The following is a 62,897-nucleotide window of genomic DNA, read 5'->3' on the forward strand; positions in this document are numbered from 1 at the left end:
TGCCAGAGGTAATCTCGGATACTCAATGTGCGTTTGTTCCGGGTAGACAGATTACTGATAATGTGCTTGTTGCTTATGAGATTTTGCATTTTTTGAGAATGAAAAGACAAGGGAATAAAGGGTTTATGTCTCTTAAACTAGACATGAGTAAGGCATAAGATAGGGTGGAATGGGTGTTTTTGGAAAAAACTATGGAGTCTCTTGGTTTTGATAGCAGCTTTATTCATTTGATAATGCAGTGTGTTAGAACTGTTTCCTTTTCAGTTTTGGTTAATGGCAGTCCAAAAGGCCCTATAATTCCTAGTAGGGGAATTAGACAAGGAGATCCTTTGTCTCCTTATCTGTTCCTTCTATGTATTGAAGGTCTCATCTCTTTGTTGAAAAATTCTGTGCCTAGGGGAGGTGTTAAAGGTGTCCAGATTTGTAGAAGAGCCCCTAGAGTGAATCACTTGTTATTTGCGGATGATAGTCTTATCTTTTGTCAAGCTGATGTAGTCACCAATATAAAGATCCAAAATTTACTAAGTAAATATGAAAGAGCTTCGGGGCAATGTATTAATAAAGAAAAGACTTCCATGGTTTTTAGTAGGAATGTGAGTGAAGTGCTGAAGGCTGATATTATGCAACTATGGGGAGGTAGTCATACGCAGCAATATGAAAAGTATTTGGGACTACCACCTATGGTTGGGAGGTCAAAGAAACAAGCTTTTTCTGGTATTAAAAACAGAGTTTGGCAGAAACTGCAGTTATGGAAAGGTAACTTATTATCACAGGGGGGTAGAGAGGTCCTTATTAAGGCAGTAGCAATGTCTATCCCTACGTATGCTATGAGCTGTTTCTTGTTTCCAAAGTCTTTATGTAAGGAGATAGAGATGATGATGGCTAAGTTTTGGTGGGGAAATCAGGTGCAGGGGAATAAAATTCATGGGAGAAGCTTAGTAATTCAAAATTTAGAGGAGGGATGGGTTTTAAAGATTTACATCTCTTTAACCTAGCTCTTTTAGCTAAACAAGGTTGGCGGCTCCTAAGAAATGAAGGTTCTTTAGTACATCGTCTGTTTAAAGCCAAATATTTTCCTAATACATGTTTATTTGAAGCCAAGGCATGGTTTAATTCATCTTATGTATGGAAAGGAATTTGGGCAGCTATCAAAGATCTGAAAAAAGGCTGTAGGTGGAGAATAGGGAATGGCAAAAGTGTTCAAGTTTTTAAGGATCCTTGGATTCCAGGTTTTTCTTTGCCTTACAATCAGACAGAGTTTGAGGAAGATTTAACAGTCAATTCTTTGATAGATGAGCATATGGGTTGGTGGAATGTTCAGTTTTTAAGAGCTCTATTCAATCCAAATGCGGTTCAAAAAATTCTGAAACTGAATGTTTCTCTCACTTCAGAAGATTCTTTGTTTTGGGCTCATGAGAGAAATGGAATATACTCAGTAAAAAGTGCCTACAGAGTGCTACAGCAGAGTCTATCTCAAGGTACTGGGCAAAATTCTAGGGAAAGAACAGAATCAGCCTTTTGGAAATGTTTGTGGCATCTGAAAATTCCAAAAAAAATGAAGATTTTTGCATGGCGAGCATGTCACGAAAAACTACCAATTTTCATGAATTTAAAGATAAAACATGTCCTAGAGAATGATATTTGCATCTTTTGTGATAATTGTAGAGAGGATGTTGCTCATGCTTTATTTTATTGTTCTGATGTGAGGCATGTATGGGTGGCTTTTTGCTCTAACTTGGGTGATGTTCATTCAGATCTTTCTTTTTGGGAATTGGCAAATTTGGCTCGGGATAGAGGTTCACAGGATTTGTTGGCCAGATTCATAGTAATTGCTTGGGGGATATGGTATAGAAGGAACAAATTTATTTATGAGGATATTTCTCTGAATATTACCACTGCTGTTAATAATGCTCTTTCCTTACAGCAAGAGTATAAGAAGGTGCAGGTTTTTGATGTGTTTGATAAGAAAATCAATAGAGTTGTGTGTTGGAATCCCCCTCCACAAGGTTTTTTAAAACTAAATGTTGATGGTGCTACTTTCTTTGATAATTCTTCTACCGGGGTTGGGGTAATATTGAGAGATCATAATGGAGATGTTGTAATAGCTGTTAGTAAAGTGGAAAGGGAGGTGTCTTCAGCAGAATTCATTGAGGCTATTGCTTTGTTGAGAGGTTTACAGCTGTGTATTCAGTGGGGTGTTCCAAAAATCTTGCTAGAATCTGATTGTTTGATGCTTGTCAACACTTTGAATGAAAATTTTGAGGTTCTAACAGAATTTGATTTTATCCTACAAGATATTCGCAGGCTTATGCAACGATTTCAGGAAGCCAGAATTGAGCATGTTAATCGTTTGGGTAATGGTGCTGCCCTTTGTTTGGCTAGATATGCTAGAGAGGTTGATGATATTGTAATGTGGTGGGATTCATGTCCTTCTTTTGTAAGCCAAGCTATTTGGCTTGATAAAACTTCTATGTGTAAGGACTCCTTTTGATATGAATGAAAGTATGTATGTTATCAAAAAAACTAGATTATTTTTTTAAGTGATTCTGTATATTACTATATTTTACTTAAGTGAAACGAAATAGAGTTCAAAATCTGGCGATTTAAAGATTACAAAAAAAAAAAGACGAATAATTATATATAAATATATGTGTGTGTACACTCGCGCATGCACAACCATGTCAAAGATTGAGAATGAAAGCAAGCAGCCGAGTGATGAGAATCCCATGCAAATGAAATGAAATTAGCTTGAAATCGGATGATCTATATATCTTGATTGGGATAGAAATATTTATATATAGTGTATATATTCTAAAATTTCTATTGGAATTCTTTTAGAGTAATAGATAGATCATGCATGGAATTATTAGGTCATATATAAGTTATATATATATATATATGATGTCTATTATTATAGGGATTTACTATGCATGAGCCACTATTCATGTTGCACACCACACACTTATAACTTTTTATAGAATGTAGGGATATTTTTCATAGAGTATATAGATTTTTTTATAAGGTATGTGATGTACAGTGGTAAATAGTGGCTGCTCCTAATATTTTCTCATTATTATATGGGTGTCTCTTAATTAAATCGTATTAGATATTCCTTAAATCTGGATAATGATCAACATATATTATTATTTTCCTCTACATGTCATGTCTCCTTTAATAATATTGCAATGACTCAAAATCATAATGACTCAGAATCATATATAGGTAAGATAGACTCAACTGTGGGCCATCGAATGTTGAGCTGCATGGATGCATACTTCGAGTATAACCGAATTCGAATGAGCTTGGGCGATAAGAAAAATACTGCTGTCATAATGGATTGATTGTTATACTGCTACCAGGTAATGTCATTCGGATGAAAGAATGCAGGGGCGACATACCAAATTTAAAGACTAGATCGGGTGGGGCATGAAAGTGATGTGGATGACTTGCTCATCAAATGCAAAGCACTAGAGCGGCATACAACAGATTTGAGGGAAGCCTTCAAGGTCCTAAGAAGATACAAAATGAAGCTCAGACCCACGAAGTGTGCCTTTGCTATAGAATCGGCAAAATTCCTTGGCTTCATGGTTTAAGAGAGGGAGATCAAGGTTAACCTAGAAAAAATCTAAGCCATCATCGGAATAAAATCCCTAAAGTACCTACACGAGGTTTAGAAACTAATTGGAAGGATAGCGGCACTCAATAGATTCATGTCCAAGTCGACAGATAGATGCCTACATTTCTTTCGAGTGTTGTGGAAAGTCCATGACTAGAACGATGCATGCAAATAGGTATTCATCTAGCTTAAATAATACCTATCAAATCCACCATGCTGATCCATACGATACAAGAAGAAACCTTGTACGTGTAGGTTACATCAGAAGCTATATCAGCTATAATTGTGTGACAAAAGGACAAGGTACAAAAGCCAATCTACTACATCAGCCGACTTATGAGGGGAGTTGAAATAGGTACCGCCATTTGAACCGATGGCATTTGACCTAGTAGTAGTCTCATGTTGGCTAAAGCCTTACTTCCAAGCCCACCTAATAAAGGTCCTAAAAAAAGCACCCCTAAAGAGAGTACTGCCAAGGACAGATGCCATCCTCACTTAGGTCCCCAGCCAAGGGATTGTCTCAGGATAACCCCCAGGGTCAAATGGAAGAATCGGAGTTTCACCACCAGAAATGGTGAAGGGAATAGAGCAAGGAGTATGAATACTATCGTCGGCACCATCTCTTAGATTGTCAACAATCGGGCGAGAAGGTATCCTAGAAGTCTTCTTGCATGCCTCATCGCAATCGCCCAAAGTTGCAAGAACTCCTCAACATCCTTAAAAGGCACACCCAGAATGAGTTCATGAGAACCTTTCGGAACTGGTTCAAGTAAGGTCGAATAGAAATCCATTTCAATTTCCCCTCATCGCCTAGAAGTCTCAACCAATCCCCAACCACTGGCGGGGTAGAATGCAAAACCAAGGAAAGCGATGAGGGCAAAACAAAGACTAGGCGAAGGACATTCAAAACCTAACACCATCACCAAATCAACTTTTGCCTATTCTAGCATGTTGTCAAGGCTGTCCACACTAGGTGATTCACACTAGGTCGATCCACCAGACCCCAATGATGACTGAACCCATTGAAAATGGCTACAGCCACCAAATGGGAGGCCTGCTCTCCCAGAGTGCCAAAAGGCTTCTTTAGGCCACAAGAAACAAGTGGCTCCCTCAGGAAGTGGCAGCTGCTAACATGCAACCAGTTCGGCATTACAAAAACTAATAAATGTTAACTTAAGTCAAAAGAGCGTCAGTTCAAACTTCTTCTTAGTGTCACTTGATCTAGGAATATATCTTTTTTATGCGAGCCTACTCCTGATTTGAAAGAATAAGGGAAAACTCCTTATCTTGGAGAACAACTATCCACACGAATTGAAACAGGAAACTCTTGGTGGGAAGCTTTGAAACAGGAAACTCTTGTGTTCTATCCATGGGGATTTTTTATCAAGGATCTGGAGAAGAATCTAGTCATGTTTAAAGGCTTGGTTGAAGGAGGCTTGTGCCCTTTACGTGTCCAACCATATTCCTCCCATGTTGCTTTTCAAGCTACCAAAGTCCCGACCAGAACTTGGTATGCATGTTTAGGTTATCCGAAATTTTAGGACTCTTCAATTTTTATTTCTATGTTTGCCTAATTTGAATAAAACTGCTTCTTTTTGTGAAAGTTGCACTCTTAGTAAATCTGCAAAATTACATTTTCCCTCTTGTTTATGAATATTTTTGTTCCTTTCGGAAATTTCCAATGGTCCACAAATCAGATATTATCCATATACTTCCATGCTTCTTAAAAATGTTGGACACCCAATTTCAAACTCAAGTCAAAATCATTTAAAGTGATGGAGGTGGTGAGTTTGTAAATCATTCCTTAGAAGAATATTTTGCTTCAAAATGACTCATTCACCAATTATCTTGACCCAAAACTCCAAAACAAAATGGCTCCGCTGAACGACAACATCGTCATATTGTTGAAACAAGTCTTTCTCTAATGTCTTATTCATCTTTACCTCATAAATTTCGGATTGTTGCCTTTGCTACCTCAGTTTTTCTTATAAATACGTTACCCACTTCAATTCTTCATGGCAGGTCTTTACATGAAATTGTCTAAGTCTCCACCTTCCTACACTAACTTACGTGTAGTTGGTTGTGCATGCTATCTATATCTCACCCCTTTTGGTCCTTCAAAATTGATTTTAAATTCATTCGATGTGTTTTTCTTGGATACACCTAACAACAAAAGGGGTATCATTGCATGAACCTCCACTCAGGACATATGTATATTTCTAGACATGTTCTTTTCGATGAAATTACATTTCCTTTCTCCACTCACAAAGACATGTCTCAAAAATCATTGAAATTATTTTGAGTCAAAACCTTACCCAGTGGTCTTCACCAAGATTTTTATGACCCTATTGTTACAACTCATCCTTCTTCCCAACAAGTTTCAAAAATACAAAGCCCCGTAAATCAGTCTTCCTCAATGTCAACCGAGCCACTACCTAGGTTTGATAAAACATGGACCCTGGTTCCTAAAACAATGGACAAGAACTTGGTGAGTAGTAAATGAGTCCTCAAAATTAAAACACGGGCCGATGGGACTATTGAAAGGTACAAAGCTCATTTTGTTGAACACGGCTTCAGTCAAATTCATGGTTTGGACTATGATGAAACATTCAGCCCTATTGTCAAACCTGGCACCATTAGACTTGTTCTCGCAATAGCACTCTCTCTAGACTGGCCAATAAAACAGTTGGATGTGAGTAATGTCTTCTTACATGATGATATACAAGAAAAAGTATTACTCAAACAACCACCTAGCTTTGAGGATCCCTTGCATCCAGATTATGTTTATCGTCTTCATAAAGCTCTCTACGGCCTAAAGCAAGCTTCTCAAGCATGGTATATGAAGTTCAGTTCTTATATTCAACGGATGGGTTTACAAAGGTGCCCTTATGACATGTCCTTGTTTTTTCGTCAATAAGGTCCTAATGTTATTCTTCTTTTGATTTATATGGACGACATAATTATAACTGGTTCTTTTGTTTTCTTTATTAACACATTTTTGTCTCATACATCCAAAGTTTTTCACATGAAGGATCTAGGAGTTTTGCATTATTTTCTTAGTATTCAAGTTACAAGGGACATCAATACTCTTACTCTCAGCCAGACGAGCTATGTATTATCCCTTCTACAGAAGTTCAACCTTGATGGAGTCAAACCTGTCTCTACTCCACTTGCACCTGGCATTCAACCATCTACTTCCAATGGCATCGCTCTTCCAGATGCCACCATGTATCAACAAATGGTGGGGTCTCTCCAGTACCTCACACTGACCTGACTAGATATATCCTATGTTGTGCAATTTTTTTGCGAGTGCATGCAATCACCTTGTGAATCACATCTTGTTGTAGTAAAAAGAATTTTTCAATATCTTAAAGGGATACTCAAACTAGGTATCATTTTGCACAAAGTACAATCTCAACTCTTCATGGTTATTGTGATGCGAATTGGGCAGGTTCACGGGATGACCGCCGATCAAATACAGGTTTTGCAATTTTTATGGGTACTAATATCTTATCTTTGAGAGCAAAGAAGCAAGTTACGGTGTTTCAGTCCACAGCAGAAGCAGAGTACAGAGCTCTAGCCTCAACTACTGCAGAATTTATGTGGTATATGCATCTCAAGAACATCGGCTATCTACTGCCCTCTCCTACACAACATTCTGATAACAAAAGTGCATCGAACATTGCTAAGAATCCTATGTTCCATCATCCAACCAAATACATTGAGATAGATATGCATTTTGTATGAAAATAAGTCACAAGGGAGTCATACATTTATAAATTAGCTTATGTTCCTACACAAGAACAAGTCAAATACATTTTTACAAAGTCTTTGTGGAGCCCCACCTTCATGCCTAATAGAAGCAAGCTTTGCGTCGGGCCAATTCCGACTTGAGCTTAAGGGAGAATGAAGAAAGAGATTTAATCTCCACAATTTCCTCCTCGTATCTCTCCATTCATGACTGCTATAATTTCTCTCCATGATTCTAGCTCGTGTAAATTATTTATTTGTTACTTTTATAGCACCAATTGTATGTTTCCTTTTTAATTTTCTATACAACTACAAAGCTTTCTTTTCATCTTTGTAAAATGTTATATATGAAAAGCCACGACCATGCATCAAATAGGTTATTCTTCTTACAGTCAAGTCCCTAGAAGTGTAAAAAACTCCCTAATAATCAAGTCCTTGGCAATGTAAAATAACTCCCTGATAGTCAAGTCAGGGTAATCCTCTTCGTCAATTCCCAAGGCCAAGCGTCATACAACACAACACGACAAAAGAATCCTCCAAGTGTCAGGATGAAACTGCAAAGGAGCCTGGGACAAATAATCCAAAATATCCTAAATGAGGCAGCAAAAAGGAAGCTGCAGTTCGTTCAAGAACATGTTGGGATACAATGCTACCTTCTTAGTGTATCTCTATGAGTTAATAACCCCACGGTGAGCTCTGAGTATTGCCAAGTCTACAGAATCAAGAACTCCGTACGAATTCCACATCATGTCTAGATCTGTCTAAGTAGTTATTGCAGACGAATGGTACCCCTCAAAATATGGAGGGCTACTCTAGCTCAAAGTCCCAGGTTTCCTAGAAGATCCCTCGAGACATGTTGAACACGAATCCTGAAAATAAAAACAGGAAGTGTTCCATCGATAACAATAGAGAAAGTAAAAGAAGAAAGATTAGGATTTTTTAGAAAAGGAGGCAAAAGTAATAAACGACATCCTGAAAAAGACTTGTATGAATCGAGGATTGGAATTTAAATAGGGAAGCAGTGATGATTGGACGACTCCTAGTAGGAAAGTGACAAGTATTGTAGAAGGGGAGATGTCATGGGAAAATCCTATGATCCTCAATGCATGAAGAGATGGGAGATGCAGAGATGGGAGATGCAGAGTCGGGACATGTTACCCAAGATATTGGAATGGGTATTGTCGAAAAAACTAATAGGGGAAAAGACAAGACAAACATGGGCAATCGAAAAGGTGAAGTGCAAAAAAGGAAATTCTGACTATATTTGTACAATAAGAACTTGCAGAGTAATTGGAGGGACAGATAATCAGATTGGGCCTAATCCACCTTATAAAGGCCCATGAACGTAAGACCACAAGTCCAGCAAAGGAAAAATAAGGATCTGCCCCGCATAACCAAGTGAAGATATCACCAATGAATCTGAATAATATTAACCATGGACTAATGATATAACCCCCAAGGAAATTTTGGACCATCCTAAAAATGATAGGCATCTGAGATTAACACTCATGGTTATGTTTCATTCTACAGTTATTGCGTATCCAAGGCTAGATATTTAGCACATCCAAAATCATTGAAGGAGATCATTCAATTATACGATTCTTATTGGACAAGTACGTGCTTATATTAACTAGCATTGACCAGTAATAACAAAAAAGATGTTATTAACTAGGTTTGGAATTCTAGTGATTCTTTCAGAACCTTGGGTTTTCTTCTTCATTTAATTAATGGCAGGACATGTCCACAATTTTTAGATAAAGAGTTATGAGTTAAATCTACTTGAATGCATGGTATTCCTTCAAAAGTACTGAAAGCTAATCTGGAAACACACTAATAGAAAACGCAGCTTCTATACCAATCCCAAAGGACCTTAGAAGAAGAGAGACAGGCTTCTCCAATGATTCTCTTGGATTAGAATGGGTGGGATTAAGGGTTCAAATAGTAGATTTCAAAATCTTGTACAGAGATGATTGAGCAAGCAGCAGCCCACCCTAATATTACATAATTAGTCAAGGCTTTGCACATTGTGTGATTTGGGGTCATCGAATCATATTTGTCAAAGATAGCCTACTTTGAAGGAACCATGGGATGGTAACTAAGATCAAAAGAGAAAAATAACCAGGTTGCCTGTGTGAACGAAAAAAATTTGCACAGCCAACTTAAACAGTTTCGCCTAATCAATAGCTATTCAGTAAGTAGTTCGATTGGCATACCGTTTCACCTTTGTTGTATAATGATAGGAAGAGATGCTTGCAAGCCATCGAAGAATCAAAATTTCTCCCATAAATCTATATGACGAAAAAAGCGGCATCACTGACTTTAGAGAAATTAAAGAAGGACCGTCGATAAGTAGCTTCAGTATCGGCAACATTCTCGATCTGGACAGCATATTCAAGGTAACTTTTACAACTCTAGTGATTTCATATTTTTGTGTCATAAACACTTTCTTAGGTATAGAATGTGTTTCCAATACACTGAACCTCTACACTTCTTTTGATTCAAGTTGATTGAGTTTGTCGGTAGTGGTACGAGCCACGTCCTCAAGCGTACCATCAAACTCTACGCCGATTAGGTCAATCGGTGATGCAAAAGAATATTTTAAAAAAAAAATCCTAAAAGGTCATTCAACATCAATGTCCCATCTTTCTATAAATAATAAATCAAAAAAGGAAAAAACTTCATTGGCCCATCACTTCCTAGAAGAAGATGAAAAAAAAAAATAGCTGGACCATCACCCATCAGAAACCGGATAAAATAAGTTTACAGAGTGAAGATCGACAGAGTGTGTCCCTGTCACTTAAGAGAGTGAACTTTTAAACAAGAAAGGCAGTGAAAAAAAGGGGGAGGCAGTGGATGAGGGGGAGAGCAGGTTGAGAGAGAGATTTGAGCATGATGCAACTGAGGAGGGCAAGGGCATTGGGGTAAAGAAGGGGACCTTACAACAAAATTCAGAGGAGTTTACTAGGGTAGATGTGAGCAGTGACTTGTCTGATATGGTTAAAAGAGGTAAGGGGAGGGGGGTTTGGAAGAGAAGAGCAAGGGAGGTAGGGAAGAAGGGTGAGGGTCCCACTGAATCTTCATCACCTTCAAAAAGATTGTTGAGATCTGAGGTTGATAAAGAGGAGGTTGAGAGAGTAGATAAAAAATCTAAATGGATGGAAGGATGTGAAGTTGAACCAAAGGAAGGCAGTACAACTGAATTGGTGGTGGCTATGATGCAGCCCCACCTGTCCTCATGAAAACCTTGAGTTGGAACTGCCGAGGGCTTGGGAACCCTCGGACAGTTCAAGATCTCTGCTATTTGGTGGAGGAAAAGAAGCCCAGTGTAGAGTTCTTGATGGAAACAAAACTGAGAAAAGCAAAAGCTGAAAATATAAGGAGGAGGTTAAAGTTCGAGGGTTGTATGGTAGTTGAATCAATAGGGTTGAAGGGGGTTTTGATGTTGATGTGGGACCATCTGGTAGATGTTGAGGTGGTGAACATTCTTCATGGCATATAAGTGTATGGATTAAAGAATCAGATTGTGCAAATAAATGGCTGTTAACGGGCTTTTATGGAAAGCTAGACTCTAGTTTGAGGGAAGAAACATGGAGCCTATTAAGCTCTTTAAAACCACAGGGTGACAAAGGATGGTGTGTGATAGGTGATTTTAATGAAATTTTAGCTCATGATGAGAAGTGTGGGGGAAAGCAAAGACCAGAAAAGATAGATGGTTAGATTCAGAGAGGTGTTGGAAAATGGAGGGTATGTATGACTTGGGTTGGAAAGGGGATAAATTCACCTGGAGTAATAAGCATGAGGATGAGACTTTTACAAAAGAAATGCTAGATAGGGCAGTTGCAAATTCAAAATGGAAAGAAAACCACGTAGAAGGATGGGTGGAGGTGTTGATGGCCAGAACCTCAGATCATAGGCCTATCTTGCTGAGCAGCTGAGCAAGAGTTTGAAAGTAGGATTGGGTGGTAGAAAAAAGTGGTTGTTCAGATATGAGGCCAGCTAGGCTTTAGATGGTAATTGTGAAGAAATTGTCCCCACATTCTTTATTCATTCCCAGCAACAGTAGATTATGGAACTGCACTCAGAAGGAGGCACGATGGAACTTCAACTCTGAAACTGTTATGGATCCATCGAAAGGATTGATAACAAACAATTGGCCATCAAAAAACCATGGCCTTCCACCTTCAACCCTGTATTTATCAGCATGAGTAGCAAAAATCAAAATAAAAGTGTTACGAGCAACCTCCTTCAACACTACAGGTTTACTGAGGCGCCAAATCTTAGCAAATGTAGATTCCACCACATTCTTTCCCACCTGTCTATCACTCCATATTTTTCCAATCAAGTTGCGTTCTCCTTTACGTTGCACCTCAAAACATACATTCTCATCAATGACAATAGCATCCTCTTCCTCTCGTTCAAGTGGAGATTACCCCACATGGAATGTAGACTATCCATTGAGTAAATTGTATCACACCAACCTCCAAAGAATGAAGACAGAGATAAAATGAAAGAACAAACAAGAAACTCACCACCACCTCAATTCACTCATAGCAAAGCTTGAGAGAAAACGAGAGGAGACTTATAGCTATCTTAAATTTAATTATAATAAAGTTGTAAAAAAAGACATTAACACTAAACATGAATATTACTATAGTTTACTCTATCTTATGAATACGTTATTATTAGAGTTTAGTGATTATTGATTAATCATATATAAAGTAATAAGGTTAATAACTGGTGATAAGTTATTAATAGTACTTTATAGAATGATAGAATCATAAGTACAATGTAAATTCATAGAATATATAATGATAGAATCTAAGAATCCCAAGTGATAAGAATTTAATAATTAATAATTATATTATGATAGATTAATAAAAATTTTGTAAAGTCTTTAATAGTAGTTCATAGAATGATATAATCATAAGTGATAAGTTAATAAATTATGACTATAGCCTATAGCCTATAGCCTATAGCCTTATTAGCCTATAAGCATAACTTTTTATATGGCAACTCAATACTTGATAAGAATAAGATAAATATCAATATGATATATTAATATTATAAATTAAATTTATAGACTTATGGTATATGTAGAAGAAAGTCTATAACCATAAGTCACTATAATTCTATATACATAATTAATAATACATATATAATGTTTGGCTATTATATATATAATATACAAGTTGAGTGTCACACAAGTTTGTTCAAGAATATTATTTGAGCCGATGAAGGTTTATACGAGTTTGTATCTTTTAATAATCGAATATATTTTTATGTTTACGATCAATTTATATAATATACTATTCGAGTCGATTTTAAATTTAATTGAATCGAGTTCAAACTATATATCGACTAACCTGTTTATTTTACAGCTCTAAATATGGAGGCTGGAAGTCGATCGAGATTTATTCGTTGGAAATTAATAAGTGTCAATTTGTCGTACCGGCTGGCCGGCAAAGTCATCCACTTTGAGGGGCCTTAATCCATCGAAGTTTCCAATTAAATGAAGAAGAGATTCACATGTATTTGTCGAATCCACACCGACTGGCCTGTCCCCTACCAGAGATAGAGATCCATGACTACAATACCAGAATTTGCAGCACAATTTTCCAAGCCAGCCGCATGCCATGATCGATGCTTCATCATGATCAGTGCAATATTATTGCGTCTTTCTATTTTCTACAATCCCACCCATATATAGGTATCACGATCAACCCATTGATTTTTATTGAACCACAGATTCCATTAATTATGACAATCATGTGAAATCCATTGAACTATCTCAAACAAAATTTGTCGTTATTATATATATTTTAATTTTTTTTAAAAATCTTTAATCATAAAAACATTTCTTAAAATTAAATTCGAAATTAACGTAATTTAACGTTGTACATTATATTATAAATTTATTTTTATTAAAAAATAAATCTAACATATCATATAAAATTATATTAATTTATAATTTTTTTTTAAAGCTCATGTAGCAATTATCTAATAGTTGGGGTTTTGCATACTAGAATGGTAAATGCTTAATTGGCTGGTATTAACAAAATTTCAACTATTTAATTTAAAATCAACAGCTGCATTGAATTGTAGAATAGTTTAAAATCCGGGTAAATATCATGATCCATCAAAGACTCCAACTTGCCACATGATGACAAGTCTTTGAACGTATCGTTTAAGATAAGTACTTCTCGAAGGCCATTTAGATTATCACATGGAAGAGATATTCTTCTTGTTGCATATCCTGCCTCATTGTTAATAGATATTCGATCTTGATCTTAATGAAGAGCATTGTTAATAGATAATGCATATGTAAAAGATATTTTTTATAAATATAAGACCAATTTAGATTTTAGCTATTTCATTCATATAAATCTTTATATTGTAATAGTTATTTTTTTATTATATAACAATAAAATAATTTAAGATAAATTTGACTTTAACTATTTATATCAAATATCTATATTCGATTATTCATTTATTTATTATATAGTAATAAATCATTAATAATTTAAAAAATATTTAATTTTTTTAATTATTAATTTATTTTATTTTATCATATGAATTTATTTCATATGATGCTACCAACGAGCTTTTCAACATTGTGATTTTACTTGTGTGGTCCAAAGCCGTGAAGTGGGCAGAAAAAAAAAAAAAAAAAAAAAAGCAAGGATTTTTTGGTCGAATGAATCGTGATGATAAAATTTGGTTTATTTGAGAAGGAAAGAACTGACGAAAGTTTATAGATGTAGATAGAAATAAGAGAGAGTGTTATAAAAAATAAAATAAAATAAACATTTGATATATATACAATATCTATCAAATTTGATTTTAATTTTAGATTTACTGTAGCTAAAAAAAGGTACTGCAGTAATTATTTAGTTAATCTAATATGATGGTTTTTTCTAGAGTTTTGTTACATGCAGACCAAGTTGCGTACTAATCTGCATATCAATACTGATTCTTTCATACTTAAAAGTTAAATTAACACTGTTTTCAATAAAATTTACTTTTTAATCAATTACAATAAATTAATACACATATTAGTACAAACTAAATTTTTCCTTTTTTATATCCTATTAACTATTTGAAGATTCTTTTAATATATAAATAATTCGTTGAGAATGTTATAAGGGAATACACACACCACTGTGTATCTTAAACCAAACTCTTTAATCATGTATTGGGTTTTCAAATCAATAATAATAAAGTAATGATTCTCTTTTCTTTAAAAAAAAATAAAATTTGTTAACAAAAAAAATTTATATAAAAATTATATTTATTTATTTTTATAAAGAAGTGGTCGGAAATTACTCATCCCAAATATAATTTCTCATAATAATATATTATTTCAGGCAATCAATAATAAATTGCTTTGAATGGCATGTCACATGATGTATGCATGCCTTATTAAAGTACAACACCAATCAATAAGATCTTACACCATGTCGCTGTCGTGGGTAACACATGGCCCTCAATGATTTGATCGATTTTGTAACGACAACTATATATGTTACAATCAATTACAACCAAGTCTATATATATATATATATATATATATAAAGTATAATATATTTTTATCTGAAATACAGGTAATTATGTGATTAAATTTATTTATATAAATATATTATCCAATAATAAAATTAGAATACCGAGTATTCATGCTCCTTCTAAACGTACCGTATGAAAACAAACGAGAATATTATCGGGATCTACATTATGGAGTACCATCCTTTTCAATAATCTCTACACCACACGCTTTTACTTTCTATTTGTTAACAGGTGGGTGCTCATCCGGTTGAGTAGAAGAACTGATCATCTATAGACAATAATAATAACGATGAGTGGGAAACATTTGCAGCCAAAAGAAGTAACAGGCCAGAAATGTGTCAAATTCAACGTTAATGGAGGATGTTTTTCATTACTATATTTTACTAAAGTGAAACGGAATAGAGTTCAAAGTCTGGCCTGGTGTACGTAATGGGAACGTGCGAGATTTAAAGATTAAAAAATCATTTACTATATATTTATCCATAAATAAACCTAACTATATATATATAGCTAGTAGCCTAGTAGTAGACCATATCTCTTTATTTTATTTCCAACCGATCGAGGATTCTCATGCGTATCTATTAATTAATTCATTCATTCATTAATTAATCCGCAATAACCTCGTGGGAAAAACTCCTCACATGCGCTACTTTTTTTTTTGATTTGATAATTAATATCTTAATTAATATCTTAATTGGGATAGAAATATTAATATATAGTGTATATAATATTCTAATAAAATCTCTATTTGGATTATTTTAGAGTAACAGATAGATCATGCATGGAATTATTAGGTCATATATGAGTTTTATATGTGTCGATGTGTTTATTGTCATCTGGGTGAGTCTGATCTTAATTAAATCGTATTAGATATTTCTTAAATCTGGATAATGATCAACCTATATTATTATTTAATTCTCCGACAATGACTCAGAATATTTATATATGGGGAGGATAGCTGCTCGATCCTTATCCTTCGATCTAAACGACAATCATGAATTATATTACGCATGCTGATGTATATAAATGGCCAACGCTGAAAATTAAATACCTTGAGTTTAACGCACATGCATGCACCAAATTAAAGAATGTCAGTAGGTAATTATTATTATATATGTGCGTGTCACTTATGAATCATGATCACATTTGAAACATGCATGTTAATGGAAGTCGGTATCTCATATTGAAGCATGGCTCTCCACGCGCTCAATCAATCAAACTCACAATAATCAATAATTGCCAAAATTTATGGTTTTAATCGACTTTGTACACACCCTTGTGCACGAAGAAGATGTGGCGAGTCTATGTGAAAATTGACACAATCCGTTTCAATTGGGTTTCTGAACCCTCCTCTCCATTCCCCGACCTCCCTTCTCATTCTCTTCCATCTCCCTCCTCCATCACTATAAGAAAGATTTGATTTTTAGAGATGAATTAAATTTCTACCTTAAAAATACTTATTTAGAATGAAAATTAAATTTCGTCTCATAATATGAAAGTGATTTTCTATGCATTCAAACAAAGAAATATCTATTTGAACTAGACTTTCTAGAATGAAATATAACGTTTTTAAAAATAATCGTTCGAACATTAAAAAAAACATTTAAACAGTATTTTAATTACCGTTCGAATCATTATATAACTATTAAAATAATAGTTGTGATGGGAAAGTATATACAATTGTGCAGGAAAAGGTAAAAACCATTTGAACGATAAATTTAATCATTTGAACTACAATTATGGTGTGAAGTTATAAATAAATTTAGCACGTATGTTGCTATACCATTCGAATAAACCCATACAAGAACCTGAGTCTTTTAATTCACATTCAAATGTTGACATAACTATTCAAATAATAGTCGTGGCGGAAACATATACACAAATATGCGCGAAGAAAGTTAAAACTATTTTGAACGCTATATTTAGGGGTGTAACCAGTTCGGTTTTGGACAAAACTTGAGACCAAATCGGTATACACCAGTTTTATATTTTTTAAAACTGATTATGCATTGGTTACCCTCCTAAACTGATACCTCTAGTTTTACCTGTTCTGATCCAATTCGGTTTGATTTTCCTGTTTTAATAGTATTAGAATATATATTAGTATTAGTTATAATGATTAGAATAAATATATATTAGTATTTGTTATAGTAATTTTAATGTAGTTGCATATGCTGCGTGCATGCAACTATATACTTTAATATATATATATATATATATATATATATTTATAGTGCATCATCATCTATCACGTCCATGGCGGGGAATTAATTGTGTTAGAATTTTGTAATTTTATCTTATGTGTAAGCGTCACAAATTGAACATATTAATTGTTATGTACTTACGTATCTGGTTATATATAAATATATAATATATGATATGATTATCCTTTCTTAAATTAGAAGTTGAGATCTTATTGATTATATTAATCCGTATGATTAAGGTGCATGCAGCTGCAGCCATGCCCTGCGCCTTAAGTTATTGAATAATTGAATTAATCAAAACCCGCGGGTTAATATTTTTTTTATTTAAAGATGTTTTATCTTTTGAATATTGTTCAATAATATCATTATCATCATTCATCATGTATAGTCCGCATGAATGATGTGACACATGAATTCTTATTTATAATTATTCTTTGATATGTATATATATATATATAGTATGATAAAATGATGAATTTGCTAATTTAATATATATATATATATAGAAAATGGATCTTTAGTATATATTCATAAAATCTGTTAACAATAATATATAATAAAAAAAGAAAATACTTTAGACATAAATAGATTACACAAAAATAAATATAGAAATTGATGTGACTTAATATGATACGTCAGATTATAATTTTACTTTTATTATAAAATAGATCTAACAGATCTCATGAAATTACGTGATTAATTTATAGATTTATTTTGTATAATCTCTCTATGTCTATGGTAAATCTAAAAAAAAAAATCGGATCATGAGAATATACATTATTAATATATAAATGGAAAAACAAGGATCACGACATGATGATCATAAAGTTATCCATAAATTAGGATGTGATACAACGTGGATCCCATGCATGCGTACTATGATTGGTGCACATGATTAATTGTCAAAGAAGCCGGTAAATAAAAAAGAGGATCATGCAGTACTATATTAATGAAAAAATCGCGTGATATATAAGAAGAAAGAACATGAGTACTGCACGTAGACGTAAAACGCGTCATGTAATGCAGTCGAGGGTGAGAAAGGTACTATATATATATGCGTACGTACAGCTTGTAGCTAGGGTATCAAGATAATTTCTCGGTTGATCGACGACGTTCAAGTACTACTAGTTCAGTTTCCGATTCATGTTAAGACTGCATATATGCATATGATGCCTCATATATATAATATAATTACACTACTTGTATAAGCTAGCTAGCTGAATTAATCCTCCGAACAGGTTACGAATGATGATCTTAATAATTACCACGAGGACAGGCATGCATATATGAGGCCAAAAAGTCATTAATCGGCCCCTAATCATGATCAGATTTTCTAAAGGAAGTCATTAACCGGCCTACGGACGGACAACTTTAATTTGGTGGGATCGATGTATGGGCACCTTTCAGTAGTCTCCTCCACACCTACCCTCATCGTACCTGCCTGCATGCCCTGATCCATCGTTTTCCAATATTAATACATTGCAAAGGTGCACATGTTGAGTTAGGTTGGTTGGTGCATCGTGTTATGGTCAGCATTGAATGATTAGATCTGATCTATATATCTCGATCTGATGGAGACAGTCACTACATCATGCCACACATGGGACGCGGCATGCATTAATCTTCAATCAAACTTAATTAATATTAAGGACCTGATATTTTCTAATTTTATCAATCTGAAAAGATAAAGACACAATCGCTACTACTAATACTAGTTATATATGGTTGATTTTTGTAACAATATTAAATATTATTCGTAATTTATGCAATTATATAATTTCAAGATCAAGTATATATTATAATTAATGAGTCTCATGACGTAATTTATAAGTAATGTTTAATTAAATAAAAAATAATAATAGGATATCTTAATCTAAATAGTTAGCAATATTAATTCTATATATGTGGCGAGAAGGAAAAGTACTGTCCCCACAGCGATCTACCACAATTAATGCAGAATTGAGGTCACAATTTTAATTTCCATATATATATTTTATATATAAGGACGCTGCTACGTCCACAGAAAAACGCCACCGAAAACAATTTTTGTTTTTTGTTTTTCATTTTTTATATGTATTTTTTTAATATATTTAAATATTTTTTAAAAATAAATAAAAATCACAACATTATTTAAAAACACTTCATTAATCACTAAGTAAAAAAATATATATTAAAAAAATTAAAAAGTATAATCAGTGGCCACATTCGGTGGCCACCTTCTGTGGATAAAGCATTATCCTATATATATATAGATATATATATATTTATAATAGCCTAATTTCAATATTTATTTATGGCCTACAACTCCACCAACAATGTATTTTATGGTTGAATGATGGTAGCCTTACCTTTGGTTGACAACTACTTCACAACTTAGTTATTAAAATAATTAATAAAAAAATTATATAAAAAATGTTTTATAATTTTTAAAAGAAAATGCTAGTCTTTTTATTATCACTGTTCAAAATTATCGTTCAACTATTTTACATTTTTACTTATTTTTATTTTTATTTTTACTTAGTGATTAAAAAAGTGACTATTAATAAATTTGTATATATTTTTAAAAATTTTTCCTTAATGATTAAATATGTTAAAAAAATTTAAAATAAAATAATAAAAAATTAATTTTACCAATTGTAAATTCATCAATTATAAAATAATCTTATTGTCTTAGTTGTAAACCGGTTGTTAATTGATTGGAAGGATATCATTGTCCTTTGTGGTTTATATATGTTGGTCATTTACACATGATCATGAATGGGTGTCACGCACGTACATAATTTACATATTGATTTCTATTAAATGTGGAAACTATTAATGATCAGTTCTGAGAGTAATTATATATGCGTATGAATTTATGGAGAAATCACAAAACATTAAAACCCCGCTAAAACCAATAATGCATCAAGTTCTCGATAATATTTGTTGCATACATATAAATATATATATATATATATATATATATATATATATATATATATTATTACTACAGATACAAAGAAATTATATAAAGTGAACTCACAAATTAATGTGATTTCATGAAATCTGTTAGATCTATTTTATAATAAAAGTAACTTTACAATCTAAGTACTATATTAAGCCATATCAGTTTATGGATTTATTTTTGTATAATCCCTTTGTAACTAAAGTATTTTCCATATATATATATATATATATATATATATATATATATAAGTTAATCTAGTCAATTGAAATAATTCAAATATATGACTTTTGATCTCAAAAATATTATTTATATTTTAACTTTTCTATCTGATTAAAAGTTTAATAGACTTTATATTATTTCTCTTAATTACTTACCGGACTATTTCAATTCTTCCCAAGGTGGAAGGTCATGAGTTTTAGTGCTCGAATATATAATATGAGTAATGTTATGCACCATACTATTATCTCATTTGCATCCCACTATATATGATGTAGTGTATTTATCACCATTTGATGATAAATAAGCGTGTAATAAATTATCATTTAATTGTAGTAAATCTGTCACATCTTACTTAATAGGATGTAAATAAGATGGTAATATAGTGTATAGAATTTTTCATATAATATATATATATATATATATATTTATTTGTATATATGAGGTGGTTCATGATCAGATGGGCGTTACAATTTGCAAAAGAGAGCCATAGGCAACTTGTAATTCTTGAAACTTAGTGATTTTGTTTCTTTTTTTTTACCTATTGATATATATATAAATATATATATATATATATATATATAATATAAATATATATAAGCTTAATAATAATAACATATTTTCTTTCGAGGCAATTAATAATAAGCTGTTTTAATTGGATTGCATGTCACATATATGCAAGCATATATATATATATATATATATTATTAAACAAACATTGAGTATTAAGAATATATAAATATATATATATATATATATAATATTAATTACCATGCTTACTTCTGAATGCACTGCTACTCATGTATGGGCCCTCAGATTATATTCATGTTGTTTTCTTTTTTAAAATAGAAATAGTTGTAATATATAAAAGATAACATTGAAATTCAGCCATTGGAAGATGGTAAATATAAGAAACTTGTCAAAGACATTACCTACCTTATCGGTCTTGTACGTAGTCTTCCCAAATGCAGGCTTAAATATTCCACGATCGAGTCACCAACATCATCATCAGTCTTAATTATTTCCTTCCAAAATAATTAATTATATATATATATATACACGTCAGATCTTAATTTGAATGTTTCATATTCTTCTAGTAGATCAAAGCCTAATTAATTATTTTCTGAATGTATTTTGATTGCACGACAAGCTAGCAATCTGTCAAGGGCAGTCTTGTCCCGATTTATATCATGTACATGTAGTTGGGTGGCACTACTGGCTACAGCTGGAAGTTACTATTAGTTATTTTTATGTGTCTTTTTTTATTATTTTTTTATATATTTTTAAAATATTTTTAATTTATATTTTTAAAAATTTTACAACATATTAAAAAATATTTTTTAATCATAAAGTAAAAAAAAACAAAAAAAATCCCAACAAACGGGAGTTATCAACTGTGAGACTAGCATTATATATTCTATTTAGTTTGAGCGGTGCTAAGAGGCCGGCCACCGAAACATCCACCAAAAAGATATTATCTTTTTTTTTTTTTTTTTTCTTACAAATATTTTTAAAAATTTATTGAAAAATTTAAAATATAAATAAAAATCATAAATTTATTAAAATATATTTGCTTAACTATTAAATAAAAAAAATTGAAATAAAAATACAATTAAAGAATCGATGGCCGCCACCACCATATGTCGACACAACATTTCTCATATATAATTTATGGACGGTGCTACTCTCACAAATGTGTTTTTATCTATTTTTTGTTTTTGTTTTTAAATATTTTTTAAAATTTATTAAAAAAATTAAAAATAAATAATTAAAAATTTATTAAAAGATATTTAGTTAACTATTAAATAAATAAATAAGGGATCACCAAATGTGGGATAATTGCGCAATTCCCATAGTTTATTATCTATAAAGGTATGTGCATGACGTAGTAGTACTAAATATCAACTCAAATGTTTTATCGTAGTACGTAGTGACATGACTATTACCAACATTAACGTAGAAAAAAAGGAACTTAGTGTACATCTTGATGATGATGATTAGTGCATATAATATGTCTTTAATTACTTTTTCCTTCTAAATATTAATTAAGTACAATTATGTCTCTATTATTACTCTTTTAACAATGATACTTCATGACGCAAATAAAATAAAAACTAAGGTCATTAAACTATATATATATATACACAGTTACACTCTTAGATGATATATAATCAGTTGTCAACTAATTTCTAATTAAGTTGCAAGCAATATTGGGCAGTAACATACGTATGTGATGGGAGGAGGTATAACCCTACGTATAAGGTAGTAGTGTCTTGGGAATTAGTTTCTTATAATAAAAGTTCCAATATCAATGCACGCATGTTATGCACGTGTGCTAGCTGCATGGGAGGAGGTAGGTAATGTCTTTGACAAGTTTCTTATAAAAGTTCCAATATCAATGCACGCGGCAGGTTATACATGTGTGCGTATAAGGTAGTAAGTAGTGTCTTGGGAATTAGTTTCTTATAATAAAAATTCCAATATCAATGCATGCGGCATGTTATGCATGTGTGCTAGCTGCATGGGAGGAGGTAGGTAATGCCTTTGACAAGTTTCTTATAAAAGTTCCAATATCAATGCACGCGGCATGTTATACATGTGTGGGTGCTCTCTCTCTCTCTCTCTCTCTCTCTCTCTCTCTCTCTCTCTCTCTCTCTCTCTCTCTCTCTCTCTCTCTCTCTCTCTCTCTCTATATATATATATATATATATATATATCGATGTGAGTGTGGTAAAGTAATGCTATTCTTTATCATAATTCTTGTTATCTTTAGTCACATTTCTCTTGTTTGTTTTTATAGATGCAATGAAATGAGATTAGTTAAAATAAAAATTAAAAAGTAAATAATATATTATTGAAATATATTTTTTTAATATTATTTTTTATTTTATGATTTAAAAAAATTAAATTATTTATATTATTTTATATGAGAATTTAAAAAAATTATAACAATGATATGGGGATGAAATGAAAAAAATTTTGAAGCAACAAGGGCGTTTTTAGTGGTCGATGTACGTACTACATTTCCAGCGACTTTTAATATCATTTACTTGAAAAATATATGTCTGATCATTCCGAGTCTGATCTTGCAGGGCCACGTTAATTAGTCGGATCAACATCGATCGGTAGCATGGACATTTCAATTCATTAACATGACATCTGCAAAAGGACATTTTAGTCCAGGACTATTTGGAACCAAAGACAAAATTAGTATGAAAATGGAGTGAAAAGTGAAATTAACGCGCTTAAATACCAAAAATAGGTCAGAAAATGCATGCTGGTAGGTGGAGTGCTAGGGTTAGCTAACATATATATATATATATATATATATATATATATTAAAGTATATTGTTTGGAAGTAATAGTAGTATATAATATATATTACATGAAAACTATTTATTTACGAACAGTTAATTTCAGGAAAATGATTATTTTCAGTAAAAATATTCGAGTTGTAACTAATTTGAGTGATATTATTGAGAATGTTAAGTAGATGTTTTTTAGCGCTATTTTGTTTTAAATATATATACATATATATTAAACTTTTTAATAAACCGCTTGGCATCACATTGTAATGCCATGCACATCAAGAATTAAAGTGAGTGGTGTAAATTATGAGACATAGTAACATTTATTAATTAAATATTTAATCTATTTATTCAGTCAAAATAAATTAATTACAGCGACACACTAATTAATATTTATTTTAAGTGAATAGAGAAGCATGCATAATCTTACTTTAAATGGCTATATAATTAACTTAATTGAAAGTGAACAAATTATAACTTTTTGATAAAAGAAGTTGTAGATGTAAGATTTTGGTTAGGACTAAGTGACTAAATTGATATTTTTGAATAACACTAAGCGACAAAAATGGTAGAATATATCCTATCATTAAGTTTATAATTTTGGATGAATGTAAATTATTTATTAAATTTATCTATAACAATATTAAGTTTATCTAAAAAGTATTAGAGGTTGTTTAAAAAGTCATAAGTATGAAAATCGAGTCCCAGAGAATCTACACTTATTCAGAGAAGAGTTTGAATTGAAATATGTTTTTGTAGAGAGAATTTATCGCAAGTGTCAGTATTTCATCAGGAAACGTCTTCGCACTAGACTCGCCCCATTAACAAAGTCTTATTGAAACTAAAACAACTTTTAGATTGTTTATTTAAAGGATTTTATCGGTTATGATATGTAGAGATTCAGATTTAGATATTTTCTAGAGTACTTTCCAATACATATTTTGATGAAAAAAAATTTTGAAAAATTTTCATATTGTTTCTCTCAAAGAGTGTGATTGTGCTCTATATTTAAGAATTGATTGATCGAGTTTCAACCACTGGAGTTCTAAGAGAAAAGTCAATATATAAATATCGTTAGAGGTTCTAACTGTTACTGCAGTAGATACAAATGGATTATTTGTCTGGTCAAGTACTAAGAGAGTTAATTAGCAAAGATTTTGTAATTGAGAACTTACTCATAACATGATTTTCAAATAATAAAATTATCATTTTTGAATTTAGTTACCTCATAGGATTTTACTTTTAAAAAGTTATTTAAAGAAGTTCCCTTCGTAATCAATCGTTGTGTTATATAAATTTACTTATTTAGTTTTAAGTATTTGATTGATTAACAATCACAAGATTTCTCTAATCAATTTGTTCAAATAAATTTATATACAATTTTGTGAATACATAGAGATACATTAGAAATTTTAGAAGTGATAACTATTCATTGATATATAGTAAGATAATTAACATGATCGATGAACTTGGTAATTTAATATACAAAATAGATTTTCCGTAAATATGCATAAAATCTGGACCATGTGAATTTGTTAGTAATAATTGAAAAAACATCGAATGAGTATGCATTAATAATGGAAAAATAAGGACCATATGATGATAAAGTTATCCATAAACGATGTGATACAACGTGGATCCCATGCATGCGCGCAATGATTGGTGCACATTAATTGTTAATTAAAGAAGGTAATTAAAAAAATATAGGCTTACAACTCTTCTTAATATATATATATATATATATATTTTTAATCAATCTGAAAAGAGATAGACATGAATCGGTAGTTATATATGGTTGATTTTTGGTTTAACGTAGCATTTTTAATTTGTTTTTAAGAATAGAGGAATTATATAGATTTATTCCCTTGATGAGATCGAGTCAACAACATCTTCGATCGACGTCAGTCTTATTATTATTATTTGCTTCCAAAGTAATAATTGCGTACGCGTTCGGCCAATGATGTTTTGAATTATTCATTAAACCAGTAGTACTGTAATACATTTTCTTTTGATTGCACGACAGGCAATCTCTCATGGCACCTAGCTTTACCGTAGTAGTACTGGATGACATGACCATTACCTACAACGAACGGAGAAAGGGAGTGTTGCATGCGGAGCTACTTGACGAGGACCGTTAGCTCCTGTCTGGTTAGGTAGTTAAAATGAGATAATTTATAAATATTATTATAATATAATTATTTATTATATTTTATATTAAAATTTAAAAAAATTATAAAAATTAGATGAGATGAGATTATTTAATTTTTTGTAACCATATTAATGTATATAATATGTCTTTATATGGTAATTTTTAGCCATATTAATTTTTTTATTTTTTATTTTTTATTAAATATGTGGTGTACAGATAATAAGTAGAAGAATCTAATTAATTAAAAAAATATACTGATACATGACTCGTAGGATAATGAATAACAGAGCTATTTAACTATTATAACATTAATTTGTGAAAGAGAAGTAATGGTTAGAGTTCAATTAATTACTGATGCATGTTGCTGAAGTGATTTAATGATTAAAAAATGATCTCCTGAAATTTAGCTATAAATAAACCTAACTATAGCTATATATATGTAATAGTTAGTAGATCGACCGGCCATATCCCATTTTTTTCAACCCAGGATCTGAGAATATATTTGTTAATTGATGGCACTAGCTGCTTATGCAATAACATCGAGCAGTGGCCAAAACTCCTCACATGCATGCATGCCGTTTGTTACGACAATTGATCGAATTAAGCAAACCAGAATTAATTAATTATCATACAGATTCTGATTTCTGAATTAATCATGCAAGTTAATCAGCATCGATATCATCCACATGAATGATAACGTGAAACTAATGTTCAAACTAGACGCGGTCCTGTCATCGATAGAAGATTATAACTTCATATGTAAAACAAAGTCCGATCAAAGATATCCTTAATTAAAACACTTCTACAATATTCTTCTTGAATGAAATCTAAAACGGTTTAATTAAGAAGTGTGACACAGGTTTGTCAAAGTCACGTACGCTTGGTCCTCATCACGCGCCACCGCACATCCGCGCTTGTAACCAATACGTCATGTTGTACCCTAGCTTGAACTCTTCGGCCTTGCTACTTTCTTTCAAAAACAACATTTACCACCCAATACAATGTTGTGCGCCACCGGTGAGTTGCATGCATGCGACCTTATCATCTTGACTCTAAGGTGAGGTTTAGATAGTGTTATATTGAGATGAAATGGTTTTAAATGAAAGTTGAAAGTTAAATAAAATATTATTAGAATATTAATTTTTAATATTATTATTATTTTTTTATTTGAAAAAATTTAATTGTTTATTATATTTGTGTAAAAATTTAAAAAAATTATAATGATGAGATAAATTGAGAGTGTTTACGTGTCAAAACATAGCCTAAATATTTGAATATGTTTCCGCTTTCCTTAAGTGAGGAAATGGAGATGGTAATGGATATATATATATATATATATATGAGAATCTCTAACAAATGCATCAAAACAAATGCTTAGTTAAGGGTGGTAATACATGACATGACTTGTGAACTCAACACAAAATTAACAGATTTAAATTTAATATAAATGAGTTTGGATTAAATGGATTAATGTTTTGATAAGACACGATTAATATACGAGTTAATCGGAAGTCAACCACGATATAATGTTGGGATATAATATTAATATTAATATGATATTGATGTATCTTATGATCGAATTGCTATATCTTAGATTTTCGATTCGAATAAAAAGATATATGGATTTGGGTCTACATAATCCTTATTGTACTTATCCATATGAGTGTGAATATATATTAACTATTCATTAAACTCAAAAAATACGAATATAAAAAAAATCTTATCAGAACATTATAATTATTAGTCCTATTAATAATGTCATGTCTTCTTTATAGCAATGGCTCAGGCGTCAGACTAGGCATGCAGAACCTTATCCTTTACTCGACAATGGATATCATGATCAATATCATATATACATTGAAAATTATGCCTTTGATTTTAACACTCAGCAAAGAGAAGGTTATATATATGTATCGTCACTCATGATCAGATTTGAAACATGATAGACGTTACTTATATAATGGAGGTGGTAGGATTCTGAAAAGCATGAGTGGCGATCTAAGATCATCATGTAAGTTTGCCTAATTCTAAGTTATGACGTACGTACGTAATAATTGACCTCCACGTACATGATGCAGATCGATCAGTTTGTGCTTATATGCTAGCTCTCAGCTCCACTCAATAATTAATCAATCAAAATCACCATAAATTTTGTTGAGAATTAATTAATAGTTATACCTAGCTATATATATGAAATATCATTAACTGCGTGCATGCATGCATGCTTAGTCCAACATCGATCGAGTTTTTGTTAAGGAAAATGATATAACAACTATATATATATATATATGATCACAAGTCATGATTTATAATTAAGCATTAACAATTTATTATTTTTTTATCTACTTTAAACTATTACTACGACAGTATTTTCGAATTAAAGTAAAAAAATATATATATAATTTCTAAATATAAAAGTCATGCAAATAAGTTGCGGAGTAATTAACACACCTAAATATATAATTATATATACGCTAGCTTTAATATAATTTTGATCAATGCTAGCTACGCACATATGCATGACACTATAACTAGAGGTATACATTAGATATATAGAGGTATCATGATGTGTATATGAATCTTGTGTCCATAACATTTTATATGTAATATGTAAGAGATGCATAGAAGCTTCGATCCTGGCCTCCCCAACTCACTATTCCATATGCATGCGCATTAATTTGTGTAGTTTGATGTTGCAGCACAGCTACCTACACTCATGATGTTGATTAGAATGGAATAATATATATATATATATATATATACTGGTTTTGCATCATGCATGATCAATTGAACATGAAAAAGTAGTTAGTAATTATCAAGATTAATATGAATTTGCATGATGCATGTTCCACATGATATATAAGAACTTGGGTTTCTATATATATATATATATGAACGGCCTAGTACAGTAGTACTAGCTAGCACTCATGTGTTCAAAGACATGATCAGACACATTAATAATTAATTTTGGAACCAAAATACGTCAAATAATATTAGTTTGAAAATAAAGTGATCGAAAACGCGTTTAAGTGACCATGAGTGTGGGGCATATATATATATAATTAACGTGGGACCAATTAATTAAAAGTATACGTTACCGATTATATATAGTATATATATATATAGTTCGAACCACCTTAATTTGAATTAATATTACTATATATATATATAATAATTTGATCTATATATATCTGCACTTCATGATCATGATGATCATTTGATCGCACAGCAATATTATAATGTGTATGTACGTACGTACCACGTGGGGATTTAATTAAATTGTGCTGAAAGTTTCTTAATTTTACCAAAAGTTTCAAATTAAAATAATTGATCGAACCTACTACGTACGTAACAGGTAATTATATATCTATATATATATATATACACAATATAGTACTTAATTATATATTTATATTTAATATTTCTTAAAGAAGTTACATGCATGAGCTAGCGGCTATGTCAATGCAACTTCAACCTTAAGATCGATGATCACCAGCTGATATCTAAATTAATTAATCAATTAAAATTACAAGGTATATGTAGTCAACATGAATATATATCGATCGTATATCACTACAAGAAAATAGATTTTTACAATTAATTTATTATTATAAAAAGACTAACAGCCTTTTCATTACAATAAATTAATAATCGTAAAAGTCAATTTTTCTTATAGTGCACACGCATGCATGCAATTAGAAGCAGATGATCAGTTTTCAAATACTAAGTTTGTTAAGATATTAATTAAGCTTAATAATAATTTTAAAATGCAAAACTTTTCGACTAAGGTACAACGTCATGCATGGTCAACAAATAATATTTATTTCTAGAAAACTAGGAGAAACAGGAAACTTCCAACTTCTGGCCACCAAGATATGATCAAACTACAGGAACATGGAATATTCTCCATGCTACATCATTATTCGCATAACATAAGATAAGATACCAGCTTGCATAATTTTTCAGATCATTGACAGCATATTATAATAATAATATAATAATAATGAAAATAAAATGCATTAATATATATAATAATTGTGCCAAGTCAATAGAAGCTGCATGCACATGGTATAATATTATATCTAAGTACTCAATGGCGGAGCCAGGAATTTATTTGAGGGGGGGCCAAATAAAATTAGAACAATATACATAAAATATTTTTTATTCTATTTTTATATAATTTTTTTTTACGATGTATAATAATCTGATCGGAAGATTATAATAAAAATAAAATACGTTTAATACAATTTATATATTAAAAAAATATTTGATATGTCAAGAACAATATATCATTGAAATAATAGAAAGACATTCATACAAATATATTAAAAAAAAAATAGTGTCTAAAATTATAACTTGTGTTCTTTTAAACAAATAAAATCATCAAGTATTGAATTTAAATTAAAATTCTTAACTATTTCTCTTTCAATATAGACAATAGAAATAGGTTAGAAATATTAGTAGTTATAGTTAGAATTTTTTTATTTATAATAAAAATTATATATTTTATTTTATATGAGATGTGTTTTATTTATTTTATTTTTAAAGCAGATTAAATTTTATGGATGGGCCAAAATAATTTTTAGAGGAGGGGCCAATACATGATAAATTAATATTATTTTATTAAATTAAAAAAATTAACATATATATATATATATATTTTTTTTTTTTAAATTTGTAGGGGGGGCCATGGCCCCCTCCTGCCCCAATGTGGCTCCGCCACTGTAAGTATTCTCTAACTACTGGTTGATTTATATATAAATTTACAACCAAGCTACTGAAATTGACCCATTCATATATGTATCATCCGCGCGATTATAGGAAACATATGATACATACATGTATATATATATAATGATGTTTTTATAGAAATATTTTTTATTTAAATTACAGATGTGTAAAAGAGTTATAAATTAAAAGAATTGTATCTCCATTTATATTATAAATGAATCCGTTGTATATGAATGATGTGATGCTACGTTGGACCGGACCGGACCCATGCAATGATAATTAGAGGTAGGTAGCACATGATTAAATTGTCAAAGAAGGTAACTCCAAAGAGGACAAATACCAATTATTTTATATATTTCGTTGATTTGATTGGTAAAATTAATTATTTTATATTAAAAAAATATAGAATTAATTACATTAATAATAAAGTGTCTAAAAAAATAGCATATAATTTTAGAAAGTTAAAATCGTGAAACATAAGAAGAAAGAACAGTGCAGATATGGTAAAACCAAAGCGTGCACGTAGACGTAGGCGTACGTGTAATGTCGGGAGGCAGATAAAATGATTGAATAGTTCCTCTGACTTGTACAGGGTAGACCAGATGATACAAGAAATGTGTGCGTTCCAAGGTTATCGTCACTATCATCTTGTTTCCGTGTGGATTTATTCCTTATTTTTACTATTTTATATAAATATATATATATATATATTTTTGTACTTATCAAGGTTAAATATTATCATTATTAGTACTATAAATATGCGATGACATTGATTATGAAACAATCCAGTTGTGTTTTGTTTTTGTTTAGAAGGAGGAAGAGAAAGTTTGGCTTATGCTATAATAGCCGTGGGTGGCTTCTGCGTTTACAAATTAATCACCTTTGTCATTTAGAAGTCAGGAGGACTACTCTTCATTTTGGTCTCTCCTACCTCGTCTCTCTGATCAACCGGTAACGGTTGCTCGAGAGATTTCATTATAACGGTTTCGGAAAGCCAGAATATTTAGGAGACAGAAAAACAGCCTCGGATTTTGGTTGTTGCTCTCTTTCCGGCCTTATCTTAATTCGGTTTGTTGAATAAGCAAGAGCTTGACATATAGATATACACAGAGAAAGAGACAGAGACAGAGACAGAGAGAGGAAGAAAAAAGAGAGAGACAGAGAGAGCTTTGTGAGGGGGCCGGGGTTTACATGGTGAGAAAGGAGGCGGAAAGGGAGGGAATGCGACTGGGGAAGTACGAGCTGGGAAGGACTCTGGGAGAAGGCAATTTCGGAAAGGTCAAATTGGCCAAGAACATCGAGACCGGTCAATCTTTCGCTGTTAAGATCTTGGAGAAGACTAAAATCATTAACCTCAAGATCACCGATCAGGTTTCATCTCTCTCTCTCTCTCTCTCTCTCTCTCTCTCTCTCTCTCTCTCTCTCTCTGTGTCCCTATTGATCTCCTTCAAACATCATTATTTCTTTCGTTTCTCCATTAATGGGTATTCAAATTTTCAATCTTTCTGCTTGTTTAAAATCTCTTACCCAGCATTTTTGTTTCGGTTCTTCAATTAGCAGTTCCTTTTGGGTATCTTTCTGGGTTTCCTTGTGTTGTCTAGGTGAAAATTGTATACTCCGAATCATCAGTTATCGACCATTTTTCTTGCTTCTTTTTTCACCAATGTTAAGGCTGTTCATATATATATATATATATATATATGGTGTTGCAGATAAAGAGGGAGATTGCCACCTTGAAGCTCCTCAAACATCCTAACGTCGTCAGATTACATGAGGTATACATGGCTTTGCCTTTGCTTCTTCCTTTCTGCATATAAAGTGCGTCCTTCGCTTATCTTCCCTTTTCACCTTGATTTTGTACCAAAATGTTTCGATTTGTGAATTCTTGGGGTCCTTTACCTCTTCTCTTTTACCAAAGCATCTGTTTCCCCCTTTATTCTTTCGTCTCCTACAAGGAAAGGATGAAATATTAATCCCCCCGAAAATAGAATATATATCGGTATAAGTTACAGTAACAATCCCGGAAGCGTTTAGAGTCTCTTATCCCTTATTTAAGTTTTGTTTTTTGGTACACTAATTTTGGTCATTATCCTTAAGTTTTCTCACCCTTCCATTAAAAAAAAAAAAAAAATGAAAATGCAAAAGACAATGCCATTGCCATCCTGTCAATGCAACCAAATTCTACTCGTTTTTTTCTTTAAAGTCTGCACTCCCTCTCCCTCCCACATGAACAGAGACTGTTTTGGCGGTATGGTCTCAAATAATCAGGACTATTGAATAATGTATCATCATCTTAAATAGTGGGCCCCACGTTCATGTAAAAAAAAATTGGCTCCAGATATGATCGTGTGGTCACAAGTTGTTCTGAAATTCAACCCAGAATTCAAAAGTCATCTTCATCAGCGGCTGTCTCTTCTTTGAGCCAGCTCATCTGCCCATTCATCAAGTCTTCATTTTTTCTCCAAGTTCTCTACTTCACCAGCCAATGAAACCCAGCCACGTGTATTACACGATTACCATATGTTATCAATGCTTCCTAATAATATATATCAATCATGAGTAAATAAAATTAAATCACCCCTGACCAAACAACTTTGCATTAAAATTGGGCCCATAATTTGCGGTATCTTTTGTTTGATTATGATGCATATGATAATCAGGAATAATGCTGAACATCAGTACCATGCATCAGCTTGTGCATGTTTAGTTGTTACCTTAATGCTCTGCTAACGATGCTCTTTTTTTTTTTTTTTGGTCCTCCCGCATGACATGATTGATTGATATGGACTTAATTTGTATACATGAGCTGTTCCCTTTACTTTAATCTATTCGAGGAACATGTAACTTGATTAGTTTAGAAACTTAGACTTTGGACCACTCACCACACTAGTAGTTCTTATACAAGGTTTCCTGTGTACCATACCTTTTTCGTCAACCCTATGCATGCTTGTATGGATTCATTGATTCCATTATAACAGAGCGGAGATCGCGCCTGTTGAAGCGTTACATACAATATGCTCTAAATATTTTTATTTTTAGAACAGTTTTATTTTTTATCATGAATTTTATTATTTTAATCACACAGCATGTTGATGCGTTACATACAATACTCTAAATAGTTTTATAGAATTCACTTGGCTAGCAAGATTGATTCTTTTATGCTCATCAACATATAATTCATGACGAGCTGTTAAGCAATCATCATGTTCTTGCACTTATGCTTTTTACACCATCACAATTACTGTGCAGGTGTTGGCAAGCAAAACCAAGATTTATATGGTGTTAGAGTATGTGACTGGCGGGGAATTGTTTGACAGAATTGTAAGCAGCTTCAGCTAGCCATGCATGCATGCATTATATTGAAGGGTCTCTCTTCATGTCTGTTTACTTTTAATATTTTAATTTAATATTACTCAGTTTGTCATTTATTCCAGGCTTCAAAGGGGAGACTTAAAGAAAATGTAGGCAGGAAGGTCTTTCAGCAGTTAATTGACGCAGTGAGCTACTGCCACACTAAAGGCGTTTTTCACAGAGATCTCAAGGTTACTCCCAAAACACTTTTTCTGATAACACGGGCCAGAAAAATGCTACGTATTGATAATATTATTTCCAGATTATTACACTTTAATGCTTGTAAGTCTGATAAAGTTATTGCAATTCTGAATTGTAGCTAGAGAACGTTCTCATTGATGCTAGAGGGAACATAAAGATATCTGATTTTGGCCTCAGCGCCTTGCCTCAGCATCTTCGGGTACATAGCTGATCTCCCAATCCGAACTTTCTTGTCTGTTTGTTAAGTTCCGAATCGGTATAAAGAACTCAGCTGATTTTTACAAGATGTCTGAGAATCATGGAGGGTTTATCTTCCACACTGACTTGCAAATAGATCTTTTATCTTTTTAGTTCTGTAACTAATCAATTTGTCTTTCACTAAAAAAATCAGGGTGATGGTTTACTTCATACAACCTGTGGAAGTCCCAACTATATTGCTCCCGAGATTCTTGCAAATCGAGGGTATGATGGTGCCACCTCAGATATATGGTCATGTGGCGTTATCTTGTACGTGATTCTCACAGGACAGCTTCCTTTTGATGATAGAAACCTCGCAGTTCTCTATCAAAAGGTATGGATAATTGGGCCAGTGCATGATTTTTTGGGTTACACCATAACTGACACCTTTTATTATTTGTGTTTCGTTCGTTAATTTTGATGTTGTCGTTCTTTTAATGGGATTTCAGATCTTCAAGGGGGACACTCAGATACCCACATGGCTGTCACCGGGCGCTCAGAAGCTGATAAGGAGAATTCTTGATCCCAATCCCCTTACCCGGATAACTACGGAAGATATCAAAGCAGATGAGTGGTTTAAGCAGGGCTATTCTCCTGCAAATCCAGATGATGATGAAGATATACACATTGACGATGAAGCATTCTCAATTCATGAAGTGGTATGATGTTGGAAATTCTCTCCCCTTTTTGCACCACCCTCTTGGGCTATTTTGAATGCTTCGTACTATATACTGATAAGGATTATTCTTGCCATACATAGCCATCAGAAGGAGACAAGAGTCCTGGCTCGCCAACTCTCATTAATGCCTTTCAATTGATTGGAATGTCATCGTGCTTAGATCTCTCTGGCTTCTTTGAGAAAGAGGTGAGATTGGAAGTCGAAACGCTCTGAAAGTACAATGTTTATATCAATCATTTCAGAAAAAATGAATGCCATATATGCAACATTTTTGGTTTATTGTAGGATGTCTCTGAGAGGAAGATCCGATTTACATCCAATCACAACGCGAAGGATTTGCTCGAGAAGATTGAGAATATCGTGACAGAAATGGGATTTAGCGTTCTTAAGAAAAATGGAAGGGTATGTTTTCTTTGCACTAGATTGTTAATTCTCTCTCTCTCTCTAGGAAATGATTTCGAAGCTCTAAATTATTGATATAAATGACAGGATTGGCAAGCTATTTCTAAAAAGTCTGATAAAAAGTGATGCCTTATGTTTCTTTCCATCCTTTTATTTTCTTTAGTTGAAAGTGATGCAAGAGCACAAGGGGCTGAAAAGTATGGGTAGTCTTTCGGTTGCAGCAGAGGTATGGGATTGAAAAACTGGAACTAATTTTGTTCTTGAACAAATATACATTTTATCACTTTTTTTTTTTTTTTTCCCTAGTTGTCTCAAGTTGTCGTTCTTTATATTTATGTAAACAGGTGTTTGAGATAAGTCCATCCTTGTATGTAGTTGAATTAAGAAAATCATATGGAGATTCTTCAGTTTATAGACAGGTACGATCTCTCTCTCTCTCTCTCTCTCTCGTGTGTTTGTATTTAATCGGCCTTATGTTTGATATGTTATGCAGCTGTGTAAAAAGCTATCGAATGAATTAGGAGTTAGCCCAAACCGAGAGCTGTTGACTGCCGAATTGTGAAGGGTTGCTTGTTAGGTCAAACAACATGGGATGTCAGCCTTTGCAGAGACATGAACTTAAGTTGTAATTTTTTAGATTTCTATATTTCTGTCAATCTCAAGAGGCAAGTAAATATCGAGTGTATAGATTACCAGAACCAACTCTGCTGCAGGCCTAAAACCTCCCATGGGAAAGATATAATAGCAACTCTTATACCAACTATGTTCATTTTTTCTTTAGATCTTTTAATTTTTTTATGAACTGGCACGCTGGAACTTGTTTCAGTTTCATGCTTCCAAATGGAATTTATCTGGATTACAGTCTTGGTTCTTGTAAAAAACTTCACGTACGGTTCAACCTCAAAATCATTACATGTCAAAATAAACTAATCTAGCACATTTGACTTTCGGTGTCATCTTTTTGTTTCATATCTCCTCCGACAAAGGAAAGGAACGTTAAAAAGTCCATTTCGGTCTAACTGCAGATACCATAAATTAGCCGATATAGCCTCAGCTACCCTGTGGTATGACTCTAGACGACAGCATTGGCTTAAAGCATTTTCATTAGTGTTTGGTCTTCTTTTTACTCATAAATATTATCAACTTCAATCCTCGCTACTATTCCCTCTACGGCTTCAGATTCTAATCAAAGAACAAAAGATGAAGTTTTAGTGACTACTCGGTTTTTTAATCTTCCTTTTTGTTTCTATCTGTACCCAGTTATCAATATCCTTCCCGGTTGAGAGCCTGTGTAACAATTTTGGGAGTCTTCTTGAATGGGGAAATCAATGAGACTCAATTTAACAGCTTCTTTTAAGGCAAGTAGTGCAGCCTAAGCTTCTGCATAGAGCGGAACGATGCTATTTGAGGTTGTGTGTCCATGCTTGAATGAACTTCGCCTGCTGGCAAAGGATGGTCTAATGGTTGCATCATAATTCAGCAGAACGATGTTGCCACCACCGGGGGGTAGTGTCATTGGGATGGGCTTTTTAAGTTTTAGAACACATCAACGGGGTGAAGGTAAAGAGTTATCAAGGGGCTATCTTTAACATTCCACACCGGCTTACATGTGACACCATCGTTTTCTCATGACAAAGTTATCAGGAGAGAAACAAACAAAAAAATAGGAAGATTAGAGGGGTCACTTCATATTTGCCTTAAGCTGCCAGTCAACGAGCATATTTCACTGTGAATTGCCAGAATCAGGAGTCCAGATAAGCGTGTCATCTCTATTACCCTTTGGTTGAATTTGTATTTTTAGAGCTATCTGACCAGTTATAACAGATAATGGACCGTCTACTTAAGATGTGGTCAATCGTTTATAATGTGCAAAATTCAGAACTTTTTAATAAGACCTATAACTATAGCAGGTTCTATAATTAGTGACCATGTAACAAGGTTACATTCCATGAGAATATAATTATGTACATTATCCCTGGAATACATTGTGCTTGTACAACTATAAACCAGCATAAGATTTTCAGAGGCAGCCTTAGATAATAAGCAGGTAAGTCTAATTGGCAAGCCTGTTACCCAGCTCTTTGCTATACACTTGAATTAATCCACTGCTGTCAGCAATTTGAAGCTTATCATTTAATATGGTCTTGTATTCATCATCTTTGACCTCTAAATGGCGTATAAGTCCAACCTGCAGAAACAAGAACAAAACTCCTAAACAGATGGAGAAGAAGAAACTTGAAAACAATTCCAGTAATATATATTATGTAACCTATATAATGAAACGCTGTTAAGTATATTATGACTAAGTTAAGCAACTTTGCATGTTAGTCTCAACTACAATTCTGATTCATTTACAAAAGTTTGAGAAGTTAACACAAAATGGAGAATAAAAATCAATTTTCAAACGATCAAATGTGAAACAAGCTCCAAGCTTCCAACCAGAATCATTATCTTTGACAAAGTGCCAATTTTCATTGCTTTATGGATAAGAATTTTCATATCCAATAACTTCATAAACAGTCAATAAAGTTGATAACCTTACCATCATGCATGTCCCATGTGTAACGAGTGTGTGATTGAATCCTTACCTTTACATTAAAATCACTTCTCCCTCAAAAGGATCAACACAATAACGAAGATTTTAAACATGTATATGCTATGTTATTGATCCAAAGCAATAGAAAGAACAAAAAGGGGGAGGGGATACAACTCCCGATTGAGGTTCCATGGTTACTTCCGTAATGACGAATGTCAACAATATTTACCTTTTCCTGAAACAAATCAAATTCATCAGAGCTCAGAGAACCATCACTATTTGAATCAAGAAGCTGCATCATCTCACAGGCATCTTCGCCCGGGGCACCGAGCTCTTCCATCACTTCCATGAGTTCCTCAATGCTGATCCTACCATCTCCATTCTTGTCAAGAAGGTGGAAGACCCGATCTCTCTGGTCAATCTCAATACCTTTATGATTTGCAGATGGAAGATCTTTGAGGCGCAACGCTGCAAGTTCAGCTGCAGCCACCATTATGGCCTTGAGCCGCTTAGTCTGAGAATCAACAATTAAATGAATCAGTTTCCTTTACATGCCTGGATTAAGAAATGCTGAATTAGAAGATTCATGCACTTGACTAATATAGAAAAGTAAAACAATTAAGAGCACACATGGTTATGAAGGAAATTGATCCCGGCTTTCCCTTTCTCCGGACGTCATATATGATGCATAGAATGCAGAATCCCTCTTATTTAGGATTCTAAAAGAAAAATCAAGAGGAACAAGAAGCAAGAACTTGAAGAGAAAAAACGAGCCAATAAGGAATAGGAACTCGTGTCTTACCTAGGCTGAGGATCAAGGTACGGCTGGATTTAGGTTCATGAACCTCAGAATGAAGTGGTCAGATAATCACTGAGAATGGGAATGCTTCTTCCCCTTTACCTTCTAGGTAAGAGGACTAGGTGTTGCACCTCATATATGAGATTAAGATTATTTACTTCCAAAAATATAGACATAAACGTGTCGCAGTCAAATTTGCCCCAACCAGACAGTGGACTTTTACAAATATTTATCATCTTTGCTTTAAGGACCAGATTAAGGAGGTTAGGGACTCACAGTTGTGGTCAATAAGATAATCCTTGGAAAGCAGAAGAATGAAGTTTCTTGCTTCAATCACATAAGCAAAAATGCTAACCTCTTCAGGATCAGTAAGACCACCCTTGTACAAGGAATGCGACGCCGCTCCAGCATCTGCCAACATGTCCATCTCCGTTGTCCGTATTTGTATCTCCATAAGCGGTCTAGCCCTGTCATACTCACTCACATTAACCGCCATGTGTAAACTCCTATATCCATTGGGTTTGGGCTTGGCAATATAATCTTTCGTCCGGTGAGGCATCTCTTCCCACAACGACCTGATGATTTCACGAGCCCTGTAGCATGCTCTCTCGCCCACATCCGATCCACACCTAGGCTTCAATACGATTCGCAACCCCAGGACATCGTTTACCTCTTCCGGCCTCCGCCCATCTCTCAAGAGCTTCTTCATTGTACTGTAACGACTTTTATAGCGACCCTTGACCGAGATATCTTCCACCATGTCCGCCAACAAGGAATCGGTCTCCAAGGAATGAAGCACCCGTTCCTTGTACACGTCAATCAGAGGCTCATAAGTTGCATCTCTCTCGTGATTTCGTAACCACGTATCAACATAAAGATACGAACAAGGAAACAAGTACCGGAACGCGAGGTCCTCTAGCTCCAAGGACAAGAAGTTGGTTCCCACAGCGTGAGCTAAAGGGGCATGTATCTTCATAACCTCGAGAGAAAGCATTTGCTGTTGATATCTGGGCAGGTAATCGAGATGTCTCATGGTATCAAGCTTGAAAGCTAAGTCTAGAATCAAGGCCCTGATGTCGTAGAACGTGAGGCAGAACTTTCTCAAAGCAGCGGCGGTTTCATCATCCAAAACCTCAACTTTGGCAGACACATTCTTCACGCGCAAGCTCTCGTGCAGTAGATGGGCAGTTCCGGAACTGATCCGATCTCTCACTTTCATTATGGATACCGCACCAGCCTCCAGAACTTGTCTCAGTATGCCGGCCGAAATAACCTCCGCATCCATCTGCAAAACCTTTTTTTTTTTTTTTACTTACCGAGATTTCAAGCTAACGGAGCTAAAATCGAAGGGGAATTAACAAGCACCTGAAGATGGGCGAGAAGAAGAGCGAGGGAGAGAGCCTTGGAGAGGGGAGAGCGGCCATCGGGAGCGAGAGGCAAGGAGTGGAGGATGGGGATGGAGAGCTTCAGTGACTTGAAGAGGAGGGTTTGAGAGGAGGTGGTAGAAGAGTGAACGTTCTTCATGGTCCCGGTGAGCTTGTTGAAGGCACCGACAAGCTCCACCACCCTCTTCCCCCCGGCCTGCTCCACGAGCGCTCCCACCTCTGCACTGGCCACCGACACCACAAAATTCCGACGACGACGACGACGACGAATGAGCCGGCTCCGAAGGAATACCGTTGTTGGTGCCGGATTGGAAGGGAATAGGAACCTAATCTTCGGGGTTGGGTCTCGAAGAAGGAGCTTCTGGGCGCACCGAGCCAGCTCCATCGCCACTGGCCACAAAAAAATTAAGCTCCACTAAAATTTTTACCTTTAATATCTATATTTAATTCCCAAAATACCCCCACCACTTTTACATAACCCCAACCGTGCCACTACCTAAACCCTGCTTTTCCCTCTCGTCTCGAATCAGCAGAGCAAACAGTCGCCACTTTGTGGTTTCTGCTATCGACTGGAACCATGTCGGCCGTATCGAGAGGCCTGATTTCCAGTCTCCGAATCCTCGCAGCCATTCCCAAGATAACCACTACCTCAGCGTCAACCCCAGTGCCCAACCAATTCTGCTTCTTCTTGAGAAGATTGAGCACCGCCGATGCTTTGGTGGACGTGGCCCCCAAGAACAGCAGTGAACAACTTCATCGGATGATGAGCCAGAACTCTAAGCGAACTGGTGTTATTGCCGTAAAATGTGGGATGACCGCTCTATGGGATAAATGGGGTGCTAGGGTTCCCATCACCATCCTCTGGGTCGATGATAATATCGTCTCTCAGGTCAAGACTGTTGAAAAGGAAGGTATCACTGCTCTACAGGTACTCTCTCAAAGTCCCTGACTTTCTTTCCACTGTAATTGGTGACTATGATTTCGTCTTTCTAATGCTGTATGTGTTTTTTGTTTGGTTCTAGTTAAATGTTTATTCATTTTTGTGAGTTATTCGCTTTTCGTCATTTGGGAATTCTCGCAAACACCAAGGGGCCTTCTTTGCATTTCGATAAGCGAAAGATCCTTTTTTTTTTTTTTTCTTTGGGTACTTATCAAAAGTGAAGCTTGTTTGTATTTCCGCATCTTTTGCTCAGTTCTCCTGGCAACCAAACAGAGAGTTGCGTTAAGCTTATTCTGTTAGATAATTTCATCTGTGTACGTATATAGTAATGTGGGGTTGGTGTTCGTTTGCTGTGTTAGTTAGATTGGTTGCGGCCAGAAGAAGGCAAAGCATTTGACGAAACCGGAAGTGGGCCATTTTAGAGCTCAAGGTGTTCCATTGAAGAGAAAGTTGAGGGAGTTTCCGGTGACCGAAGATGCACTTCTCCCTGTTGGTACATCAATTGGTGTTCGCCATTTTGTTCCTGGCCAGTTTGTGGACGTCACAGGAATCACAAGAGGGAAAGGTTTCCAGGTAAATTAATTTTATTTTTTCAGCTCCCTCGCGTCATCGGCTTGTCATTTGAGTGTTATCTATTGAACCATGTTCCATGAGATTGCTTCTGCTCTATTTGATGTCTAGGGCGTGATGAAAAGGCATGGTTTTAGAGGAATGCCGGCATCTCATGGTGCATCACTGTCACATCGAAGTCTTGGTTCTACAGGTCAGAGGGATGCTCCTGGAAAGGTACACGTGACGAGCTTGAAATTTTCGAGTCATCTAGTTTTTATGCAATACTTTATCATATTGGGCATTGTCTACCGTCTAGTTTGTAAATTTCCTTGTGCATTTGTCGTCTTCTTTTTTTTTTTTGGCAACGAAACTTCATTATTTTCCTCTGTTAAAGTGTTTGAAAATCTCATTATTAAAATGCTGACCGTGATGCTATTCGCATATGATGTTATGTATGTAATATGCCATTAACTCTCCCACGGATGTTTTTTTTATAGGTTCCCACAGATGATATATTGGGGTTACCTGGCTTAGCTTTATTCTCTTAAAGAGTGGATCTCTCTCTCTTTGATGATAGGATGTTATTATTTTGTAACCCTGTCGTGTAGATTGACTAGATTCTTTTATGGATGTATCGGAACATATCAAGACCAAAACCTCAAGTATCATTGATATCTGAGTAAACGGGATTATTTTGGTTGATAAGAATCAGGTTGAATAGAGTTCTGAAGAGAGCTCTACATTATAAATTTTTTTCTTTCCTTTTCTACTCCTCGATAGGTGGCTTTCTTGTATAATCCTTGTACTTGGATGCAGCTTATGCAAATGATATTCTAGTACTTTAATTAAAAAGACAGATCTACATTATCTCATCTGGCTACATCACCAACATAAATTTGCTTGGTTGATTGTCGCTTATCAGCAATTGGCTCCGCATTGTGGTTTATTGTTTTCTGATTCTCTCTGTTTTTAGTTAGATGTTTCTCTTGTATATGTCCAGTGTACGAGGGCTATGTCTTTTGCATTTTCAATTAAATTTTCTATTACATGTTAAAAAGTTTCCATTTCTCTGTTTTCACCATTTTTGTAAATAATGGGTCCATGGGATCATTTATAGAAAATATCAAAGGGGGTTTTGACTGAGGAAATAGACACCAGAAAGGGTAAAAATATTCAAATTTAGTTGTATGTTGAAGGCTAGTTCTCATTCCTAAGAACCAGTTCTGTTACCATTCTTAAGCTGGTAGAGCTTAAAACTTCCCATGACAAGGTGGATCGACCCTGTGATGCAGTGTGAAACTTGGTTCCATGACAGATTTTATATAACCAGAGGAAGCCATGGCTTGGGTTTTGGTGTGGTACCTAGTTTATGTGACTACCACAATGGCAACTACGTTTTGGGTCCTTGACTACAATGGTTTGCTTTCAACATGTTTTTATTTTATTTTATCAGTAATTAAGGATTTTGTTGATGAGAACTAGGCATGGTCAGGTTTGCTTTCAACATGTAACAGTTTACCTGTCTGTCTACTGTCTAGTGTCTGTGTTCTGTCTCTCTCTCATTTATTCTAAGGGAGAGAGCAGGAGTGAGAGGTAGAGAAAATGACAAGGGTTAACTGTAAAATAATATTGTATCGTTTTATATTTTAGAGAAATTATATTCCCACTGCCTTTAGTTTTTAATTTTCAAAACCACATTTTTACTGAACAGGTATTTAAAGGCAAAAAAATGCCTGGGCGCATGGGAGCGCAGCAGAGAACAGTTAAAAATGTTTGGGTTTATAAAATTGAGCCTGCGAGGAATCTAATGTGGGTAAAGGGCCAAGTATGTTTCTCTTACCATTTTATTTTTAAGCTTTCAGTGATTTAAATCTCAGTTCATAAGAATGGTGCTTGGACTGGCCATTTGAAATACTTGCACAAAGATCCACCAATGAGCTTTTTCAGCTCAATCACACATTCTGCCCCCTAAAAAACCAAGGTGGAGCTCGCTTGTGGGTTCAAGATCCATGGGATGTGTATGTAACTTACTGCTTAAAAAAAAAGCTTGCATTCAGATGCTCTTAACATACGACAGAATAGGTATTAGGAGACTAGCTCAGAATTCTCTTGAAGTGAGCTTAATTATTACCAAAACTGTTCTGACCCATAGATATTTTTTTTAAAAGAAATTTATACTCGATATTCTTGTCTTTAGAATTGGATTTATGAATTTGGTGATGCACACTTACAACATCCCATGTGCTTAAGCATGGGGATGAATACTTGTCTGGAGTCTTATTAGGTTGTATTTTTTATGTTGGTGCTTCTCAGTCAGACTTTTTGAAGTTTGCTATTCTCTACAGGTTCCTGGTGCCGAGGGAAGCTTTGTGTTTGTGAAAGATGCTGTCTACAAGAAACCCAATATCTCACTGCTTCCATTTCCTACTTACTTTGCCGATGAAGATGAGGACATGTCAGAGTTGGAACCACTGGTCGCTGATCTAGGCGAAGTAGACCCATTCATGGTAGCAGATTAACCTGGAGAAAACTTAAAAGTATGAGAATTGGTTTCTTATTCACATGATATGCATTATCTTTTGCCTTGTTGTGTTTTCTTCATTTTTGCATTTTGTGCCCTAAGAACCAACCATCGGAAGATTTTGATTTTCAAGTAATGATTCTGAGAATAGAATAGTGTGTGGATTGCAGGAGCTGCAAGGCATGTAATTTTTACTGGGTTCATTCAACCTCTTTTGAGTATTTTAGTTGCCGGCCGTCATCTTACCATGGGATTAGTTTTAAATATGTAAGAGGTGTGGTGTGGGATGATGAGTAGCATCCATCTTTCAAATAATAGTCTTAAATTTAGAATTTTGGATACTCAATTATAATCAATCAGCAGTAGATTTATTGTCCAAAAATAATGTATTCTTCTTGTTCATGCATATTGATTATCTCCAACTGGGTTGTGCCAATATTGCTAAAGAGTATCACAATATATATATACATATATTATGTAGAGAGAGAGAGAGAGAGAGAGAGAGAGAGAGAGAGAGAGAGAGTTTTTGGATAAGCTTCCATATTTTCTGATTAACTTTATTTATAAGCTTTTTATTTATTATTTATTAATGCGAATTGATTAAAAAATTATTTATTATTCTTAATCTAATAATTATTTAATGGAACATAAAGGAGACTGATGGTTTTAAGAATTATCATTTTTTTTATCTTTTCTAATATATCAATTTATTTAAATAAAAAAAATGACCTCAGTATTAGAACAGAGTAATATTTAGAAATTCAGAAAATAAATATTGAAACGAATTTCTCTACCTTTTATTAAATGTTGCATTATTGTCTTTTTATATTAGTCTGAATATGTCATAAAATATCTGGAGAAGTTTGAAATAATAAAAGAGTAGAAGGCACACGTGGCCAAATAAGGAAAAGGCCGCAATAAAATGACGAAAAAGTTGTAAAAACTCCCTTCATTTCATTTGGCAAACAACTTTACAGCAGAATCCGCTATCGATGAGCATTATCAGTATATTACGTCCAAAACCCTAATTCCGTATCCCAGGGTTACCGTTGGGATCGCACCGGCACCCACGCCAGCTTATGAATGCAAACCCTCCTCCTCCAATGCAAGCAGGAGTTCCATGCGGCGGATGCGGGTCGTCGGACCGTTGGGTCCTACACACTTTGCGCCACAGAGCGAGCTACCGGCGTCTGTGCACGGACTGCGTCCTGAAGAATCACCAGTCTCTGTTCTGCCCGCTTTGCTTGGCGGTTTTCGACAAGGACTCGTCCCCTTTGCCTCCGCCGGCCGACCGCCTTATCTGCCTCAACTGCCCCTCCATTTCTCACCGCTCCTGCGTCCCTCCGAACGAATCCACCCTTCCTTCCTTCCTCTGCCCTCCTTGCTCCAACCCGAGTTTCACTTTCTTCAATCCCAATGGAAATGGGGATAACAAAGGGGTGATCGACAAGAACTTGGCCAAGGTGCTATTGGCTGCGGCCCGGATTTCCGCTGCGTCCATGAACAAAGCAGCCGCCACCGCTAGGCTTGACGCCGAGAGTCGTGCCAAGGAGGCTGCTTTCGCCAAGAAGAAAGCAAGGGAAGCTTTGGACCGACTCGCTCTTCTTTTCTTGAAAGAGAATGAGAACTGCGAGGACAGGAAACCGATTCGCTTATCCCAAAATGGCGCCGGCTTAGCTGTTGAGGGCATCGTGCAAGGAGTGAACAAGGCTACCAACGGCTTGCTTTCTCTTTCTGCTGTTGCCACAGCCTCCGCCCCACAACGAAGTTCTCATTCTAGCAAGGAATGAAAGATGAGAAAAGGTTGGGAATCGGGTGTCTTTTCTCTTTGATATTGCTTTGAATGTCTTCACCGAGTTGTCGGTTACTAAATTTGTAAAATCTTGTTTTCATAGGATGCCCAGAAAATCTTGTAGAGTAGAAATCGTGGGTTTTGACTAGTGTTGTTGTGTAGATTGCTGTTTCGTGTTCGATCTTCGTTTGTAACTTTATCTTAAATCTCTGTCAGTTCGAAATTTCATTTTACCCTTCACTGCAATCTACTACGTCTTGATATATCCTACATTTTTTTATTCTTTTGAGCGATTGCCTCTATATGTCTGACGAAAGATATCTATGGTGGGGGATTGATGATAGCCTCTCACTTCCTGATTGGCTTTTGCATTGGATAGGAGAAGATTCCAGTTGATCTGCTTCTTTATGGGATTCTGTGTTTCGTTATTCTGATTCTAGTCAGTTTTATTTTTTCGGGTTTCAAAGTCATCAGATATATCGTCTTCAAAAAAAAAAAAAAAACAGGAGATTTACCATCTTCTTCTGAATTGCTGCAAGCTCGTTGGTGGATGATATGGTTGGTGTTTGACTAGTTCGTATGTACATTGCTTTATGGGAGCATCACTATGTTCTATGCTATATAATTGGTGGTTCTTTATTCTAAGCCGGTGTTGCAGTTTTACAACGACTAATCTGGTTAGTACCGCCCTGATTTGAATATCCCTAGAATTCTAAGATTTCAGAGAAACACGTGCCACATGAGGGTGTTATAGTATATGAATCTCGATTATCTCTCTTTGAAATCCACTTAAAATTGTAAATGGCGAGTGGTTGATGCTTTGCGGAAGAGCGATAAAAACCGGGTTCTTCGTCATTGCTTTATTGTGGAAATCACAGGTTTTTAAGCCCTACTACTTGACATCGCATTGTTGTGACCTTTCGGGCGTGTCTTGGATCTGAAAGTTCAGCTTTTTAATGTCTGGCTCATATTTGCTTGCTCGGAGGCAAAGCCGTTTCCAAATAGCGGCGTTGGTTGTGCATTCTGTGTGTATTCTAAAAGAGCACAAACATGTGGACAATAGGAAATCATTTAGCAAAAAAAATGAACAAGCTGAAAAACACCAGGTGCGATATAGGAAGGGAGGTATGGCAAAACATGCAGTAATGAAAAAGGTATCCAGTTACTCGACAGTCGACAGAGAACCGGTCAACATCCATTCTACCAGTCTGAGAAGGCCGACATGTCTGACCTTAGATAAAAGGGTATCCAGTTATTGTTGGTTGCTGGTGCGTGTAAAAGAAATGGTGAGTTTGTGAATTATTTATTACTTAATTGTAAGGTGGCAAGGGCCGCTGGATGGGATGGTATTTTCAGTAAGATTGGTAACGCATGAGTGTCCAAGATGGTAATAGATCTCTTTGCCAACGGAAGAGGGTCTTCAGGGCAAAATCTAAATTGCAGTGGTATGAAAGATAACTCCCTTGTTGTGTCTAATCTGGTGCATATGGTAAAATTCAAAAAATTCTTTTCAATATTTCCCTAGGGGTTGGCTTAAGTGGTAAAAGGTGGGAATATATTGCATAAGGTCTAACGTTCAAATCTCATTGGGTGCAAACAATCTCTAGGGATCATCGGACTAAAAATTTTCTCCTTAAATTATCTAAGATGTATTAACGGAAAACTTCTTGCGAGGGCCTATGCACCCCTAGAATTAGTTGGGATGCTAGTCATGGAAACCCGTCCCAATAAAAAAATATTTTCTGTTATGTGCATCTGTCATTGAGTTCAGTAGAGTTAGTTTTCATTATTTTCTTATTTCTTTTTCAAGTACCTAATGCTTAACTAAATGCTTTTTGTATATTTCGTGTATTTTGGTTACAACCATATAAATTTAATGAAGTTTTATTTTACCTAAAAAAGCGTTGTCCAACTATCGTCGGACTGCCACAGCCTGGTATACTTCAGAACCCTTTGTCCCAACCGTTGTTGCGAGATCAATGTTCATGAACTGGCTCGTAATCTAATCTGTTGTTAGATATTTATCAAATGAAACCAGCAATCAAAATGTTACCGAGTCCACGGATTAACTCACAGAAAGTGTCAGTACAGTATGACATTGTCTTGGGAGGTATGGATGGGGAGAGTTAAAGTTCTACTGAAAGGTGTTGGGATTTCATTGGGAAGTCTGAAAACGGCAGTCGTCTAAGTCGTTTTTAATTTAAAACGTCGTTCTACGTATTGAAAGACGAGCGACGCACATACATACGAACCAGATGGTTAATGCTTCAACCGTCGCTACTCCTCGGGCAACATCTCAAAGAAAATGACCTCACGCCAGCTCCTTCAAGCTCGCCCGGTTCCCATGTTTCACCGTTGCATGGCCTCAGGCATGCTCTACCATGGCTGAGCTCAACCAGTATCACTCCCAGCTCATCAGGCAGACTTTCTCGACCGACAATGATGCCGTGGGCCGCGTTGTCAAGTTTTGTGCAACCTGCGAAAGCGGTGATCCGAAAATGGATGGGTTTTCCCAAAAGCAAGAAGGATATTTGATAGTTTGCTTCTGAGGAATGTTGTGGGGATTTTTTGACGAAGCTTTTGGATTTTTTTCTTAAGGGTGGTTACAAATACGTTCTCATAAATATATATATATATATATATATAGTGTGAACATAGTGCCAAATTAGTTTAATTGAATTTTTTTTAATGCAATAATTGGTTATTGGTCTTGATAGAAATTGTTAATTAAAATATGTTAAATTATTAGTAGATTAAGGGCATGTGTAGGCAGTGAGATTAGACGAGAATTCTATTAATAGTAATAAAATAGTTTGAATTAAGATATTTTATTGAGTTTTGAAAAAAAAAAAGTTGATTAAAAATATTATAAAGTTAAAAAAAACTATATCTTGTTAATATTATTTTTGTTTAGAAATTTAAAAAAATTATATTGTCTTTTGTGTTTTGTTTGAAAATTTGAAAAAATTATAATTATTAGGTAATTATTAAATGAAAAAGTTAAGATTTGAAATTAAAAAGTAGTTTTATATATGAGTGATATTGGAAAACAAAATTATGAGAAGTTTTGAAATAAGATGAAAAATTCATCCAAGTTCCCAAACAACCCCTAAAAGAATGAAAACTTGGACATTGTGCAGGTGAATTGTTCCAATTTAATACCTTGATCAGGCTTAATTAAGAAGTAACTCAAAATTTACAGTCGGTTTTAAGGTGAATTGTTATTGGGAACTAGTTTTAAAGAACTAATAATTAGCCTCAAATATTAAAGAATATTGCTATTGGAATATCTGCACCATGAGTTTTCTCATGTTCGGAGATGGAAACACGTTTGACTGGAATGTTTTATGTATGTTGTTGGATTGAATAGGTCGGCTGTTGGACAGTTGTGTATATAGGATTATGTTTGTTACTATCAGAGGTGTGCGGGTCATTAAGTTCCAGTTTTTGCACCCAACAGTCTCTCCAACTGATTGGAAACTTCTTGGCCAGTCAGAAATTGCCATCTGCACCACTATGATATATTATTCTTCCTGTATTATATTATTTTATTTTTGATGAAGGATGCATCCACCCATCAAGGTTCAAAGAGTCCCTGCCTGATCTGAAAAACAAAACAAAAAAAGAAAATAAAACAGAGAGAGTATTCAGCTGGAACCTGGAAAGCTTGAACAGATAAAAACTGCTCCATTGGCTTTGGCACCCAACTTTAAAAAATAAGCAAATCCATCAAGGCCCGACCTCGGCAATAAAACAATTTAAGAGAGAGAATTATCACATCAGAAAAGACAATCTAACACTATAAGCATTGATTTGTCATCTAGTTTACAATGAATTCAACCAATATTCTCATTAAAGTCACAACAAACATGAGCTCCAAGAATTAATAAGCTCATTGGAAGCAATCACCTAAAACTTAAACATGAAGCCTTTGACTTTATTTTCTCTCATTTCTCAACGGTTTTTCCTACTTTACTAACCAAAAAAGCCAGGACCAGCCCGCGAAAGGAGCTCCTTGCCAGCATCTTTTCCCATCATAACCATATCTTCATGAGCATATAGGCCTTTTCTGGATGTTTCCAGTACTACAGTAGAGACAGGAAAAAAATTGTAGTGTCAAAGAATATTACTCCTTCAATGGAGACAAAATGCGTAAAATATTTTCACTGAGAAAAGATGTCCATACCACGGGTTCCATCTGGGGAAGCTACCAACCCTTTAAATATGCAATTGCCATCCTCATCCTTGTAAGCATATCCGGCAATAGGAGTGCGGCAAGATCCATCCAAGGTCTCAAGAAAGGCCCTCTCAGAGGCAACTGCAAGTCTTGTTTCCTCATGATTCAATGAGGCTATGTAATTAGCCTGCAAAAGAAAACTAACAATAGTAAAAAGAGTAGTTCCAAGGGGCAGAATGAAATATTTCCAACAACTGCTATGAGGTAATGCTTGAGAACAGCATAAATCTTGATATTAAGTTAGAGATCTAAATATATTACAGGGAGTAATAATACACATATTACCCTTATCCATATCTTTTTATAACTGTTTTCAATAAAGGGCGGTAATGTAAAATTTGATGTTCCAATTTAAAAAATCTTAGTACTTTTTTTTATTGGCACCGTGTGTCCGAGAACAAAGTCCCGACTAATTTTGAGGGTACACCTCAGTTAATTTAAGAGAAAATTCCCCCAATTTGACGGCCCCTATAAATTGTATGCACCCAAGAGGATTCAAACTTTAGACCCGCAAAGAGCATACCACCAAAACCAAGGCCCAACCATTAAAGAAAACAAACTTTAGCACTTCCATTGATTTATGAAATCACTTAGGATTCTTTAATTGCGCAAAAGAGATACAAGTAACTTAGGGGTATTATGTGATTTGTTGATATAAAAAATATGCTATGAAGTGACACTATCACATTGGTTATTGTAAAATTGGTTGTAAAGTATTTGAACGAATATCATTATTCATATTACAAATACCTACAAAAACAAAACAAAACAAAAAACATTGACAGAAGAATCAGCAGCATTATTGCTGATACGAAAACGCAAATATTGCTCCAACATAAATAAAATAAGAAGCACTCCAGATCAGCATATTTTTTGGTTTGGGACTTAGAATTGCATGTGCCCCTCATTAGCATAAATTATACTAACATTTTATGCATGTATCAAGAAGAATACCATTTTCAGGAGATTATGCCTCTACTCATCCCAGAACAACAATATTTATTTCTGTTTGTAGCACATGAATGGCTACACGCTATTTAAATTGAGAAACCCCAAACATGAAAACTACTAAAAATTTCAGTCTTAATGTGAAGTTTCCATTCCATAGATTTTGTGGCTCTCATTTTCCCATTCATATCCTGTATTGCAGCTGCAATATTCCCTCACACATTTTCCTATCTCAATATCCAATATTCAGGCCAGACTAGATATCGTCCAATATGATTCACACTTCAGGAATTAAATTCCTCCAAACCTCTTAATCCAACCAGGTTAATTTATTTTATTTACTCACAAAACCAAACATTATTTGTTACACTTATCACTAATTGACCATGAGTCATAACATTTGCTAAAGTCGAGAAACAATACTTTGTGGCCCAAGTCAGAAGTTATGCTCATAGGATACGAAATATCTTGATCAACTTTACATTACTTATAATAAAATATCATGGTCAATTGTTGGCATGATCATCAAAATCACTAAAACCAGTAACTGAGGCAAGAACGCAAATAAACATACCATCTTATCATCATTGCTTCTACAGGCAATCCCAATTGCCCCTTGAGCAACTGCTGGAAGCATTTCATCAGTTGAAAGAATCGAAGTCACATTTTCTGTCATATTTAAGCGTTTAAGACCAGCTAGCGCCAACAATGTTGCTTGAACTGCACCCTCATTTAGCTTTCTCAATCGTGTTTGGACATTCCCACGAAAATTTTCCAGCACCTAGAAGATGAAATTCCCAAAGCAACAAAGAATTAATAAAATGACACACAAATCCTAAAATGCTTAAACATCTGAGAAGAAATACAGGGAGTTACAGTATTCACCCACAAATTACCATCATTTTTCACTTTGCACCTTAAACCACAAAAGTTTCAATTTTCACCCTACAACTACCTATAGTTTTCAATTTTCACCCTTAACAAAAATCTGATGGATAAAAGTACGTCACGGGGCCAATTTTCAGTCCATCCTAATAGTCATATTTTAATCGAGGGTGCAAATTAAAAAACATAGACATATAGGATGCAAATTGAAATTTTTTGTAGTTTTTGGTGCAATAAAATACAGGTTGTATTTTTAAATGAAAAATGTAATTTTCCCAAAACAATAATAAAGTCTAGATGCAATCGTATCATTAAGGGAAAAGAGGGCATTTTACTAAACAAAGTAAAGGGGAGTCAAGAGCATAGATGGGAAGCAGATGAACTAATGGCACCTTGAGAAAATAAAGATCTGAATGCAACAAACACCACCAACACAATATCACCATTGAGGCAAACATAGGTAGGGGCAAGTGGCATGCAACAGGAAAAACCAACCACTTAAAGGAGGGGAAGACAAATGCTAACTCATATTCATTCAAAAATTCACGCACTAACTGAGTCCATCTTCATAGATTCCATGTACAATAGCTTTAATGTAGGAAACCCATGCAACATTGCCACTTAATTTAGATCCAATTAATCCATATAACATATAATTCCCCATTAAGATACTCCCTACATATAGCATTAATAACAACCACCATGGTATGCAAAAAAAAAAAAAAAGAAGCAATTAATCACTTCCAAGTGTCTAAGCAACACAAAAACAATCACTTCCAAGTGAGTGTGTTTGGAAAAAAATTTATAGAAATTGTAGAAATTGTCCTGCTAATTTTAAACAATTTGTGACCGATCAAAAAATGAAAGTTTAAACAATTTGTGTATGTAAGACTAACAACTGATTATTAATGTTTTGTCTAACACTCCTGCCATAGAATTGGAGTTACGATGCAATCAGGCTGACTACAACAAACCAGATAGCCATTTTCAGACCTCAAGTTAATGCAATAACATTGAATTGACTATACAGTTCAATCAAGATATGCATAGAGGACTGACATAACGTACTAACTTACATTGAGAGATGGATATTTATGGAGTAACTGTGACTTTCTTCTCAGTGAAGCAGTACCAACAGTGCTCCCAGCCGGGAGATCTGCTACTGAAGCAGCACTCAAGGAAATAAATGCATCTCGCACATCCTCACGCTGCAGGTTACATGGTAAAATTGTCTTTTCTGGTAAATAAGTTGGCACGTCTTTCATTGAGTGGACAGCAATGTCAATTTCACAATTTATGAGTGCCTCGTCAATTTCCTTCGTGAATAAGCCCTTCCCACCTATGTCTGCAAGTGGTTGGCTTAGTATCTTATCGCCAGTTGTTTTTATTATTACTATCTGAATAGCCCCCTCTTCAGCCAGTTCTGAATGTGTTGCCATAAGTTTATCTCTTGTCTCATAAGCCTGAGCAAGTGCTAGTGGGCTGTCCTGCATATAAAAGAATATATATAACACCCCTCAAAAGAATCTCCAGTATAAGAATTGCAAAAACATAAAAAGAAAGGAAAATACATAAGCAACCATGCATTAGTAGAAATGAAGCAAATTTTAAGAATATATCATTATTGTGGACAAACAGAAACAATTTGTTGCTTGCTCCTCCCATTATTGATATATAAGCATAAAATTTCCTTTCTTCATAGATGAGAAAACACGTCATCTAAGCACAAACATGAGTACAGTAAGTTTGACAAAACAACTATGAGAGAATCGACTAGAAAAAGGGCAAATAGAAAGCCTATACAACATTCAAAGCAAAGCCACGTATGTCACGGAAAACTCTGTTTTTGTCTGAAATTCTACAGGTCACAGACGGTCAATATCTACAGATCTTATGATGTCATCTGCTATTTCTACTTTTCATACATTTAGGGATAGCTATTCCTTTTTTTTTTTTTTTTAATATATATCTACCATTACCTTTAGGCTTCCATGTTACCCAAACCACTATCCCAGCCGCCACCTTGTATACCATACATGCTTAGATATAGCAACCTGCCAACCACTACATTCAACAAGCAAACACAGATTCGTGCACAGACAGTCTCATATAACAGACACCCAAGTTTTTAGAAGCAAACACCTCTTCTGCTAGCTGTTCTCTCCCAAGGTTAGATACAAGTTCCATGGATATGAAATGGCTTGGTAAATTTTCAAACTCTTCCACCTTGAGATTGTAGATTGGTTGAAGCTTTTTAGCTTCAGAGTCTGCTGTTTCAGCATCAGCAAGTAGAAGGTTAGCTTCTTCAAGGTCTCCGAAATCTAGAGCAGCAGCAGCTCTTTCAGCTGTTGCAGCCCCAGCCATTAAAAGCAATCTAGGGAATCTAGCCATTGCTACCTCTTTTTCCTTGGATAAGATCAAGCTCTCTGTCTCCTGCAACCTGTTAACAGTGTCTGTAATCTCTTCCTCCAGCTTCTTAAGCCCCAAGATAGCACTTTCCATGTCAATTTGTATGCCTTCATTTTCAACACTCTATGACTTTGCCTCGGCAGCTATTCTTGCAGCTTCCTTAAAAGTTCTCGCAGCAGCAGCAACTTTCTTTTCCGCTTCCAGCTCTGGGACTCTTTTTTCTACAATTAAAATCCACTGCTTAAAGAATGCTATTTCTTGCTGGGTGTTTGACTTTCTTGAAGATAGCTCCTGCTGTGAAGCTCTTGCAGCAGAAATGTCCTTTAGGAGAACTTGGACATCCTCAGAAAGCTTCTCCTCAGTCTTCACAAGCCACATTTTATCTTCATGGGATTTCAAAATGGACTCTATCAGAATTGTTCTCAACCCAGTAGCTGCCTTTCCATCTGGAAAATCACCTGGACGACAGTAATAAGTCTTCTCAATTGTATCATCCATTAAGTCAAAAGCACCCTCAGAAACATGATAATGAATATCATTCCCGTAAAATACTCATTATCAAATTTTTACAGCAACTTCTCACCTTCATAATCCCAGTCATAATTTGGAGTGCTCCTTGCCATAGCTGCAGAGACCTCACTGGGATGTTCTTCACAGTAGGAACCAAAACATTTCAGTCTAAACATTCCTTGTAAAACTCCTTGAAAGTGAACCAATTCAATTGGGAAACTCTAGCTTCCACCATACCCAATTCCACAGTATAGCATGTGTGAATCGGTTGCAAGAACACGGCCTCATAATTTTTAGCTTTGTCAAAAAAAAAGAACTCCAGCCCTAAAGCAACAAAAAGAAAGACAAAACCAAACTGTGCACAGAATTCAACCTGTACTATTTTGCTAATGATTTTCAAGCCCTCACAAAATCGCAAATTCAAGTCTTCAAGTTGTCTACAGCACTCTCCAACCGTAGCTATAGAACCCCGTAAATCCAGAGGCTTTAACGACCTACACGTCTGAGCTATAGAAACTAAACCCATCATTGACACATTATTGCACCAAATTACGCTCAACTCTCAAGCCTTTCATCAAACAGCTTCTCTGCTCTAATCAAATCTCTACACTTTCTTATTTTTAAACTGTCCTTCATTTGGTACATGTGGACTAGTAACTGACACAGGAGCATCTCCATCTCTTAAGCTTTTCATCAAGAATCACTTCCCTATTTGGTTTCACAATCACAGCTTCTTGTTCCAACATTCTATCTCCTAAAGCCCCCAAAACTTCAGCATATATGTTTAAAAATAAGAGATAATACCCATAATTAATTGAGTCTAATTCAAAAACAATTTCTAGAAGAAACCTCACCCAAAATCTCCTTGCCCGTGAGAGCAAGGAACCTGATCTTGTTATTATCGACAAACCCCAAATTCCCCATCTTCATACAAGATGGGCATTTGTATTGCTTGATGTTCTCTGCCTTAGCAGGTGTTATCTTCACACACTTTCCATGGCATCTCTCACAGACGCAGCCAATCCAAAACTCATCCGCACTGTAATTTCCACCACAGCTCCCACAAAGGGTTCACTATGCTCATCGTCTTCCTCCTCATAAGTCCCATCAGCAAGCTTAGGGTTGTTCTGAACTTGTCCATCAATTGATCTCTTTGAGCGACCCCGAGATCAGCTTCCTCTATCCACACTGGGCTTGTCTTTCATAGGCTTCTTCTCTGTCACAACTTCAAAAGCGGTGGGCAGATCATTGATCAAGCTAAATAGTCGCTTCCTATCATTGTGCAAGGCAACCAACGAAAGCCAATCTTTCCGGTTCTCACTCACAGCTACGACTCCTGTGCTCACGGCCTTCACGATGGCAGCTTTGACATCATCTATCTCCAGGCATAGCACGATTCCATCCCCCTCTATCTTGCCAGTGCAACAGAGTCATCTGTCTTGGCCTGGTTGAGCTTCTAAGGCTGACGGGACTAGTTCAAGTTAGGTGGAGAATAAACGGAGATGGGGGGACTTGGGTTTTTTGGATTGAGAAACTAGTGTTTGGGATTTTTGGGATTGTTGGGATTGTTGGACTGTGAGTGAGTGAGTGACACCTCCTGGCCATAGAGGATGCCATACGAGACGTACAAAAGCAAGGCTTCTCCCCTATAGATTACCACAACCATGGGCTTGAATGCCCACAATGTAAGGTCACTCTAAATAGAAGCTTCACTGTACAGCCAATCAGCCTCCTAGCATCAAAGACAATGTTGATGGGATTCATGGTGACCTGGTTCTTGGCCCCATCATCGATCAAGTGCTCTATCTCGATGAGGTTGACATCTAGGGACGTGTTGATGGAGGATAGAAACGAAACACGAGAGGGAGAAGTGAAAGTTGAGAAAATAAGACAGGATTTATAAAGGGATCACCCTCTGTTGCTCGTTCTTCGTCTTGCATCACCTCATGTCCATATTCTTCTATTTCCACCAAACCCGAACTAAGAAAGAAGATAGAAACACTTTCATACACCTTGGTCTCAGTCACGGTTTGCTCATCCTTCAAGCAAATACCATTGTATATCGATTCTTGTTGCTCCAAGCCTCCAATGGGTAGATCTCTCTCCCGTAAGCATATTCAATACTTAACTTCGCGTCAAAGATTGTGTAAGAGAGCTGAATCAAGATCTGTAACTCTTTATCTTCCAGCAAGGACTTCAAGCGAGTAATTTTTCTCCTGGAACCCTAAGAATTTCATTCTTAATGGCAGCATGATAATTGTCAAAATAGAGCTGCAATTCAGTGTTACCTAGATCGGCCATTTTGGGATCAACTTCTCTCATACCAATTTGTTACACACCCCTTTGATTGTATGGATTGATAGTAAATAAAATGATATATCCCACTTCGAGGTTGAGAAAACCCCCAAGAATTTCAGAAGGAAGAAGAAGATATGAAAAGGATTCTATTACTTTCTGGATGAAAAACAAAGAGAGTCCTTAGCTCAGTACTTAACATGATGACCCTTACATGGGGCCATGCTAACAGACTAAACAGCATATAAAATGAAATAAAACTAAGGGTCCAGGCCCATAACCTGCTATCCTATAATCCAAATAACATGATGTACCAAAATAAAGGAAATTGCTAATGAAATTAAACGGGTCCATGGCCCAACAAATATATAAACTCAAACCCAAGTCCACCGAGTCCCAGTACTTTGTTCTTGAACTGTGACAAAAATAATAGTCCTACCTCCTATTTACTTCTACAACCGAATCTAAAAAATATATATTTTATCTGTTTTACTGCTTTTCCTCTTTCTTGAGGAAATCCCATACCTAAACTTTTGAAGGTGCGCAGAGTGAAAAGTTCAGTTCTCAAGGTTATCATTTTTCTTGATCGTAGAAACGTAAACAATGCCCCAAAAATAAAATTCCTTCTTCCCTCTTCTTATTTTTTTCTGGGTATTCTTTGGCTCTGTTGAAGGAACTAAACCTCTGCTTCTTCTTTTTCATTACTGGGTCCATTTTCACTTGATTGAGTTCATTTAAGTAAAGAATCTAGCTTCTGCCTATATGAATTTTCCCATTTGTGTGGTTTGTATATTCTCTGTTGGCATTTAGAGCTGCCATCAAGTATCAGAAGAAAGGATTTACAGAAAGCTATGAGCATGGTTAGGTGATGGAGAAGAAGTTTATATCAAGGGTTTTGAGTTTGAGAAGCTCCGTGCAAGATTGCAGAAGCAGAGGAGAAAGTGGGGAAGGGATTTTTGGGTTAGGGTTTCAACAGAAAAATCGAAAAGTGGAAGGAAATATTTTAATTGGGTTATTTTCTTTCGAAACTCCTTTTTTTTTTTTTTTTTTTTTTTTTTTTTTTATGAGGCTCGTGTCATCCAGTGAAAGAAAATGATGTCCTTGCAATGAAAGGCACGAAACTCTCTCAGAGACCGAAGAAAAGAGCCAACAACATTGATAAAGAACATTGAGAAACGGTGCTGCGGTTTCAAAACGTGCGTTAAGTTAGCAGGAACCAAAAAAAAAAAACAAGCGGGCAGGTGTGCGATGAGGCCTCTGTATAGAAAGTAAAGCTACATTATGAAAGTTGGAGAAGGCACAGAGGAGGGAGCTGAAGAGTACCTTCCTCGGGTGCCAATTCTGATGAGTGCAACCTTGGTCTTCTCTGTCTGCTGCTCAACAGCCACAGAGGCCCTTATGATTCCCACGCCATGTTTCCTTGTATTACGAAGAAAACCTGGTGTCTTAAGGCAGGGCGAAGAGAACCCAGAAAAGGCCTCCATTGAGAGAGAGAGAGAGAGAGAGAGAGATGGTAGGAGAAGAAGGAGATGGTTTGATTGTGAAGGGATATGTCTGTCAAAAAGGACAAGGGGTGAGTGGGGTGCGCGTGGATAGGGTTTCTGATTGGAAAATGCTACTGTTCTTATCGTCAGGTTATATCCATTACAAACTTTTCTTTTTCCCATTTTCTTTGGGTTCAAGCCCGGCATGGATTGGGTTACAAATCTTTCAACTTGGGCTTGACCTCCACCAGCAAGAAATGAGTCGGATGCGTAGTAACCCTATATTGCTATCCTCCTGCTATCCTCCTTTGCAATGCTGATAGATTCGTGTAGGTCAAATCATGTTAATGGATCGTATTAGTATCGTATCAAAATATGTATATTGTACTATATAATTCAATCTTAATCCGACTCGTTAAACTTATTGTATCAAAATCTTAAACCCTAATACGACTCATTAACACAACAGATCGTGTCGTGTCAACCCGTTTTAACCTATTAGTGAATATTACGAAATAAGTTAACACGACACAATACGATCCGTTTCAAACCGTTTTATGTAAATGGGTTGAATAGGTCCGAAATTAACCCGTTTGACTTAATTAAATTTGGCATAATTTTATATAAATGTTAAAATCACAATATTTATAAAAATTATAAAAGTAACTACAATTCTAAAATTATAATCCAAATAATAAAAATATCGAAATTGAAATCCTAACAATTTTACTTTTAATTATAAGGGTATAATTGTAATTTTAACTTTCTTAACGTGTCCTAACGGGTTATAACAAGTCAAAACGGGTTAACATGTTACCAACTCATTAAGCAATCTTGTCTTAACAGGTCAACCTATTTTGACCAGAATCCGTTAAGACTAAACTCTAATCCGCTATTATCATCTCGTGTTCATGTTAGGTTAATGGATCGTGTAACATATTACCACCCCTAGACTCATGGTCATTCCACTCGTGTAGCTCGCGAGAACCAACAACTATCACCACTCTATCACACCATTCATCAGCACTCCACTCATCCAACATCCAAAATGGTCACAATAGTCGAGCTAGTTAGCCGACATGACTCTCCCTCTCATTTTAGGTCAAGGTAGATTCCCATTTCATCTCAGCGTTACAAAATTTTGGATTTTATTGTTAAAAAAATTACCTCAGTCGTACTATACTACAGACCTACCGAAGAAAAAAATTAAAAAATATAAATCTATGTTAGGTATATAATATAGGAGTGTTTAAGATGAAGAACTTAAATATACAAGTTACACTCACAATAGGGTATGCTTTCCATTTGTTATCTTTTACATTTTTTTGCTTTTGAGTAAGTGGGATCAGTGTGTTAAATATTCAGTTTCCAACTTTTCCACATTGTTGTTTCGTCCTTCATTATTATTATTATTATTATTATTATTATTATTATTATTATTATTATTATGTACATGACTAATTGGTCTTACAACAAGTGAAGCAATACATGTCTTATTATGATTTCAATATAATGAGATCTAAACATTTGATTTGTTACATGTTCAATAATTTTACATTTTCTGTTTTCCTTATTTATTTCAAGTATAATTATAATCATTTTCTAAATTTGTTAAATGGATTTATGATTATCTTTACATTTATCATACTTGTTATGATCGATATGCGTCTAAAAATTCATATTTACCTCATTAAAAATACAGTAGTACTTTCAATAGGGAATACGTGCCTTGCATGGAAGCTCTTACCTAATGTGTGTGTGTGTGTATAACAAAAAATCCCCAAACAATATATATTCAAGATAATAGATATAAAAAATTATGATAAATTATTTAATAAAACAAGGCAGGGATTGCCACGTAACCACTCTTTGCCAGAAATGGGTATAGTCGGTGGCTGAAGAGAATAACTAAAGGTTGGGATTTTATGTTTCATATACATGAGTATGGGTGGAAGGGCTTTTAATAATTACCGAGCAAGTGGGTATTTTACTTGCCACCCATCCACTATTCATGTTTAAAAATAGGGTTATGTTACTCATTATCTAATACCACATATCATATCTATTTTAAATATTTTTTAACTTTTCTTATTTTATTCTTGTTAAACTAATTGAGTTGTTCTACTTATCTTCTATATACCACATACTTGTTATAGGAAAAATGAAAAAAATTTAAAAGAGATGTGATATGTAGAATGCTAAGTAGAATTATTTTTAAAAATAAAGATCTGCCCACTCGCTCCTTGGTGATGAATAAGTTTTATGTTTGTTGTCTAATGGGCTGGACAATGTCAGTGGGCAGGCTGGGTCTGAATGACCCACTAGCAGCCCTAGTGGTACAAAAGCGTGGGCTCCATCAAATACAAACACCAACTCTACTCAAGCAAGTTTGTCTCCCTCTTTTATATATCATTTTTATATAATTTCATACATTAACATAATTTTCATATTTGATTTCATTATATTCCACCCACATATAGTTCTAGATAGGATCGAGCAGAGGGTCCCTAAAATCCAACCTGCCCAATCTACCCGGCCCGTAGGGGTAATAGGTGAAAAGTCTGCCCACGTGGGCAATGGATGGATTGGGATTTAGCCCTCCCGCCCGCTTCTTACCCCCCCCCCCCCCCCCACACACACATATGTATGTGCATAAAAAGGAAACTTGAACCTAACTCTCTTCCAAGTAGACTTTTGTCTCTCCTCCTTCTTCTTCACTTGTTCTCTATCTCATTCTCCTTCTTCTCTTCTCTTTCTCTCATTCTCTTCTACACCCCATCTTCTTCTTTCTCATTCTTTTTTTGTTGCCCATGTGTCTTCGTCTTCTTCTTCTTCTTCTTCTTCTTCTTCTTCTTCTCCTGCCTATCTCTCCTTCTTTTTTTGCCCGTATGTCTCTCTTCTTCTTCTCCTTCTCATTCTTCTCTATATATTTCTCCTCATTCTCTTCTCTTCATTGCCCTTCTCTTTTATCTGCATCCTCCTCTTCTTCGTTTCTTCTCTTCTCCTTCTACCTGTAGGTCTAACGTGAACCCAACTCACATCCTAGTTGTTGCGGTGAACATAAACCCATGACATAGTCGTGAATCTACCACGAGCACTATCATTTTCTATTTCAATTTAGGCATTTTTTGTTCGTGTTATATTGGTTCTAGTATTTTATGAATAACCGGGCAGTAGGATGTGCTACCCGCCCGTCGGATAGGTCTTGATGGAGGCAGAGGGCAAGACGAGGATAGGTGCAAGGAATAGATAAGGATGCTATCTGCCCATTTAGGTCGGGTAGCTGCCCTAGTTCTAGATTCGTCTAATAATTCTAGAACGAATTTCATAGTAAAAGTGATAGGGAAAAAAAAAAGAAACTATAGCTTTGCTTCTATTATGTGATGACAATATCCATTTTGGACATTTGCTTATCAAGTATGAAAAATGTCTTAATTGAAAATTTTTTCTGAAGACCATGTTTTTTCCATTTTCAAACAACATGAGAAGGAGCTGAGACTGTATTCCATATGGCTGCTTCATTTGATGAATGTGGAAGGTACTAAGGTTATTGGTCGTGTTGGGTGTACTTTTTATAAGGAACATAAGTTTGCATTACAAGATACAAAGAAAGATGCAAGAGACACCCTTAAAATAATGTACAATATTTAACTAGAGTTAGGAAATTGCAGAAGATCTTTTCTGTTGTGGAACTATGGTGAGAAGAGAGATGACAAAAAAAATGGAAGTCCTTCCATCCAGAGAAAAAAGATATATATATTTCGCCAAGTTGTGCGCATGAGAGCTTACACTACATGGAACTTTTTTAGAGTTCCAATATGGGTGATTCTTGAGGATGTTCATTATTATGCATATGATCAGGTTTATCCTCCAATCTAGATTGTTAAAATGATCTTTTATTGCATTTTGAACCCGCTAAGAGTCCCTTTCAAGTGTGGCAATATTGAGTTTGTGGCTATGAACTTTTGTTGAGGCAAAGAGGGTAGCCAGTGCTTCTCGTGGAAGCATTTGTATTTTAGAGAGCCATATGCTTCCAATGTTACTAGATTCTCTATACGGAAAGCATGGCTTTAGTCTATTGGGATGTTGAGGGCATGGTTTGACTTTAGGACTCTATTTTCCCATGGTCCTGCTAGGGCCACCAAAAGTGATCGAAAGAATTTTTATCGAGAAGTACAAAATGTATTTTTTTTATTTTGTATTTCTTTTTCAAGAATTTGTTAAACCCCTTTAAACATTTAAAAAATTCACAA

General features: G+C 34.9%; 6 protein-coding genes across 15 annotated transcripts; 3 read left to right on the top strand and 3 right to left on the bottom strand.

The window, feature by feature from the left end:
• The first annotated feature begins 31,254 nt into the window (after positions 1-31,254).
• Positions 31,255-36,215, top strand: LOC122316870 (CBL-interacting serine/threonine-protein kinase 1-like). Of its 2 annotated transcripts, XM_043133702.1 has the most exons (12): positions 31,255-31,852; positions 32,194-32,256; positions 33,731-33,802; positions 33,916-34,023; positions 34,152-34,232; positions 34,425-34,604; positions 34,720-34,929; positions 35,031-35,135; positions 35,235-35,351; positions 35,515-35,577; positions 35,696-35,770; positions 35,845-36,215. In XM_043133702.1, exons 1-12 carry the CDS (start codon positions 31,673-31,675, stop codon positions 35,911-35,913), a joined length of 1,323 nt encoding a protein of 440 aa, XP_042989636.1. In that variant the 5' UTR covers positions 31,255-31,672; the 3' UTR covers positions 35,914-36,215. The 2 variants fall into 2 exon arrangements, with proteins under 2 accessions (XP_042989636.1, XP_042989643.1); XM_043133709.1 differs by lacking the exon at positions 32,194-32,256.
• A 1,055-nt stretch (positions 36,216-37,270) lies between these two features.
• On the bottom strand, positions 37,271-40,536 carry LOC122316857 (probable GTP diphosphokinase CRSH, chloroplastic). 2 transcript variants are annotated; one of them, XM_043133682.1, is made up of 4 exons: positions 40,052-40,536; positions 39,042-39,980; positions 38,117-38,401; positions 37,271-37,539 (listed from the first exon to the last, which is right to left on the bottom strand). In XM_043133682.1, the coding sequence occupies exons 1-4, from the start codon at positions 40,454-40,456 to the stop codon at positions 37,405-37,407; spliced, it is 1,764 nt and encodes a 587-aa protein (XP_042989616.1). In that variant the 5' UTR covers positions 40,457-40,536; the 3' UTR covers positions 37,271-37,404. The 2 variants fall into 2 exon arrangements, with proteins under 2 accessions (XP_042989616.1, XP_042989625.1); XM_043133691.1 differs by having other exon boundaries at positions 39,042-39,971; positions 40,052-40,528.
• Positions 40,537-40,544: 8 nt separating this feature from the next.
• Positions 40,545-44,490, top strand: LOC122316915 (50S ribosomal protein L3-2, mitochondrial-like). 3 transcript variants are annotated; one of them, XM_043133772.1, is made up of 6 exons: positions 40,549-40,999; positions 41,375-41,584; positions 41,693-41,797; positions 43,275-43,388; positions 43,909-44,100; positions 44,255-44,490. In XM_043133772.1, exons 1-5 carry the CDS (start codon positions 40,649-40,651, stop codon positions 44,080-44,082), a joined length of 954 nt encoding a protein of 317 aa, XP_042989706.1. In that variant the 5' UTR covers positions 40,549-40,648; the 3' UTR covers positions 44,083-44,100; positions 44,255-44,490. The 3 variants fall into 3 exon arrangements, with proteins under 3 accessions (XP_042989716.1, XP_042989706.1, XP_042989698.1); XM_043133764.1 differs by having other exon boundaries at positions 40,551-40,999; positions 43,909-44,490; XM_043133782.1 differs by lacking the exon at positions 43,275-43,388 and having other exon boundaries at positions 40,545-40,999; positions 43,909-44,490.
• A 417-nt stretch (positions 44,491-44,907) lies between these two features.
• On the top strand, positions 44,908-46,122 carry LOC122316930. Its single transcript, XM_043133794.1, has one exon. The coding sequence runs from the start codon at positions 45,164-45,166 to the stop codon at positions 45,872-45,874; it is 711 nt and encodes a 236-aa protein (XP_042989728.1). The 5' UTR covers positions 44,908-45,163; the 3' UTR covers positions 45,875-46,122.
• Positions 46,123-49,647: 3,525 nt separating this feature from the next.
• LOC122316886 (porphobilinogen deaminase, chloroplastic) lies at positions 49,648-58,759 on the bottom strand. 5 transcript variants are annotated; one of them, XM_043133719.1, is made up of 5 exons: positions 58,484-58,759; positions 53,023-53,428; positions 51,636-51,842; positions 50,063-50,240; positions 49,648-49,961 (listed from the first exon to the last, which is right to left on the bottom strand). In XM_043133719.1, exons 1-5 carry the CDS (start codon positions 58,642-58,644, stop codon positions 49,852-49,854), a joined length of 1,062 nt encoding a protein of 353 aa, XP_042989653.1. In that variant the 5' UTR covers positions 58,645-58,759; the 3' UTR covers positions 49,648-49,851. The 5 variants fall into 5 exon arrangements, with proteins under 5 accessions (XP_042989653.1, XP_042989670.1, XP_042989661.1 ...); XM_043133736.1 differs by having other exon boundaries at positions 53,023-53,433; XM_043133727.1 differs by lacking the exon at positions 58,484-58,759 and adding an exon at positions 54,089-54,624 and having other exon boundaries at positions 53,023-53,433.
• LOC122316937 lies at positions 54,479-55,701 on the bottom strand. Of its 2 annotated transcripts, none has more exons than XM_043133807.1 (2): positions 54,939-55,701; positions 54,479-54,813 (listed from the first exon to the last, which is right to left on the bottom strand). In XM_043133807.1, exons 1-2 carry the CDS (start codon positions 55,039-55,041, stop codon positions 54,479-54,481), a joined length of 438 nt encoding a protein of 145 aa, XP_042989741.1. In that variant the 5' UTR covers positions 55,042-55,701. The 2 variants fall into 2 exon arrangements, with proteins under 2 accessions (XP_042989741.1, XP_042989748.1); XM_043133814.1 differs by having other exon boundaries at positions 54,479-54,801; positions 54,939-55,071.
• Positions 58,760-62,897: the final 4,138 nt, after the last annotated feature.

This window comes from Carya illinoinensis, chromosome 1 (genome assembly GCF_018687715.1).
Source record: "Carya illinoinensis cultivar Pawnee chromosome 1, C.illinoinensisPawnee_v1, whole genome shotgun sequence".
NCBI classification, from domain to species: Eukaryota; Viridiplantae; Streptophyta; class Magnoliopsida; order Fagales; family Juglandaceae; genus Carya; species Carya illinoinensis.

Excerpts from the sequence above, each read along its gene's own strand:
- LOC122316870 (XM_043133702.1), top strand. The coding sequence starts at position 31,673 with ATGGTGAGAAAGGAGGCGGAAAGGGAGGGAATGCGACTGGGGAAGTAC. Across the intron at positions 33,803-33,915 it reads GGGAATTGTTTGACAGAATT|GCTTCAAAGGGGAGACTTAA; the intron begins GTAAGCAGCTTC and ends CATTTATTCCAG. Across the intron at positions 35,578-35,695 it reads GTCTTTCGGTTGCAGCAGAG|GTGTTTGAGATAAGTCCATC; the intron begins GTATGGGATTGA and ends TTATGTAAACAG.
- LOC122316857 (XM_043133682.1), bottom strand. The coding sequence starts at position 40,456 with ATGGAGCTGGCTCGGTGCGCCCAGAAGCTCCTTCTTCGAGACCCAACC. Across the intron at positions 38,402-39,041 it reads GTCTTACTGATCCTGAAGAG|ACTAAGCGGCTCAAGGCCAT; the intron begins GTTAGCATTTTT and ends GTTGATTCTCAG. Across the intron at positions 37,540-38,116 it reads TTGATTTGTTTCAGGAAAAG|GTTGGACTTATACGCCATTT; the intron begins GTAAATATTGTT and ends TTGTTTCTGCAG.
- LOC122316915 (XM_043133772.1), top strand. The coding sequence starts at position 40,649 with ATGTCGGCCGTATCGAGAGGCCTGATTTCCAGTCTCCGAATCCTCGCA. Across the intron at positions 41,585-41,692 it reads CAAGAGGGAAAGGTTTCCAG|GGCGTGATGAAAAGGCATGG; the intron begins GTAAATTAATTT and ends TTTGATGTCTAG. Across the intron at positions 41,798-43,274 it reads AGAGGGATGCTCCTGGAAAG|GTATTTAAAGGCAAAAAAAT; the intron begins GTACACGTGACG and ends TTTACTGAACAG.
- LOC122316930 (XM_043133794.1), top strand. The coding sequence starts at position 45,164 with ATGAATGCAAACCCTCCTCCTCCAATGCAAGCAGGAGTTCCATGCGGC.
- LOC122316886 (XM_043133727.1), bottom strand. The coding sequence starts at position 54,448 with ATGGAAAGTGCTATCTTGGGGCTTAAGAAGCTGGAGGAAGAGATTACA. Across the intron at positions 53,434-54,088 it reads GAGAACAGCTAGCAGAAGAG|GACAGCCCACTAGCACTTGC; the intron begins GTGTTTGCTTCT and ends TTTTATATGCAG. Across the intron at positions 49,962-50,062 it reads TTCCCCAGATGGAACCCGTG|TACTGGAAACATCCAGAAAA; the intron begins GTATGGACATCT and ends TCTCTACTGTAG.
- LOC122316937 (XM_043133807.1), bottom strand. The coding sequence starts at position 55,041 with ATGTTTAGACTGAAATGTTTTGGTTCCTACTGTGAAGAACATCCCAGT. Across the intron at positions 54,814-54,938 it reads TTATGACTGGGATTATGAAG|GTGATTTTCCAGATGGAAAG; the intron begins GTGAGAAGTTGC and ends ACTGTCGTCCAG.